General features: G+C 31.6%; 3 protein-coding genes and 3 pseudogenes across 3 annotated transcripts; 4 read left to right on the top strand and 2 right to left on the bottom strand.

Moving 5' to 3' along the window:
* The first annotated feature begins 1,611 nt into the window (after positions 1–1,611).
* LOC123219972 (agamous-like MADS-box protein AGL80) lies at positions 1,612–2,313 on the top strand. Its single transcript, XM_044641950.1, has one exon. It carries the CDS (start codon positions 1,612–1,614, stop codon positions 2,311–2,313), a length of 702 nt encoding a protein of 233 aa, XP_044497885.1.
* Positions 2,314–5,770: 3,457 nt separating this feature from the next.
* Positions 5,771–6,328, bottom strand: LOC123219959. Its single transcript, XM_044641934.1, has one exon. It carries the CDS (start codon positions 6,231–6,233, stop codon positions 5,973–5,975), a length of 261 nt encoding a protein of 86 aa, XP_044497869.1. The 5' UTR covers positions 6,234–6,328; the 3' UTR covers positions 5,771–5,972.
* A 9,535-nt stretch (positions 6,329–15,863) lies between these two features.
* On the top strand, positions 15,864–16,563 carry LOC123221492 (annotated as a pseudogene).
* Positions 16,564–24,934: 8,371 nt separating this feature from the next.
* Positions 24,935–30,304, bottom strand: LOC123221491. Its single transcript, XM_044644334.1, has 3 exons — positions 28,041–30,304; positions 27,392–27,986; positions 24,935–26,917 (listed from the first exon to the last, which is right to left on the bottom strand). The coding sequence occupies exons 1-3, from the start codon at positions 30,302–30,304 to the stop codon at positions 24,935–24,937; spliced, it is 4,842 nt and encodes a 1,613-aa protein (XP_044500269.1).
* A 13,571-nt stretch (positions 30,305–43,875) lies between these two features.
* Positions 43,876–44,576, top strand: LOC123220117 (annotated as a pseudogene).
* Positions 44,577–67,128: 22,552 nt separating this feature from the next.
* On the top strand, positions 67,129–67,893 carry LOC123221490 (annotated as a pseudogene).
* The last annotated feature ends 4,196 nt before the right edge of the window (positions 67,894–72,089 follow it).

The following is a 72,089-nucleotide window of genomic DNA, read 5'->3' as shown; positions in this document are numbered from 1 at the left end:
GATGAAGATCAATTCAGATTGAGTCGAGGATGTAATGTTGAGTCTGGTTTAACTTGTATTTTGATCTTTAATCTTCATTTTCATATGGGGCTAATGTCTACCAACACTTCGTTTGGATTGGAGAGTATTCATATTGCTAGTTTAGTATAATAATATAAAAGATATATATATATATATATTTTGTATTAGGCGTAATTTTGTGTTTATTGATGCATATCTAAAAATTAACTGAACTTATTTTCAGAGACTTTTCTGGTTCTTGTGCTTGTTGAGCCTGGTTTTCACGGGAATGCTTCAGCTTTCATTTCAAGTTTCATGAAACTTGTGTTTCTGAAATCTGAACTTCATTTATATATTCATCTTCTGCGTAAGTTTCTTTTTTGTCTTTTTTATTAATTTCAACTGTCATATTACAAATATTTTCCTGGTAATGATATTACGATAACTTTTCGTTAATGTTACTTAAATACATGACTCCTGACACTGAATGAGGTAATACTAAAAAATTTCAGTCTCACTTAATAGGCGAAAAAACTTGTTCCCATCCAAGGTATAGTAAAATTTTAAAGTCTTATCCTTTAATTTTTAAAAATCTAAAAATCTACCTATGAGTCAATTTCTGTTAAAAATCTGAGTTAGGGGCAGAGGTAAAATCGTTATTTATTAAAAAAATTTAAAAAATCAAAGTTTTATCATATTTTCTTTTTCAGGTTTAACAATCTCACAATTTTCTCTTTTCCAAAGTTTGAAAAGTGACAATTTTCTCTTTAAGGTTTTTCACTTTTCCTTCCAAAGATGATTTGCCATCACCAGTCGTTCGCTATTCTCTCTTCCTCCTTATCTCTCTCTCACCATTGTAATGGTTGGCCGGCGCACAACGAAGCTACAAAGAGACCGAGATCTTTTAATTTAGCTTTTACTTGATTTATTGTTTAAAATGAAAAATTAGAACGAATCAATATCATAAATATTCTCCTTATTTGGAAATAACACATCCATATCTTATAAAATAAATACAATAATATGATTATCAATGTTATATTAATTTTATTTAGATCTTCAAAATTTCTGTATTAATAAGCGTTCTCGAAATTTGTCGACAGTTTTTTATATTGTATAGTACAAAAATAACGTAAAATAGACACGACATCATTTGCCGTAAGGGCAAACATTGAGACTACATAGAACCAAAATTTCTTGGAACAAAAATACATCATATGGATATGTATATGGACACAACACATGACACACTTCCATGGTCTCCAAAAAACAGTCAGAATCATTCTATAATAATGTCTGATATGAAAGAAACTAAAGAATGAACTTTCACCAACCCACCAAATTCAATCCTCTCAATTATATTGCCACCTTGACATCACTACTCTCAGATTTTATCATATCATGTAATTTAATTACCATGATTTGGGCATTCCTCTAAATTTCTTCAAATTGTTCATCAAGAAGAGTCCCCATAAAAACCATAATCTTGTAATAAAAACTTCGGTATCTTTTCACATCTATATATAGCATGTATAAAATCTTGTAATGTGCAAGAAAAAGTATTGCAAGGCTTCAATATTTCTTGTTGTTTTCTTTGTTTGGTGTTGGGTGATGACTAGAAAGAAGGTGAAACTTGCATTTATCACCAATGATTCCGCAAGAAAGGCTACCTTCAAAAAGAGAAAGAAGGGTCTAATGAAGAAGGTGAGTGAGCTTAGTACTCTTTGTGGGATTGATGCTTGTGCTATCATTCTTAGTCCCTATGATTCCCAACCTGAGATTTGGCCTTCCCCTTTGGGAGTCCAAAGAGTTTTATCACAGTTCAAGAAGATGCCTGAGATGGAGCAGAGCAAGAAGATGATGAATCAGCATAGTTTTCTCAGGCAAAGGATTGCAAAAGGGAATGAACAGCTGGAGAAGCAGCGGAAAGATAACCGTGAAAGGGAGATGACTCAGGTTATGTTCCAAGGCCTCACTGGGAGGAGCCTCCATGGTTTGAACATTCTGGACTTGAATGATATTGGATACTTGATTGACCAACACTTGAGGGACATTCACAAGAGGGTGGACACTTTGAACAAGATGGTAGCACATTCTCAGGCTGCGGCACCTGAGCTTTTGAGCACTGGAGAGAGCTCTCAGCAGGCAGACGGGGGTGGTTTTGAGATGAAAGTCGATGCAACGCGGAAGCAGCAGTGCTTTATGGACTTGATGAGCCCGCCAGAGAATGTAGCATTTGGTGGAGAGGATATGATATTGCCATTTGGGGATACCAACCACAATTCTCTTTGGTCCAATGCATATTTCCCTTGACAAAAATTGTGTTTGATTCATTGATTTGTGTTTATCTTGAGGGATTTAATTTGTTGCTTGTTCTTAGATCTTATTGTTATCATTATTGGTTTTTGTCCACTGGAAGCTTAGCTACTTCTTTCTTATTCCTAATAATGTTAATTTGTTATACAGATGCAAATTTGCAGCATTTCTGATTAAGATCAAATCTATATCATATTAAAATTTTTGTCCACAACGATCCAAAGACAGAACTTAATCTCAAGGTTGTACAACGGAAGCGGACTGGTCAGTTTCGCCGCATTGAATGTTCAACAATAGAATCAAATTTTATTGAAGTTTTGTTAGGAAACACTCTGTTACATGTTATATCTATCATCAAATTGGTAGATTGCATACATGTTACGCAATAAATGTGACAGGTATTGCCCTGTGTATTACTAAGTTTGGCCATAAGAAACATGTGTACAAAATGCAATAAATATTAAAGAACAGAATACAGCAATGTTTAGTATAAACTGAAAGATCCAACTGGCTGCAGAAGAAGCACCAAATTGCAGAAGTTCATCCAGCAAAACTGACAGAGTTAAGAAATCAATAATAAATGAATAACCATGTGTAGTTTTCACCATTTGATTTGCTAATTAATATGTTATTATCTTGGAAATCTCAAGGATACGTCTGCTAATATGAATGCATGTATCTGCAGCATAGAATACCAATCATTGCTGCCATACTGAATCAATCTGTTCTCTTGTTCTGCCAATTGAGGAATACTTTGTTCTAAATGTACTTAATTTTCTGCGGTGTGTGAGTAGAAACTGTGAAGCTATCAATGCTGGGGATATAGCAGATTCAAATCAAGAAAAGGTAGTCCAATGTGGTAGAATATTGGTCAGAAGTCTCCAAGCCTCATTTGGTGGACGGCAATTCGCATTTCAAAGTTTTGACTGTACATTCAACAAGATTCTAAATGCCTGTAACTTAAAGTTCATCTTAGACTGGTGGAGCTTTCATATTACAAGTAAATTGAACCAGAAATTTCTTCCTACAGAATCAATCAACTTTGCATCAATCTTGAAGTTGGAAAATTCTTCATCTTTCCAAGTTCACTTTTATACATTCTTATTGTAACATCCTTGTCCAAATAGTTTATCAAGATATTATCTATTTTGGACACATAGTACATCTTGGTTTTGTATTTAGACTTTACAATTCAAAATGTATCGAGTTTATAGACTATTTAACTAGTTTTATCTTAGTAACACAAACAATATGGAATGCACATATAAACTTAGCATCTCTCATATATTTTGTCGATGTGAGAATTTTTTAGGAGTGTCACACATTCTCATTTATTCCTGCACGTGCAATCCTTCGAAAATTTAACCTAATTCTTGTAAAATCATTGTGCCTCTAGTTTGAAAAAGTGTGTTGAAAGTTGAAACTACTCCGTGGATGATGGATGCAAAGAGTTGCTAGCCAGTACTTTTGAAGTGTGTACTAATGAAGAGTTTTAATTATTATAATTTGTTTAATTAACAGCCATTGATTTGGCTAGTGAGATATTTTTTCCAGTGCACATCCAATTGTGAGATTCTGATAATATTTCTATTAGTAAGACAGTTTATCAGCAGATAATTAAGAACTTTTGAGCTTAAAGATGGAGTTCATGATAGGACGTTTTGCATATATATGCACAGAAACAATACAAAAGTGAAATTGATGTCAGGTCATTGTTGAAGTTGTTCAGCTTTATGTATAGCTGGATTAAAATATTTCTTTGAATAGATGTTTAAAAGAGCTTCAACCATTCATAGTAAGAAACACAAAATATTCGAATCTGGAATCCCAAAAACAGACTAAAACTTCTCATATGGAGTGTCTGAAAATCAGTACTTTCAGCAGTCTTTACTTTGCCAAGCCAATATTAGAGAGTTATCCAAATGATTATAAAATGATGGAGAGAATAGTGACAATTAAGGTAAGATTTGTGCATGGATGACCAATCGACTAGGAAACACACAAACACATCTGCATTTCTAGAATGTTTTCATTTTCGAAATACCCTGAAACTAATACAAAACATTTCGTGGTGTTTCGGAAATATAAAAAAATTGTAATGCATTTCAGAAAAAGAAATGCATTTCTTTTCCTCATTTTTTGATCAATTAAAAATTGATCTCATATTTCATTTTCCTTTGCAATTTCGAACCTTAACTCTGATTTCGTACTAACTATTTTTTAAAAAAAGAAATATATGCTGTATTCTTTTATAAGATTTGGTATTTATAAAAATACCCTTATATTTTTCATATTTATATATTTTTTCATGTTTCCGTTTTTTATATTTTTGAGAAACAATAAAACTATATGTACACACTTTTAACACACAGATGATATGTCATTATGTGATTGAATAATTTTGAATTAAAAATAAAATAATATTCAATCATATTATGACACATCATGTATGTATACAAATTGTGCACTTAAACTGTATACATAGTATCACGTTTCAGAGTTTTCTGTTTTTGAATTTTCATATTTCCGTTTCCATGCTACGTTGTCAATTAATGGAGGTCCATAACATATAACTCTGATGTAACATAAATTGCATATATAATTTTGATGTAACATGAATTGTACATGAATTGCATATGGATGCCAAATTCACATCTCAGTTATGTGACTTGTACATCAAGGATACTTCATATTCTGGAGGTTTTGAAACAACCCTTACCATCCATTTTCAACAGGGTCATTACCTCCTTGGAGCATCTTCCTAGGAAAACTTTAATGCATAACATCATTTCATGTCTGTTCTTTTAACAAAACATTTCATTTCAATCAATTGGCTTTTCGAATCTTCAAGAGGGACACCGGATTTTTATCATTTGAAGTAGAAATTAATCCAATTAATCAAACTAAACCTTCTTATACTTGTGATTAATTATAGTATAAGTTTATGAATTGGTTAATAAAGCATCTAAAAGGAAGAATAAAAAAGTTAAAGACAGAAAAGCTTAAAAGGGTTAAATTATCAAAATACCCACTAGGTACAATAACGCATGTGAGGAAGAAAGAACAATCTTTCTTGTTGGAAATTATAAATATTGTAAGATTCCTGAACCAGAAGCAGTTTAGCCATGGAGGATTCTTTGAAAACGAACTTCAAAGCGAAGAAACGATGCAGTTGAAAACATATGCTTGAAGTTACAAGGGCTCAAATTTATTCAACTTTACCATTGCTGCTTATATACTTGGAAATACGCTGCAGGCCAAACCATGGATCATTCTTCGAAAATTACAGTAACTTTGAAGTGAAGAGGCAAAGAAATAAGAAAATGCTTAATTTCAATAACAGTGGCTCAAATTCATTCGACTTTACCATTGCAGCTTACAAATCATGGATTACTCTTTGAAATTTATAGTGACTTCGAAGTGAAGAAATGATGAAATCTGAAAGATATGACACTTGCAATAACAAGGGCTCAAATTCACCCGACTTTATTGGTATGTATGCATCAATTGCTCGCAATTTCAAATACATTAAGCACACCATTTTCTACAGAGAAAGGTTAAGAGAGATGTGAAGAAATAACAAAGACATACAAGAAATTAATAAACTGATATAACACTTGACAAGTAAATGAAAGTAGCTATATCTGATATGATGTTCAAGCTTTCCCAATTGCAGCTCCAGATTGATAAACAGCATGTTCAGATTCCGAGAAGCGATTCGCGTGGACTTTGGCAATGAAATCTTGAGCTTTCCTGTCAATACCAGGCTCAGCAACCCAAGAACCTTTGTCTTCATCGCTAGCCCACACCCTTCCCCCACTTTCTGCGTTATCCTCCCATGAGTAAGATCTTCTAGACCTCATTGATTTGAACATGCTGAAAACGGAGAAGCCTTTCTTTTGCTTGTTGCCACCCATTATCACAATATGAATGCTGAATTTACTTCTCTATTCACTACTCTTTCACACAATAATACCTTGAGAACTAAGTAAGAAAGTGTAATTTGCTTAGCTTAGCTCTTGTTGTTTTGAATGCATGAAGGGTTACTGTATTTATATAGAAAGAGAGTTAGGCTAGGTTTGAAAAAATCACGAGACAGAATCTAGAGAGAACCACTATGATTGATACATATGTAAGGTTTAGATTGAAAGGACAATAATGGTAACATAGTTAGAATTGAATTGACGCTATGCTGGTTAAACTTGGTAGCAAATGCACATGGCATTGCTTGACTGACCCAAAGGGCATTGGTTGGGAGTTCAAGCCTCAAATATTGAGTCTTTCTTTTGCATACATTTTTTATTTTGAAGAAACCATTGAATACCCTTCCATTATTGTTAAAATATTTCCATTTATTTAACCAAACTAGAGAGTGTGGTATTAATAAAACAAACAATTGCATTCAAATCAATATTAATAATAAAGAGAAAAAACGTGTGGATATATTTTGGTTTAACCAAAACAATATTATGTCTATCAAAGTCACTATTATTTCAATATCGTTTTCATCTTTTTTTTGTTACAATGAATGTATTTGTTAAGGACTTAGATAAGAGAATAACATTCTTATATACTAAGACTTTTATCTTTAAGAGAATGTTTGGTTCGGATAATCTATGACTACCCAAAATAAAAGATTTTTATAAAAATAGAGTATCTAAAATCTTACTGTATATACATTGTTATTATATTTGGAAAAAATTGTTATGTATATATATTTTTTGTGTTTTGTTGATAACATTAATAAAATATTAATATATTATTTTACTTAAATATGCTTGAAAGATTATTGGATATAAATTAATATTTGTTAGTGTGTGAAATTTCATATTTTTCGGCATTTAATTTTCTTGATTTGTGATATTTAATTCGTTAATTATTTGATTAATTGCTTGTTTTAGGAAATTGGGCATTAATTGCATTATTCTGAGAAAAGATACAAAATAAAAGGAATTTAGAGTTGTCACGTATTAAGACAGAATGACGGCAAAATACATAGGAGATGACTGATTGTGGAAAGGAGAGAATCGCGTTATTTACTGAGAAATTCACAGTTGAATAGGTTAATCTAATTTAAACAAAAACAACGTCTATATTTTGTTGATTAGAATAAGTGGCTTTTCTAATTTTTAATTCTGTTTTCAATTTAAATTCTAAGATCGTATCTAGAACTGATTGAAAAACAAGAGAAGTAATTAAAGAACGTTTCTTAATTACCAACACCTAAGGAAAAGCAGAACAACGAGCTTCTCGATGTTTCATAACCGGTTTATTTAAAAGAAAAAATTAATCTTTTTATCGATGATCAATTGAATTGAACCATACTTGAATTACTTGGCTAGAACTCGTCTTATTATTGTTTCAATTTAGTTTTTTGATTGCTTTGATTATTTAATTTTGAATTAATTGATTTTTGTTTATTGGTAGGATTCGAAACAACAAAATCCCGCTTACTTTAGTTTGTTAGATTTCAGATAAATAACCCAATCTCTGTGGATACGACTCTACTTGCCCTATCTACAAGTTTTCATTGAGAGAGTAGAAAATTTTATTTTTGGTGGATTCAACACCCATCAATATTGTGATTGGTTTAACTATGATATTGTTAGATATTTGTTTTGTCTATTTTCTAAAATATTTTATATTTTAATAATATATTATGATTTTCATGTGGTCAAATTATGAAATTAATTAATGAAATTATTTTTTCAGGATGTTATCTTGTTACCAATATTTAAAAAAAAAATATTTTTCATCTTACTCATTTTTTAACTGAAAATTAAAATATTTTTGTCCTAAAAAGTAATAAGAATAAACATATAATAATATTAAGATGATCTTAGTTATATTTTAATACTTAAAGTAGAGTTAATAATTATATTAACTTATATATTATCTACTGTATCATCCTTAACAGTACAAGATAATATAATATAGATTATTGGAGTAATCAATAGATTACCTTGAATCAAACACCCCTTAAGGGAAACTCTATTATGATTATTATTTTTTAGAGAAACTCTACTAGAATTCTTATTCTTAAAAAATATCCTACAAAACTCAAACTACTTATAGGCTTGGAGGTGTCTCAGATACAATTTGGCAAGCTTGACAGTAGCTTTATATTTACATTTGTTGAATAACACTATAATAATGTTAAATATTTAAAGTTTCTAGTTTTATAGTATCAAAATCAATAAAGTTATATGTACAATCAATGTGCATAATTTTGTATATAAATAATAACATATTACTATATGATTGAATATTGTTTTATCTTTAATTTAAAACTATCTAATCAAATGATAATATAATATTGTTTATGCATAAAATTGTATATATTATTTGTGCATATAACATTATTTTTTAAAATAATGTAAGGATAAGATATGAGTAACGGTTCATAAAAATGATATATCAAAAAGGCCAAAGACTTATTCTCACTCAAAGTTTACCCTTTTTCCAAAGTTTCCACTCATTATCTTTAAAATCTCAAATACTTTTTCATGTGCTATTAAAGTTAATAAAATTTGTTAGTTTTAGTATTTTATCTCTTTTTCCCTCCTAAACCTTAAAAACTAACAGTTTCTCCTTTATGCTAAGTTTTTAAAAGTAATATTTCCTCCATAGGGTTTATTTTTCATTCTCCAGCGCTATCTCATTCTCTCTCTAGTGCTCTCTCTCTCTATCCATCTCTCCCTCAAATTGATTGTCTAAACTGGGAAGACGAAAAACTTCATTTGGGAAGATGAAGCATCGTCTTCCCAGACAAAGATGAGCGTCTTCTTCTATGAAGATGATGTGTTGTCTTCCTTGACAAAACTCTTTGTCTTCTTAACTTGCACACTCAACTAGAGGAGAGATGGGGAAAGAAAGACTTCCAGAGGGAGAGGAAGTGTCGGGAGAGAAAGAGACTATTAGAGATGGTGACAAAGAATGAAAATTAAACCCTGGAGGGAAAATGTCACTTTTTAAAACTTGACATGAGGGAAAATTGTTAGTTTTTAAGGTTTGGGGGGAAAAAGAAGATAAAATTTTAATATATTTTTAATATTACTGGTAAAATAACGATTTTACCACTAAAACTAACAAACCTAATAGCTTATAGATGAGTATTTGACTTTTTCAAAGATAATAGGTGAGAATTTGGAAAAAGAGTCAACTTTGGATAGAAATAAGTCCTTTGACCTATTAAAATGATAGCAAAAAATGAAAAAAATGATACAAACAAGAACACATTCGTTAATCTTTATTGATGTTTAAAAGTTCAAGAAAATTCAAAGTAGGAAAAAGATTCTAATTCATATTTCTACTGTTAAGATATGGATTTTGACAAGCTTCCAAAATCTTTCATATTATTTGGATGTGTATACATCTACAATCCATTGCTTATAAAAGACACTAATTTGTATTGTCTTTTCAAGAATGGATTTGAGTTGAGTTGAATCCAAGTAAAAGTTAATTTGAGCTTGATTAAAATCTAGAATGACTAGTTCAAGCTTAAACTTGATTCATTTGATAGACAATGAGTGTGTCAGAGAAACCATCGTAGAGGGAAAAAAAAGTCTTGTCAAAGATGAAAAAGAAGAAAAAAAATGCTAGTGAAAAAGAAAAGTCATCAAAGAAGATAAAAATTTATTAAAGAAATTGAAAAGTTGTCAAAAAAATAATCAATTTGTCAACAAATTTTTAGCAACTCAGTTTAGTCAAGTTGGCTTGACTTAATCTCAAATTGGAAATACTCCTACTTGAACTTGGCATATTTGGATTAAACATTGATCCAAGCTTGTAGAGTTCAGATCAAATCTACTCCTAATCCAAACATGTAAATGTTTGTGTTAAATGAGACTGGACTATCTCATGAAAGTTTTTTTTTTTCAATAAAACTTTGTGTACTAATAATGACATATTATCATATGGTTAAATACTATTTTATCTCTAATTTAAAATTAATTAATGACATAATTATATATCATTGTTTGTATACAAAGTTGTGCATATTGTTTATATGCATAACACTACTTATTTTTTTTTTTAAAGAGTGATTTAATTTTAGTAGAGTTTAGAATTACTATAAAGCAATATTATGTATACCAACTTTAAGTGCACAAATAAGTATACATTTGTATGTATCAACACATGATTGTATGTTACTTTATTTTTAATTCAAAAGGCCAAAAGACTTATTCTAACCCAATGTTTAGTGTAAAGACAAACTTACACTTGCGAGATTTCAAAAGCCCAAATGCCCATTTATTATATAATTTCTGTTAAAACTTGCTTTTAACTACAATGTTAAAATCATCATTTAACCAATAATATTTAAAAACTAAAATTTTATCTCATTCTCCCTCCTTAGTTTAAGAAACTAATAATTCCCCCCACCCAAAAGTTTAAAAAATTACATTTCCCCCTAGACATCCCGTCCTTCTCTGATGACGTTCTCTGACTAACCTCCTATCTGTCGACACTCCCTCCTGTATCTTAGATGAAGATTTGACCACTATTCTTAAGGTTGGACTCGAGCCGAGCCAGCTCGAGCTCGAGCTTGGCTCAGCTCGGTTCGAGCCCGAAACGAGCCGGGCTCTGCTCGGCTCGATCGAGCTCGAGCTGGCTCGGTAGATTTTTTTTTTAAATTTTTTTATACAAAACGACGTCATTTTGATCATATATATACAAAACGATGTCGTTTTGATATTAAAAACGAGCCGAGCTGAGCCGAAAATGAGCCGAACCGAAAACAAGCCGAACTCGAGCTGAGCTGAGTTCGGCTCCAGTCGAGCTCAAGCCGCCCATAAATAAACCGAGCCGAGCTCAGCTCGGCTCGAATCCAGCCCTAACTGTTCTCCAACCGAACATGATAGATTGTCATGCATCATCTAGATTCGTCATGTGACAAACGTGTTCATGGTCGCATCTTCATTGCATTCATGGCTGAAGAGTGGTTCGTCTTTGTCTTTTCATCAACGGTCCATTTGAATCAAGACCATTCTCTGCCACTAACACAACGAAGACATGTCCACGAACGTGTTTGCATGCGACAAATTTGGATTATGTGCAACGACTTGTCAAGTTTGTGGTTGGAGAATGATAATAGTATCTTCATTTGGAATGTGGGAGGAGTGCCGACAAATAAGAGATTGGAGAAAGACAGGAAGGAATGAAACCCTAATGGGGAAAAAAGAACTTTTCAAACTTTTGGATGGAGGGAATTGTTAGTGTTTTAAACTATATGAGGGGTGGACATTTGATTTTTTAAAATCTCGTCGGTGTGGGTTTATCTTTGTACTAAAGCTTGGGTGGGAATAAATCTTTTGATCAATTTGAAATCATTCAATCGCATAGTAAATATATAAATATGTGTTCATTTGTATATTCAAAATAAATACACATAATTTTATTTTTATTATAATATTTTTTGTTAATATTTATTTAAATATGTGTGATACAATAGAAGTACCCTAAGTAGATATTATATTTATCAAATTTATCTTTAATACTATTTTACATTTTAATGTTGCCAGGAAAATGATATATTTAATAAATTCATTTTCTAGACAAATTTTTACTTATTTGTCGTCTAATTCTATTAGTATTTTTTTTGTTAATTTAAAAATTAATCCTTTTTTCAGTTTTTTTTTTTTCCAAAATCTTTTGTTAACAACTTGGCAAATGAGTATTCAATTGAGAAGGGATGCCCATAACGCATCTGAGACAAAAGATGGAAACAATAAGATGCAAAGAATAATATTTAAAGAATACAATATGAAGTTCAAAGATGCGAAGCTATATCCCAATTCTCAACCTAAAGTTCAAGGGAACAAAAATATTTTCCTTATTTAATATTTACACAAAAATAAAAAAAAAGAATCAATTGGGCCATTGCTTTGTTTACCGATGGTTTTTCGCTTTTCAAGAGCCAAAAGACTATTTCTCACCTAAGGTTTGATACAAACCCAACTTTTCACTCTCTAATTATTAAAAATTTAAATATCTAACTGTTTGTTAAATTTTACGGTTACCGTTAGAAGTAAAATCATCATTTAAAAATTTTATTTAAACTCATATTTTGAATTACCTTAAAGCTTTAAAATGTTTGTTTTTGCCCTTTAATCTCATATTTTCTAGGTTTAAAAATTGACTTTCCCAAGTCTGGGGTTTTAAACCCCCCATCTTGTTTGGATTACAATCACCCCCAACTTTTTAAAAATTTTAGTTTCACCCCTTCTCTCTCCTTCAGTTTTCAGATTTGATCTTTGACACCTGACAATTGACTGTCCCCCTCTCGACCACTCTCCCTCCCCTCTCCGACCGTCTTTATCTCAAATAAAGACGACTGGTCTTTGTCTGATGAAGACTCATCTGATGAGTTTTCATCTTTGTCTTCGTCTTTAACGAAGATAGTCAGAGTGGGAAGAGAGAGCGACTAATAAGGTTGGAGGGAGAGATCGACAACTGCTAGTGGTGAATTGTCATTGGAGATAAGGAGAAAGGAAGATTGGGGTGCAACTGAAATTTTAAAAATTTGGAGGTGCAACTGAATGAGAAAAAAGATGAGGGTTTAAAACCCTAGACTTGAAGGGGAAAAAGTCAGTTTTTAAACTTGGAAAATATGAGGTTAGGATGGAAAAATAAACATTTCAAAAATTCTGGGTTATCCTCAATTATGAGTTTAAATAAAATTTTTAAATAAAGATTTTACCTTTGACAGGAATAATGAAATTTAACAGATGGATGAATATTTAGATTTTTGATAGTTATCAAGTGAAAAGTTGGGTTTGCATCAAACCTTGGGTGGGAAATAGTCATTTGGCCTGTTCTCATTAAATCAAATAGACCATCACAAGTTCACAATGTTAAATTCAAATTTTCCTTACATTTTCTATCTTTCTCATGACCAAATAAAGGAACCAAAATTAAAAGTACAATAATATTCACATATCTCCAATTTTTATCAGAAACAAAGAAAAATCTCTGAAATTTTAAATCTATCCTCCCCCATTGGATAATAAACACTGATAACAAATCAATTTTCAATTGTCCACCACAAGCTAAAACAAAAAACAGAGCACACAAATTCAAAAATTATTAAATGAGAGGTTAAATGTAAAACTCTTGATGAATTTCATATTCCTAATGGATGGTGTGTATAATTGCAGTATATACTAGACCAAGTCACCTATATAAGTGTGAAGTGGGGCTCTCTTTTTGAGTTTATCTCTAAAAACGTCTTACTTAGGTAATATTTTATTTTTAAAATTATTAAAAAAATAAATTATTAAAAAAATTATTTGATATAAATTATTATTATATTGATAAATATTAATAAACATAAATAATAATTGTATTTAATTGGATGTAATAAAAAAGTGTTAAAATATTATTTTACTTAAATATTTTTAGTGTAATTATTTTAAAATATTATTTATGTTTATTGTTATATTAATTAAAAATAAGTGTGTTTTTATTTTTAAAAATTAATAATAAGAATAGAATTATAATAAATTGAAGATTATTTTAGTAATAATTTAATTTATAAAATAGAATTAGTAATATAAAAATAAAATAATCTTAATAATAAAAAATAATTTTTTATTTTCTTTAGTCAAACAGCCGTCGAGCATTTTTGAATGAGTAGGCACACACGAGGCCCATTAGTGCAAAATCCTGTTGAACAAAAAAATTTTGGGGTTCAAATGCGATTTATAAATTTCCTTGCTTCATGGGCTTGTAAAAGACTGCCCCTAATGGGTTGGTTTCGCAGCCACAAAAACTGGGCCAAAAGTTTGATTCATGTATACATCATCATTTTAATTATTTATTTTATGTTTTTGAAAAATAAATGGTTACTTGAACAGATGATTTTTCAGCTTGATGAAACATTACTCCATTGATTTCAATTTTAATACTAACAATAATATTATAAAATAATATTTTAAAGGCCAAAGACTTATTCCCACCCAAGTTTAAGTGTATTCCCAAACTCCTATCCACAAAGTTTTAAAACCCTAAATACCCACTTGTTATCTAATTTATATTAAAATTTTTAATTAAATATCTTGATAAATCATCATTTTAACAATAATATTGAAAAAATATATAATTTATTGTATTTTTCTCTCTAGGTTTTAAAAACTAATAATTTCATCCTTATTTAAAATTTTTTAATTTTAAAAAGTCGTATTTTCTTTTCAAATATAGGTTTTTTTCCTCACATCTCCAACTACCATTTTCGTCTTTGAAGACCTCATCTTTCCACCCTAAACCGTTGTTATCTCTCTCTATTATTTTACAGTATTCATTTGGATTTGATAAATCCAAACGATTTGTTTAGATGTGTTGTTGTCCATATGAAGAGTTTCGTTTGGACAAGGAAAAAATCCTAGGTTTGAGAGGGGAAGAAAATGTGACTTTTTAAAATTAGAAAACTTTACATAAGGGGTGAAATTGTTAGTTTTTAAAACTTGGGGAAAGAGGGAGTATAATAAATTATGTTATTTCTTAATAATATTATCAAAATACCGTTTTACCTTTTATTTAACTAACAATTTTAACAAAAATTGAATGACAGATAAGTATTTGTATTTTTTAATCTTCACGAGTAAGAATTTGAGAATACACTAAATCTTGGGTGGGAATAAGTGTTTTGGCCTATTTTAAAACCAACAATAGGTACTCCCTTTAATATGTTTTACGCCAAAGGATTATTTTCTACTCAAGTTTTAGCATCATATTAAAAGTACAATCGCGGTAGTTTAAAAACTTAAACATCCACCTATACACTAACTTCTGTTAATATTTTCTAGTAGAGACAAAGGTAAAATTGTTATTTTATCACTAAATTTTGAAACTTTAAAAATTTATATCATTTCCTCCCTTAATATAAATAACTAACAATTTTTCCTCATGATTAAACTTTGAAAAGCTGCATACTCCCCTCTTGGGTTTCAATTTTTTAGGTGGTCCACTAGAATCTGGTGACTCAATGGAATCCGGTTGCTGCAAAGAAAAGCATCAATGAAGGATTTAACAAAGAAGCAGCGTCCTTCGTCGATGCTTCTTCTCTGATCCTTCTCGAGTGTCGATCTCCAGTCCCATATGCTTCTTCTCTGGTCCTTGAGTGTCTAGAAGCATTGATGCTTCTTCTCGAGTAATAGAATTGAACGTACATATTTCCATTGTCTCCAAAAAAAGTCAAAATCATTCTATAATAATGTTTGATATGAAAGAAACTAAAGAATGAACTTTCACCAACCAACCAATTTCAATCCTCTCAGTTAAATTGCCATCTTGACATCACTACTCTCAGATTATATCATATCATGTAATTTAATTACAATGATTTGAGCATTCCTCAAAATTTCTTCAAATTTTTCATCAAGCAGAGTCATCATAAAATCCATCCCCATAAAATCCATCATCTTGTATTAATAAGTTTGGTATCTTTTCACATCTATATATAGCATGTATAAAATCTTGTAATGTGCAAGAAAAAGCACGGCAAAGCTTTTATATTTCTTGTTGTTTTCTTTGTTTGGTGTTGAGTGATGACAAGAAAGAAGGTGAAACTTGCACTTGACAGCAGTGATTCTGCAAGAAAAGCAACCTTCAAAAAAAGAAAGAAGGGTCTAATGAAGAAGGTGAGTAAGCTTCGTACTCTCTGTGAGATTGATGCTTGTGCCATCATTCTTAGTCCCTATGACTCCCACCCTGAGATTTGGCCTTCCCCTTTGGGAGTCCAAAGAGTTTGATCACAGTTCAAGAAGATGCCTGAGATGGAGCAGAGCCAGAAGACGATGAATCAGCATAGTTTTCTCTAGCAAAGGATTGGAAAAGGGAATAAACAGCTGAAGAAGCAGCGGAAACATAACTGCGAAAGGGAGATGACTGAGGTATGTTCCAAGGCCTCAATGGGAGGAGCCTCCATGGTTTGAAACATTCTGGACTTTAATGATATTGGAGACTTGATTGACCAACACTTGAGGGACATTCACAAGAGGGTGGCCACTTTGAACGGGATGGTAGCACATTCTCAGGCTGTGGCGCCAGAGCCTTCGAGCATTGGAAAGAGCTCTCAGCAGGCAGAGAGGGGTGGTTTTGAGATGAAAGTGATGCAACGCAGAAGAGCAGTGGTTTATGGACTTGATGAGCCCACCAGAGAATGTAGCATTTGGTGGGGAGGATATGATATTGCCATTTGGGGATACCAACCACATTTCTCTTTGGTCCAATGCATATTTCTCTTAAGAAAAATTGTGTTTGATTCATTGGTTCGTGTTCTTCTCAAGGGATTTAATTTGTTGCTTGTTTTTAGATCTTGTTGTTATCATATATTGGTTGTACTCTTTTAGTCCCCTGGAAGCTTGGCTACTTCTTTCTTATTCCTAATAATGTTAATTGAATCACAGGCGCAAATTTGCAGTATTTCTGATTAAGATCCAATCTATATCAGATCAAAATTTTTGTCCACAATGATCCAAACACATAAGTTAATCTCATTGTTGTACAACAGAAACGGACTGATCAGTTTCGCTGCATTGAATGTTTAACAATAGAATCAAAATTTATTGAAGTTTTGATCGGAAACACTCCGTTACAAGTGTTATATATCATCAAATTTGATTGCATACATGTTACACAATAAATGTGACAGGTATTGCCCTGTGTATTGCTAAGTTTGGACATAGTACATGTGTACAAAATGCAATAAATATTAAAGAACAGAATGCGGCAATATTTAGTATAAACTGAAAGATCCAACCGGCTGCAGAAGAAGCACCAAATTGTAGAAGTTCATCTGCATCCTGCAAGACTGACAGAAGTTAAGAAATCAATAATAAATGAGTAACCATGTGTGGTTTCCGCCATTTGATTTGCTTATTGATATGTTATTATCTTGGAAATCTTGGGGATATGTCTGCTAAAACGTTGTTTATTTATAAGGTACCCTATTGAGAAGCCGATCAATTTATTAAATTCTGAGGAATATGAATACATGTATCTGCAGCATAGAATACCAGTCATTGCTGCCATACTGAGTCAATCTGTCTGCTTGTTCTGCCTATTGAGGATTACTTTTGTTCTAAATGTACTTAATTTTCCGCGGTGTGCAAGTAGAAACCATGGAGCGATCAATGCAGGGGATTTAGCCGATTCAAATCAAGAAAAGGTAGTCCAATGTGGTAGAAGATTGGTCAGAAGTCTCTAAGCCTCATTTGGTGGGCTTCAATTCACATTTCGAGGTTTTGACTGTACATTCAACAAGATTCCCACCTTCGCTTTTAACTATAGAAATCTTCTGGTGGCTGTTGATCTAGACCTTCAACCTGATATTTTACACACAACCTTCCTTTCAACTTGAAGAAACTACTAATTTTTAGTGACCAAAGTACACCATACATTACTAGCATAGGTATAATTCTTGCTATCCGTAAAGTACTAAAATTCTAAATGCCTGTAACTTAAAGTTCATCTTAGACTGGTGGAGGTTTCATATTACAAGTAAATTGAACCAGAAATTTCTTCCTACAGAATCTATTAACTTTGCATCAATTTTGAAGTTGCAAAATTTATCGTCTTTCCAAGTTCAGTTATATACATTCATACCATAACATCTTGGTCCAAATAACCTGTCAAGATATTGTTTATTTTGAACACATAATACATCTTTGTTTGGGTTTTACAATTCAAAATGTGTCAAGTTCATAGGCTATTTAACCAATTTTACCTTAGTAGCACAAACGTTGTGGAATACGCATATAAACTTAACATCTTTTCTATATTTTGTCGATGTGAGAATTTTTTAGGGGTGTCACACATTCTCATTTGTGCCTACTTGTGCAATCTTACGTAAATGTTACCCTAATTCTTGTACAATCATTGTGCCTCCAATTATTATAATTTATTATAAACTACTCCATGTATTATGGATGCAAAGAGTTGCTTACTTTTGAAGTAGTGTACTAATGAAGAGTTTTAATTATTATAATTTATTTAATTAACAACCATTGATTTGGCGAGTGAGACTTTTTTCCCACTGTACATCCAATTGTACTGTGGAGTAGAAAACAATTGTATTTAATTCTCGTAATGGAGTCGAAAACAAGAACTTTGGAGGGCTGAAAATCATCACTAGAATAATTAAGGCATCACATAATACAGCTCTTCTAAAGAGAAGCTGATAAGTGATTTTCAGAAAAGCATGAACATAGATGGTCATCCTTTAATCCAGCTATACATAAAGGTGAACAACTTCAACAATGCCCTGGCATCAATTTCACTTTTGTATAATATTTCTTTGAATAGATGTTTAAAAGAGCTTCAACCATTCATAGTAAGAAACACAAAATAATCGAATCTGGAATCCCAAAAACAGACTAAAACTTCTCATATGGGGCGTCTGAAAATCAGTACTTTTGCAGTTTTTACTTTGCCGAGCCAATATTATAGAGTTATTCAGCTGGTTATAAAATGATGGAGAAAATATTGACAATTATGGTGCGTTTGGTTAGGGGATTTTATGATTACCTTGGTAATCTATCTTTTATTCCTTTGTTTAGTTTATCAGTAATAAAAGATTACAGTAATCTTCTATTACCAATGCTGACGTGACAAATTATATAGGTGGTAATCTGATTACCACTTTCACCTTAGGTATTTAAAGATTACTGGGGTAATCTTGAGTTTATTATAGAAAAATTATTATTGATTTATTTTTTGAGATAAAAATAAATTTATTTTTAATTAATATGACAAATAATATAAAAAATATTTAAAAATAATTATATTCAAAGGCATTTAAGTAAAATAATTTACCAGTAATCTTTTATTACCTTTAACCAAACACAATAATTATTTATACCTATCAAATTTTATCAAACATAGTAATCATTTATACCTAGTAATCTTCTAAATAATATATTTTTACGGTAATATTTGTGCACGGATGACCAATCTACTAAGAAGCACAGAAACGCACCTGCATTTCTAGAACGTTTTTGTTTTTGAAATACCTTGGAACTAGTACAAAACATTTCAGGGTGTTTGGAAATATAAAAAAATTGTAACGCATTTTAGAAAAAGAAATGCATTTCTTTCCTTTATTTTTTAATTGATTAAAAATTAATTTTATGTTTTATTTTTCCTTTGCAATTTCAAGCCTTAACTCTGATTTCATACTAACTATTTTTAAAACAAAGAAATATAGGTTGTATTTTTTTATAAGATTTGGTATTTATAAAAATATCCTTCTATTTTCATATTTATATATTTTCTTGTTGGAAATTATGAATATTGTAAGATTCCCGAACCGGAAGCAGTTTAACCACGAATGACTCTTTGAAAACAAACTTCAAAGCGAAGAAATGATGCAGTCGATAACATATGCTTGAAGTTACAAGGGCTCAAATTAATTCAACTTTACCATTGCTGCTTATATACTTGGAAATATACTGCAGGCCAAACCATGGATCGTTCTTCGAAAATTACAGTAACTTTGAAGTGAAGAGACAAAGAAATAAGAAAAATGCTAAATTTCAATAAGAGGGGCTCAAATTCATTCAACTTTACCATTGCAGCTTACAAATCATGGATTACTCTTTGAAATTTATAGTAACTTCGAAAGGAAGCAATGATGAAATCTGAAAGATATAACACTTGCAATAACAAGGGCTAAAATTCACCCAACTTTATTGGTATATATGCATCAATTGCTCACAATTTCAAATAAACTAGGCACACCATTTTCTACAGAGAAATGTTAAGAGAGATGTGAAGAAATAAGAAAGACATACAAGAAATTAATAAACTGATATGACACTTGACAAGTAAATGAAAGTAGCTATATCTGATATGATGTTCAAGCTTTCCCAATTGCAGCTCCAGATTGATAAACAGCATGTTAAGATTCCGAGAAGCGATTCGCGCGGACTTTGGCAATGAAATCTTGAGCTTTCCTGTCAATACCAGGCTCAGCAACCCAAGAACCTTTGTCTTCATCGCTAGGCCACACCCTTTTCCCACTTTCTGTGTTATCCTCCCATGCATAATCATCACAAGATCTTCTAGACCTCCTTGATTTGAACATGCCGAGAAGGGAGAAGCCTTTCTTTTGCTTGTTGCTACCCATTATCACAATATGAATGCTGAATTTGCTTCTGTAATACCTTGAGAACTAAGTAAGAAAGTGTACTTTGCTTAGCTTAGCTCTTGTTGTTTTGAATGCATGAAGGGGTTAATGTATTTATATAGAAAGAGAGTTAGGCTAAGTTTGAAAAAATCATGAGGCAGAATCTAGAGAACCACTATGACGGATACATATGTAAGGTTTAGATTAAAAGGACAATAATGATAGCATAGTTAGAATTGAATTGACACTATGCTAGTTAAACTTGGTAGCAAATGCACATGGCATTGCTTGATTGACCCAAAAGGCGTTAATTGGGAGTTCAAGCCTCAAATCTTGAGTCTTTCTTTTGCATACATTTTTTATTGGCCAAACGACTATTTCCCACCCAAGGTTTAGCGTTTTCTTAAATGTCCCCCTTTAACTATGGAAACACCAAACACCCACCCATGGCCGGTTAGATTTAACAAAACCCTAACAGTGGTAAGGGTAAAATCGTCATTTTCGTTATAATATTAAAAATAAACTAAAATAGAAATAATTTTGCCCCCCTAAACTTTAAAAACTAACATTTTTCCCCAGCCTAAGTTTTAAAAAACCGCAGTTTCACCCTAGGGTTTGGTTTTGAAATCTCCGGCGACCTCTTCGGCTCCGTTGCCGACGGCCCTCCCGAAGCAACCTCTCTTTCCGGTGATATCTTCCTCCCATTTGGAGGTCCGATCGGTGCCCGGAGACGTCGTGGGAGACGAAGTTCTTCGTCTTCCCAGACGAAGACGAAGCCGTCGTCTTCGTCTAGGAAGATGAAGAACTTCGTCTTCCCGACGAAGTTCTTCGTCTCCCACGGCGTCTTCGGGCGTCGATCAGACCTCCAAATGGGAGGAAAGATATCGCCGGAAGGAGAGGTTGCTTCGGGAGGGAGAGACCATCGGCAACGGAGCTAGAGAGGTCGTCGGAGATTTCAAAACCAAACCCTAGGGTGAAACTGCGGTTTTTTAAAACTTCGGCTAGGGAAAAATATTAGTTTTTAAAGTTTAGGGGGGCAAAAAGAGATAAAATTTTTAGGCGTTAGGGTTCTGTTAAATCTAACCGGCCATGAGTGGGTGTTTGGTGTTTCCATAGTTAAAGGGGGGACATTTGAGAAAACGCTAAACCTTGGGTGGAAAATAGTCGTTTGGCCTTTTTTATTTTGAAGAAACCATTGAATACCCTTCCATTATTGTTAAAATATTCCCATTTATTTGACCAAACTAAAGAGTCTGAGGTATTAATAAAGCAAACAATTGCATTCAAATCAATATAAGCAAACAATTGCTATGTATATATATTTTTTGTGTTTTGTTGATAATTTTAACAAAATATTAATATAGTTTTTTACTTAAATGTGTTTGAAAGATTATTGGATAGAAATTAATATTGTGATTGGTTTAACTACCTGGTGGGTGTCGAATCCACCAAAAATAAAATTTTCTACTCTCTCAATGAAAACTTGTAGATAATGCAAGTAGAGTCGTATCCACAGAGATTGGGTTATTTATCTGAAATATAACAAAATAAAGCAAGAGGGATTTTGTTGTTTCGAATCGTACGAGTAAACAAAAATAAATTAATTCAGAATTAAATAATCAAAGTAATCAGAAAACTAGATTGAAATAATAATAAGACGAGTTCTAGCCAAGTAATTCAGGTATGGTTCAATTCAATTGATCATCGATAAAAAGATTAATTTTTCCTTTTAAATAAACCGGTTATGAAACATCAAGACGCTCGTTGTTCTGCTTTTCCTTAGGTGTTGGTAATTAAGAAACGTTCTTTAATTACTTCTCTTGTTTTTCAATCAGTTCTAGATACGATCTTAGAATTTAAATTGAAAACATAATTAAGAATTAGAAAAGCCACCGATTCTAATCAACAAAACACATACGCTGTTTTTGTTTAAATTAGATTAACCTATTCCACTAACATACAATAGTTATTCTACTTCACCAAGCATGCTAGTCAGCCACTTATGATTAAACCATCAAACAAATACGAATTCAATAATTTAATCTAGCAAAGTTGTTTTTAATCCAAAATAAATAAGACGTCTCCTATTTAATTGAACAAAACAACAATAAATAAAATCAGGAATAAATTAAATATTTAAAAGAAAAGAACGGGTAAAGAAGATCTCACAATCGTCGTAGAACTATGATCCTGATTACTCGACTAAAGAAAAGAGTTAGCCACTCATGTTTATGTTTATGGCTTCACAGAAAATTAAAATAAAAATTCTATCCTAATTGAAAAAGAACTAGCGAAGAGTTGCGGCTGTCTTTCTTTCTGAAAGAAAATGATGCTAAAAAAACTAAAAAAAACCCTAAAACAGAGAGCAATTGTCCTTTTTATACTGCCAAGTCTGCTTCAGTCATTGAGTAATATTTTTGTGCCAAATATCATCCAAAGGACCTAAACTTCCTCCAATTGTTAATTAAGTCTTCAATTGTGAATTTCTCAATAAATAGCGCGATTTTCTCCTTTCCACAATCAGCCATCTCGTATGTATTTTGCCGTCATTCTGTCTTGATACGTGACAACTCTAAATTCCTTTTATTTTGCATCTTTTCTCATAATAATGCAATTAATGCCCAATTTCCTAAAACAAACAATTAATCAAATAATTAACAAATTAAATATCACAAATCAAGGAAATTAAATGCTTAAAAATATGGAATTTCACACACTAACAAATTCCCCCACACCATTCCTTTGCTTGCCCTCAAGCAAACATCAATCAGTCTCTTCTTCACCCTTTTCCCTCCTTTCAGTACATCCTCAAATAACTCAAAGTTAAGATGCATTAGAAACCCAAGTCCAAAACAACAATCAAGAGCACAAGTCTTTATAGCATGAATTTTTGGAAAAACATAAGCATCTCATCAATCCCAACAATCTCATTAAAATCAAATGAAACAAGATTCAACATCCTCACATTGGTTTCACTCTATACTCTCAAAGTGTTTAGGGTTTCATTTAGCTCTCAGATCAAAACATAACAAGTCATTACCATAAGTTTGCTCATATATCATATCTCCACCACTAATAAATATGAATACAATGCGAAAATCAAAGGGTCTTAAGCAGGGTTGTAATGGGGTTTAGGTGAAGGTAGGAAAAAGAAGGAAAATATAGGTGTAAAAATCAAGATATGAGTGAGTTCCCTTACATGATATTTAAAGAATAACGAAAATAACTCCTTCAACCACACTTCTCTCTTCCTCTTTTTTTTTTTTTTTTCAGTGAAACTCATCCCTTCTGCAAGGATTTTTTTTTTTTTTTTAAATTTAATTTGCAACATGTAGGAATAATTGAACTTCTTTTCTATACAATTATGGATACTTCACTTGTCCAAACTTCCTATTCAATACATAGGGATGAATATCTTCTTTTTTTTTTTTTTTTTTTAATTAAAATTTTTTTTTTTCATCGCCTCTTTTTTTTTTTCAATCAATTTTTTTTTTTTTTTTTCACTCCTTATATCTACCCATCTACCCATTAGGTTCTTTATCATGCAATTCACTCTCACAATATCTTGATACAAGGGTAAACAAGATAAAACAAAAGGCTTAAGGGTAAATATTTATGGGTTAAAACAAAGAAAAGGGATTCGGCTCAAAATTGGCTATCTACTAGAAAATATAGCTATGGATGGCTTTTTAAGAGTTTCGAAGTGGTTAATCCTAAATGCCTTTATCATCTTAATGCATGAATTCAAAAAAATGTGGTCTCGAAATGCATAACAGAGCAAATTCTAGAATAACAAGCCATGTTTGATAAACACTCAACAAAGAAGATAATTAGAGCAAAGTGTAATGAAATGCTCATGGGCTCAAAAGCTCACATTAGTGTTCAACTTGTAGCAAACCTTGCACATTTTCATTCAATTCAATCATTAAAATCAATGAGATACTCGAAACATTTGAAGTAAAATCACTAATCATACTCGCCTTTTTCATGCATTCAAACTTGAACCAATAATGCATACTAACTTAAAGCAAATTCTAAGACAGCTTTCAAGAGAGTCAAGGGTTCCAAAGAGATTGAAAAATTATGCATTCCCTCCCCCACACCTAATCTATACATTGTCCTCAATGTAGAAAAATTGAAGCTCACATATAAAAGAAAGAATGAAATGAAAGTTAAGAGGACTTCCCTGAATAGGTGTTAGTGCAACGAAAGAGTGATTGAAGCTGTCGACATTTAATTTGGGCCTGTAGAGATGAAAAGAAATTGAATAGGGAGGAAAAGAGATTAGAAAAATAAAAGAAAAGACACAAAAATGAAATTTGCTCTTTTTTTTTTTTTTTCTTTTGGTTTTTTTTTTTTGGGTTTTTTTTTTTAATTTAAACCTTAATTAAAGACATAAAATGATTAAAAATAATGAAAAAAAAAAATCAATTGGGTTGCCTCCCAATAAGCGCCTTTCTTTAACGTCTTTGGCTAGACACAGCCAATTCATCAATTCGAGGGAGCCAAAGATATTTCCTCTACATTGTAAGCCTGAAATCCTTCATAATAAGGTTTTAGACGATGCCCATTAACCTTAAAAATTTTATTGGTAGAGGTACTTTGAATTTCAACTGCACCATGAGAAAATACATTAGTGACAACAAAAGGACCAATCCAACGAGATTGTAATTTTCCCGGAAACAATTTAAGTTTAGAATGATATAGGAGTACTTTTTGTCCAACATGAAAGGTTTTCCTAGAAATCATTTTATCATGGAAAAGTTTAGTCTTTTCTTTATAAATCCGGGAATTTTCATAGGAATTATTTCTGATTTCCTCTAATTCTTGAAGTTGTAACTTCCTATGATTACCTACCTCATTCAAGTCCGTATTGCATTGCTTGATTGCCCAATAGGCCCTGTGTTCCAATTCAACTGGGAGATGACAAGATTTACCAAATATTAAGCGATAAGGAGACATACCTATTGGAGTCTTGTATGCAGTTCTATAAGCCCATAAGGCATCATCCAAGCGAAGGCTCCAATCCTTTCTATTTGGATTTACCGTTTTCTCAAGTATAGACTTAATCTCCCTATTTGAAACTTCGACTTGTCCACTCGTTTGCGGATGGTATGCGGTGGAGACTCGGTGAGTGACATTGTACTTCTTAAGTAATGCCTCTATGACCCGATTACAAAAATGGGTTCCACGATCACTTATAATGGCTCTTGGTGTTCCATACCTGGAAAAAATGTAAGTCTTGACAAATCCTACAACAGTTTTAGCATCATCAGCTCTTGTTGCCTTAGCTTCAATCCATTTAGAAACATAATCAACAGCTAAAAGAATATAAGAATTACCAAAAGATAATGGAAAAGGACCCATAAAATCAATTCCCCAAATATCAAAAATTTCACAAACCAAAATTGGGTTCAATGGCATTTGATCCCTATGTCCTAAATTCCCACTCTTTTGACAATTAGCACAAGACTTACAAAACATGTATGCATCTCGAAACAGAGTAGGCCAATATAACCCACATTCTAGAACCTTTCGTGCTGTTCTTTTCGGGCCAAAGTGACCCCCACATGCATAAGAATGGCAAAACTCCAAGATAGATTGGATTTCACTATCATGTACACACCTGCGAATTAATTGGTCAGAACATTGCTTCCATAAATACGGATCATCCCATATATAGTACTTAGAATCACTTTTAATTTTTTCTTTTTGGGCTCTAGTGAGATCATTTGGCAATGACTTAGTGACCACATAATTAACAATATCAGCATACCAAGGTGTAATACTATTTAAGTGAAAGAGATTCTCATCTGGAAAAGCATCTTGGAGAGGCATAGGGTCTTCGTCAGTCACCAATCGACTTAGATGATCAGCCACAGAATTTTCGGCTCCCTTTCTATCTCGAATCTCCAAATCAAATTCCTGCAGCAATAGTATCCATCTAATTAGCCTCGGCTTTGATTCCCTCTTAGAAAGCAAATACTTTAGAGCTGCATGATCAGAATAAACAATTACTTTAGTGCCTAATAAATAAGAGCGAAACTTTTCTAAAGCAAAAACTACTGCCAACAATTCTTTTTCAGTTGTGGAATAATTTCTTTGAGCATTATCAAGAGTTCTTGAAGCATAATAAATCACACAAGAAATTTTTCCACTTTTCTGGCCTAAAACAGCGCCTATAGCATAATTGCTAGCATCACACATAATCTCAAAAGGTAATTCCCAATTGGGTGGCTGAACAATCGGCGCAGAAATTAGGTGTTCCTTCAGCTGATCAAAAGCTTTCTTGCACTCTCCATCAAACTCGAATTGGACATCCTTTTGTAGTAGTCTTGAAAGCGGTTGGGCAATTTTTGAAAAATCCTTGATAAATCTCCTATAAAAACCTGCATGTCCAAGAAAAGAACGCACTTCCCGAACACAAGTTGGGTGAGGTAAGGATTTAATCAAATCAATTTTTGACTTATCTACCTCTATCCCTTTAGAAGACACTATATGCCCTAATATCAAACCTTGATCAACCATAAAGTGACATTTTTCATAATTTAACACAAGGTTTGTTTCAATACACCTTTTCAAAATTTTAATCAGATTATTTAAACAAGATTCGAATGAATTACCGTAAACAGTAAAGTCATCCATAAATACCTCTATGATATTCTCCACATAATCTGAAAATATACTAACCATACATCTCTGAAAAGTGGCTGGGGCATTGCAAAGTCCAAAAGGCATACGTCTATATGCAAAAGTACCAAAGGGACATGTGAATGTCGTCTTCTCTTGATCCTCGGGAGCAACTGGAATTTGGTTAAAACCTGAATATCCATCAAGACAACAATAGTGAGATTGACCAGCTAATCTTTCTAACATTTGATCAATAAAAGGTATAGGGAAATGATCTTTTCTAGTAGAAGCATTCAATTTTCTATAGTCAATACAAACCCTCCATCCATTTTGAACTCTAATAGGAACATACTCACCATTATCGTTCTTTTGAACAGTGAAACCGGTTTTCTTAGGTACTACCTGTACTGGACTTACCCAATCACTATCTGAAATAGGATAGATCATACCGGCATTCAAGAGCTTTATTATTTCTTTCTTCACAACTTCCATCATTGGAGGATTTAACCTTCTTTGAGCTTCCCTCGAAGGCTTAGTGTTCTCCTCTAGCAAGATTCTATGCATACAAAGTGATGGGCTCAAACCCTTAATGTCTGCGATGGTCCATCCGATGGCTTCCTTGTAATCTCTAAGGACTCTAATGAGTTTTTCTTCCTCAAGAAGAGTGAGTTTGTTAGAAATTATCACAGGAAGGGTCTCATTATCTCCCAAATATACATATTTGAGATGGCTTGGCAAAGGCTTAAGTTCCAATTCAGGTGCCTGCATAATTGATGGAAGTAATTTTGAGTTAGATACGGGTAAAGAAATATAAGAAACATCATACCTGGTTGTTTCGAATGGTTCTAGCTCATAAACCGTATCACTCAATCCGTCATCTACCACAAGCTTCTGCTGAATTCTCTGCAATGTTCTTGTGTTAAGTCCTTTATTAAGGACAACCTTCAAATTATCAGAATCCTGCAACTCAAAAATTTGTTGAGCTAGGGAATCGATTACATCAACAACAAAAACTGAATTGACATCACTAGGGAATCTCATGGCTTCATAAATATTGAATCTAATTACTTCACCATCAAATTCCATAGTTAAAGTACCTTCTGAAACATCGATTTTTGTTCTAGATGTCTTAAGAAAAGGTCTTCCTAGCAAAATTGGGACTGATTTAGATGAATTATCATCTTCCATGTCAAGCACATAAAAGTCAGCAGGAAAAATCAATTCGTTAACTTGAACAAGAACATCCTCTAACACCCCTTCAGGATATGCATTGGACCTATCAGCTAATTGGATTATTACACCGGTGGGTTTTAAAGGTCCTACATTTAAAGAATGATAAATTGAGCTAGGCATGACATTAATGGATGCTCCTAGATCTATCATAGCTTTCTGAACTTTAACATTACCAATCTTGCAAGGGATTGTGAACATACCTGGATCCTTACACTTTTGAGGCAATTTTCTTTGAAGAACGGCCGAAACATTCTCACTGACATGCACTTTTTCATCCCCTTTTAGTTTTCTTTTTGACGTGCATAATTCCTTAAGGAATTTAGCATATCTAGGGACTTGTTTAATAGCATCTAAAAGGGGAATATTTACCTCAACCTTACGGAAGACTTCAAGGATCTCTTGTTCTTGTTGTTCCTTTTTGTTCTTTGCAAGTCGGCTTGGGAAAGGAGGTGGAATGACCATAGAAGGTGGCATGCACTTCTCTACAGGAGGTGACAATTTTTGGGATTCTTTGGGCTCAATTTCGCATTCGATCTCCTTTTCTTTTGCATATTTTGGGGTCTTCTTTTCAGGATCCTTCAATTCTTTACCACTCCGCAGGGTGATTGCATTGATATTCTCAGTAAAATTTGCATCTTGCTTTGGATTCACCACAATCTGAGATGGCAATCTACCAGAATTCTGAGTCTCCAATCTTCCCACAACAGTAGCCAATTGGCTTACTTGATTTTCTAGATTCTGAATGCTAGCCCTTGTCTCCTGTTGAAATTGTTGTGTATTATTAGCAAGTGCAGTAACAATTTGTTCAAGAGACATACCTTTCGGTTGAGGTTGGGGTGTTGGATTAAACGCTTGAGGAGGGGGCGGCCTATTTTGGTATCCAGGCTGTTGGAAGTTATTGTTCTTTTGGCCATAACTAAAATTCGGGTGATCTTTCCATCCCGGATTATAGGTATTCGAGTACGGATCATACCTCTTTTGGTTCTGATAACCCCCTACGGCATTAACATCCTCACGTGTGTCCTCTTGAAGTGTGGGGCATGCGTCTGTAGAGTGCTCCACATTCGAACAGATGCCGCAAGCCTTCACTTGTTGGTGATTCACTACAAATTTTTCTAACAAGGAGGTGAGTTTATCAAGTCTTTGCTCAAGAGGATTATTATTGCTTACCTCATTAACCTTTCTCACAGTTACATCCTGTCTAATGCCAAATTGCTGAGTATTGGCGGCAATTGTTGAGATCAATCTTTTTGCTTCTGTTAAAGTTTTATTAACCAAAGCTCCACCACTTGCTGCATCGATCAAATTCCTATCAGACAACAATAAACCTTCATAAAAATATTGAATTAATAGCTGATCAGAAATTTGATGATGGGGACAACTGGCACACAGCTGATTAAACCTCTCCCAATACTCATAAAGTGTCTCCCCACTATATTGCCTAATCCCACATATTTCTTTTCTAATTGAGGTGGCCCTAGAAGCAGGAAAGAATTTTTCTAAAAATTGTCTTTTAAGCTCATCCCAACTATTGATAGAACCTGATGGTAAATAATATAGCCAATCCTTAGCCTTATCAGTTAAAGAGAAAGGGAAAGCACGCAGTTTAATTTGCTCTTCACTTACCCCTTGTGGTTTCATAGTGGAACAAACAACATGAAATTCTTTCAAATGTTTATGAGGGTCCTCACCTGATAATCCTCGGAAAGTAGGCAATAAATGGATCAAACCTGATTTGAGTTCAAAATTGGCATCGATGTTTGGATAGGCAATGCACAGAGGTTGTTGATTGATGACAGGTATAGCCATCTCCCTCAAAGTAAGCTCTCGTTCGGCCATTGCTGCTACTCTCGTATTTGTTAAATCCTCTCCTAAATTAATTCCAAAAGATGAAGAAGAAGAAGCTTTACTTAATTTAGTTTCCTTGCGGAGTTGTCTCGCAGTCTTCTCAATTTCAGAATCAAACTGAAGTTCTCCTGCAGGGTTCAAACGGGTCATAAAAAAAATTAAACAAAAATTTTAAAAAAAAAATTTCAGACAAATTATTAACACCAATCCCCGGCAACGGCGCCAAAATTTGGTGGGTGTCGAATCCACCAAAAATAAAATTTTCTACTCTCTCAATGAAAACTTGTAGATAATGCAAGTAGAGTCGTATCCACAGAAATTGGGTTATTTATCTGAAATATAACAAAATAAAGCAAGAGGGATTTTGTTGTTTCGAATCGTACGAGTAAACAAAAATAAATTAATTCAGAATTAAATAATCAAAGTAATCAGAAAACTAGATTGAAATAATAATAAGACGAGTTCTAGCCAAGTAATTCAGGTATGGTTCAATTCAATTGATCATCGATAAAAAGATTAATTTTTCCTTTTAAATAAACCGGTTATGAAACATCAAGACGCTCGTTGTTCTGCTTTTCCTTAGGTGTTGGTAATTAAGAAACGTTCTTTAATTACTTCTCTTGTTTTTCAATCAGTTCTAGATACGATCTTAGAATTTAAATTGAAAACATAATTAAGAATTAGAAAAGCCACCGATTCTAATCAACAAAACACATACGCTGTTTTTGTTTAAATTAGATTAACCTATTCCACTAACATACAATAGTTATTCTACTTCACCAAGCATGCTAGTCAGCCACTTATGATTAAACCATCAAACAAATACGGATTCAATAATTTAATCTAGCAAAGTTGTTTTTAATCCAAAATAAATAAGACGTCTCCTATTTAATTGAACAAAACAACAATAAATAAAATCAGGAATAAATTAAATATTTAAAAGAAAAGAACGGGTAAAGAAGATCTCACAATCGTCGTAGAACTATGATCCTGATTACTCGACTAAAGAAAAGAGTTAGCCACTCATGTTTATGTTTATGGCTTCACAGAAAATTAAAATAAAAATTCTATCCTAATTGAAAAAGAACTAGCGAAGAGTTGCGGCTGTCTTTCTTTCTGAAAGAAAATGATGCTAAAAAAACTAAAAAAAACCCTAAAACAGAGAGCAATTGTCCTTTTTATACTGCCAAGTCTGCTTCAGTCATTGAGTAATATTTTTGTGCCAAATATCATCCAAAGGACCTAAACTTCCTCCAATTGTTAATTAAGTCTTCAATTGTGAATTTCTCAATAAATAGCGCGATTTTCTCCTTTCCACAATCAGCCATCTCGTATGTATTTTGCCGTCATTCTGTCTTGATACGTGACAACTCTAAATTCCTTTTATTTTGCATCTTTTCTCATAATAATGCAATTAATGCCCAATTTCCTAAAACAAACAATTAATCAAATAATTAACAAATTAAATATCACAAATCAAGGAAATTAAATGCTTAAAAATATGGAATTTCACACACTAACACTACCATGTTGTTAAATATTTGTTTTGTATATTTTTCTAAAATATTTTATATTTTAATAATATATTATGATTTTCATGTGGTCAAATTATGAAATTAATTAATGAAATTATTTTTTTCAAGTTGTTATCTTGTTACCAATATATTTTTTAAAAAATATTTTTCATCTTACTTGTTTTTCAATTGAAAATTAAGGTATTTTTTCCTAAAACATAATAAGAATAAAAATAATATTATTAAGATGATCTTTTGAAGTAGTGTACTAATGAAGAGTTTTAATTATTATAATTTATTTAATTAACAACCATTGATTTGGCGAGTGAGACTTTTTTCCCACTGTACATCCAATTGTATGGTGGAGTAGAAAACAATTGCATTTAATTCTCGTAGTGGAGTAGAAAACGAAGAACTTTGGAGGGCTGAAAATCATCACTAGAATAATTAAGGCATCACATAATACAGCTCTTCTAAAGAGAAGCTGATAAGTGATTTTTAGAAAAGCATGAACAGAGATGGTCATCCTTTAATCCAGCCATACAAGAACGCATTTTAGAAAAAGAAATGCATTTCTTTCCTTTATTTTTTAATCAATTAAAAATTAATTTTATGTTTATTTTTCCTTTGCAATTTCAAGTCTTAACTCTGATTTCATGCAAACTATTTTTTAAAAAAAGAAATAGGGAAATTATAAAAAATAGCCAAAATACCCCTTTATTAAGCAAAAATGCCCAAATTCACTATTTTTAAGCAAAAAAGCCTAAATTTCCTATTCCTAAGCAAAAATATCCATAGCTTTTTCTAAAATGTCAAAATTACCCTTCCCCTCATATATATAAACCCCCTCACTCACTAAATTCGACTCGAAAAAGACTATTCATGGAAAATAAATATTGAGTTGGGGGGAAAAGTTACTTTTTTGAAATTGCAAGGGCACTAATAGATTAGAAAATTACTGAAGGGGCAAGGGATAACTATTGGACCTGTTTGTAGTAAAAAATTTTTCAGGGGGTAAATTGATATTTTTCATACCTAAGGTTTCTCGACGTGTAGTTTTCAAATTTTATATCCGTTTTTTCTATTTTAGGGTTTTTCAATATGTAGTTTTCGAAATTAAGATTTATTTTTTTGATTTTTATGCTTTTTGACACATTTTATGATGTAATGACGTAATTTCAACTCAATATTTCGGTTTTTTCGTTTATAGGATATATCGATTCGTATTTTTCAGATTTTTGAACGATTTTTCGATTAGTGGCATTCTCACATATTTCAACTGATAGAGTTCGAATTTCAATTCCGTTTTTTAGATTTTCGTTGTTTTAGGATAAATCGAGTCTTTTTTTCAGATTTTTTAACGATTTTTCGATTATTCACATTCTATGACATTTCAACATATAAAATTTGAATTTCATTTTCCTTTTTTCAAATTTTGCCATTTTATGATATATCAATGGCCAAACGACTATTTCCCACCCAAGGTTTGATGTTTTCTCAAATATCCACCCTTTAACTATGGAAACACCAAACACCCACCCATGGTCAGTTAAATTTAACAGAACCCTAACGCCTGAAAATTTTATCTCTTTTTGCCCCCCTAGACTTTAAAAACTAAAAATTTTCCCCGGCCTAAGTTTTAAAAAATGGTAGTTTCACCCTAGGGTTTCATTTTGAAATCTTCGGTGACATCTCCGGCTCCATTGCCGATAGCCTCTCCCTCTCGAAGCATCCTCTCCTTCTGACGATCTCTTTTCTCCCATTTGGAGGCCTGATCGGCGTTAGAGATGCCTTGGGAGACGACCGTCTTCCTAGACGAAGATGACGACTTCGTCTTCGTCTTCCCCGACAAAGTTCTTCGTCTCCCAAGGTTTCTCCGATGCTGATCAGGCCTCCAAATAGGAGGAAGGAGATCGTCGAAAGGAGAGGATGTATCGGGAGGGAGAGGCCGTCGGCAATGGAGTTGGAGATGTCGTCGGAGATTTCAAAACGAAACCCTAAGGTGAAACTGCCATTTTTTTAAACTTAGGCTGGGGGAAAATTTTTGTTTTCAAAGTTTAGGGGGGAAAAATAGATTATATTTTAGCTTATTTTTTAATATTATAGAGAAAATAACGATTTTACCCTTACCACCGTTAATTTTAACCGGCCATGGGTGGGTGTTTGGTGTTTCTATAGTTAAAGAGTGGATATTTGAGAAAACATCAAACCTTGGGTGGGAAATAGTCATTTAGCCTATATCAATTCGTATTTTCCAGATTTTTGAACGATTTTTTAATTATTGATATTCTAGGGTATTACTATATGATTGGATATTGTTTTATCTTTGATTTAAAACTATCTAATCATATGATAATATAACATTATTTTTGTATAAAGTTGTACATATTAATTGTGCATATAACATTATTCTTTAGAATAATGTAAGTATAAGATATGGATAGCGGGTGATAAAAATGATATATTAAAAAGGCCAAAGGACTTATTCCCACTCAAAATTTACCCTTTTCCCCTAGTTTCCACTCATTATCTTTGAAAACTCAAATACCTTTTCATGTGCTATTAAAGTTAACCAAATTCGTTAGTTTTAGAATTTTATCTTTTTTTTCCTCCTAAACCTTAAAAACTAACTATTTCTCTCTTATGCTAAGTTTTTAAAAGTAATATTTCCCCCCTAGGGTTTATTTTTCATTCTTTAGTGCTATCTCATTCTCCCTCTAATGGTCTCTTTCTATCCATCTCTCATTCTGATTGGTTGTCTAAACTAGGAAGATGAAAAACTTCATTTGGGAAGATGAAACGTCGTCTTCCTAGTCAAAGATGAGTGTCTTCTTCTGTGAAGATGATGTGTTGTCTTTCTAGACAAAACTCTTTGCCTTCTCGACTTGCATAGTCAACCAGAGGGAGAGATAGGGAAAGAGAGATCGCCAGAAGAAGAGAAAACATCATGAGAAAGAGACTGTTAGAGATGGTGTCGAAGAATGAAAATTAAACATTGGAGAGAAAATGTTACTTTTTAAAACTTGGCATTGGGGAAAATTGTTAGTTTTTAGGGTTTGGGGGAAAAAGAGATAAAATTTTAATATAATTTTAATATTACTGATAAAATAATGTTTTTGTTGACTCAAATAGTTATTATTATTTTGATGATAACAAACTAATATATCCCTTAGCATATTAACTAATGACTTTACTTGAGTGTGAGTTTAGATTGTGAGAATTTTTCTAATACACTTAAAGGAGTTTCAAGATGGAAATGAAAGACAAGACTCAAGTGAAGAATTCTTAAAGATTTGAAAAAAAACTCAAGTTTAGATAGATATGTTTGTAATTTGGAGCATTCGTTTTGATTAGAATATTTATTTGCATGTGATAACTTATTTGAAAACTTATTCTCATATCTTTCACATTTTGAGTTGAAATATAGTTTTTCAAACTTATTGGGCTAAGCCAATTTTTTTAATCAAAATTTATTAACTCATTTAAATTAATGAAGTTTTGTGAATTACATTTTCATATCTCAAAGTTGGTTTTGAAAGAATTTTCAAATATGGGTTAAGTTGTCACTTTTCAAAGGTTTAGAGGGTAAATAAAATTTTCAAAAATTCAGGGGGTAAAATGTAATAAAATTTGATTGACCGAATTTGACAAATCGAATTCTTCATTGGCAGCTTCCGAATTATCTAGAAGCCATGTATTTTTGCTTTGAGAAATTTGGTTGACCCAATTAAATCTGATCGACCAAATTTTGCTTTGAACTTTCTAATCGCTAGTGTTACGTAGACACCATGGGAGTACTATGTCACTTCTGGTTGATCGAATTACATCTGGTTGATCGAATTTTATGTTTTCTGAAAAATTAAAACGACTAATTTTTGTGCACAACGGTAACTTTCCTCATTTTTCCCTATATAAACCCAATCAAATTCATTTGTAAAGGACTTTTGCCACAAAAAATTTCCATATGTTTGAGAGCAAATTAGTTTTGAGCTATTCACTTGCAAATTCTCTTCTCTATTTAAAACCCTTGTTCATACACTTTGTAATTTCAATTGCATTGGGTTGTACTAAGCTTAAACTTTTATATACACTATTTGAGAGAGATTATATTTCTAATTAATACCAAAAATTCATATTATAAAAGAGTGAGGTTTACTTTTGGAGAGATTATAAAATTTTTAGTGAAAAAAATTGAGTTCTAATACTTGTAAAGGTAAATAACACCTTCGAAGCTATTTTTTTGTTGTGAAGAAAAGCTTGGTTGGGATTTTGTCAACCAAGGATCAGTAGAATACTTCAAGGGAGATAGCTTGGAGGAGTGGACATAGGCCGGGTTGTGCCGAACCACTATATATTGCATATTTGATTTTCCCATCCATTAAACTTATATTTTTTGCTATGTTATTTTGATTGTATTAATTATTTGAAATATTCTTGTCATTTTCACAAATTGCATTAAAAATAGGCAATATTCATTAATTTGATTAACTTGGTTTAATTCTTTAATTTGGTAAAAATTATTTTAGATTATCTAATTTACCCCCCTCTTAGATCATTCAATCCTTCAGATTTTACCCTTAACAAATCTAATAGTCTATAGGTGGATATTTAATTTTCTTAAAGATAATAGATGAGAACTTGGAAAAAAAGTAAACTTTGGATAGAAATAAGTCGTTCGACCTATAAAAAATGAAACCAAAAAAAGAAAAAAATGGTACAAACAATAACACATTCATTAATCATTATTGGTGTTTAAAAGTTCAAGAAAATTCAAAGTAGGAAAAAGATTTTAATTCATATTTCTACTGTTAAGGTGTGGATTTTGACAAGCTTCCAAAATCTTTCATATTATTTGGGTGTTCATACATCTACAATCCATTGCTTATAAAAGACACTAATTTGTATTGTCTTTTCAAGAATGGATTTGAGTTGAGCCGAATCCAAATAAAAGTTAATTTGAGCTTGATTAAAATTTAGAACGACTAGTTCAAAATTAAACTTGATTTGTTTGATTGATAATGAGTTTGTTGGAAAAGCCATTGCAGAGGAAAAAAAAGTCGTCAAAGATGAAAAAAAAGAAAAAATATGCTAGTGAAGAAGAAAAATCATCAAAGAAGAAACAAATTTATTAAAGAAATTGAAAAGTTGTCAAAAAAAATCAATTTGCAGACGAATTTTTAGCAACTCAATTTAGTCAAGTTGGCTTGACTTAATCAAGAATTGGAAATACCCTTACTTGAACTTGGCATATTTGGATTAAACATTGATCCAAACTTGTAGAGTTCAGATCAAATCTACTCCTAGTCCAAACATGTAAACTGTTTGTGTTAAATGAGACTAGACTATTTCATGTAAGTTTTTTTTTTTTCAATAAAACTTTGTGCATAACTTTATGCACTAATAATGATATGTTATTATATGATTGAATATTATTTTATATCTAATTTAAAATTACCTAATTATATAATTATATATCATTGTTTGTATATACAGTTGTGCATATTTTTTATACGCATAACACTACTTATTTTTTTAAAGAGTGATTTAATTTTAGTAAAGTTTAGAATTACTATAGAACAATATTATGTGTACCCACTTTGAGTATATAAATGAGTACATACTTATGTGTGTCAACACATGATTGTGTATTACTTTATTTTTAATTCAAGAGGTCAAAAGACTTATTCTCACCCAAGGTTTAGTGTAAAGACAAACTTACACTTGTGGGATTTCAAAAACCCAAATACCCATTTATTATGTAATTTCTGTTAAAACTTGCTCTTAACTACAAGGTTAAAATAGTCATTTAACCAATAATATTTAAAAACTAAAATTTCATCTTATTCTCCCTCCTTATTTTGAAAAACTAATGATTCCCCTTACCTAAAAGTTTAAAAAATTACATTTCCCCTTAGACTTCCTTTCCTTCTCCAATGATGTTCTCCGACCAACCTCCTATCTGTCGACACTCCCTCTTGCATCCTAAATAAAGACATGACCACTGTTCTCCAGCCACAAACACGACAGATCGTCATGCGTTGTCCAAATCCATCATGTGACAAACGCGTTTGTGGCTGCATCTTCATCGCATTCATGGTTGAAGAATGGTTCGTCTTTGTCTCTTCGTCAACGGTCCATTTGAATTGGGACCATTCTCTAGCCACTAACACAATGAAGATGTGTCCACAAACGTGTTTGTCATTCGACAGATTTGGATGACATGCAACGATTCGTCGAGTTCACGGTTGGAGAATGATGATAGTGTCTTCATCTGGAATGTGGGAAAGAGTGTCAACATATAAGAGGTTGGAGAAAGAAGGGAAGGAATGAAAGCCTAATAGGGAAAAAAGTAACTTTTCAAACTTTTGGGTGGGGGGAAATTGTTAGTGTTTTAAACTAAAAGGGAAGAATGAAATAAATTTTAGTTTTTTAATACTATTAGTTAATGATGATTTTACCCTTATAGTTAGCAAGTTTTAACAAAAATTGCATGAGGAGTGCACATTTGAGTTTTTAAAATATCACAGGTGTTAGTTTGCCTTTATACTAAACCTTGGGTGGGAATAAATCTTTTGATTAATTCGAAATCATTCAGTCACATAGTGACATATATAAATATGTATTTATTTGTATACTCAAAATAGATATGCATAATTTTATTTTTATTATAATATTTTTCATTAATATTTATTTAAATGTGTGTGAAACGATAGAAATACCCTTCGTAGATATTACATTTATCAAATTTATCTTTAATACTATTTTACATTTTAATGTTGTGAGGAAAATGATATATTTAATAAATTTATTTTCTAGACAAATTTTTACTCATTCATTGTCTAATTCTATTAGGGGTTGTTTGGTTCCAGTTTTTTAAGATTACCTTGGTAATCTATCTTTTATTCCCTTGTTTGGTTTGTCAATAATACAATATTACAACAATCTTCTATTACCAATACTGATGTGATAGGTAATATAGGTGGTAATCTGATTACCACCTTCACCTTAAGTATTTAAAGATTACCAAAGTAATCTTGATTTTATTATAATTATATTATTATTTATTATTTTTTTGAGACAAAATAATTTATTTTTAAATAATATGACAAATAATTAAAAAAATATTTAAAAATAATTATATTCAAGGACATTTAAGTAAAATAATTTATTAATAATCTTTTATTACCAAACACAATAATTATTTATATCTATCAAATTTTATCAAATATAGTAATCATTTATATTTAGCAATCTTTTAAATAATCTATCTTCAAGATAATCTTTCTGTTTTGGTAATAAAATATTACCCAAACCAAACGTACTCTTAGTATTTTTTGTTAATTTAAAAATTAATCCTTTTCTTAGTTTTTTTTTTTTTTTTTTCAAAATCTTTTGGTAACAACTTGGCAAATGAGTATTCAACTGAGAAGGGATGCCCACAACACATCTAAGACAAAATATGGAAACAAAAAGATGCAAAGAATAATATTTAAAGAATAAAATATAAAGTTCAAAGATGCAAAGCCATATCTCAATTCTCAACCTAAAGTTCAAGGGAACAAAAATCATCCAATTGGGCCATTGCTGTGTTTAATATTTAATTATTTAATATTAAACAATTGGGCCATTGCTATGTTTACCGATGGTTTTTCGTTTTTCAAAGGCCAAAAAGACTATTTCTTATCCAAGGTTTGATGTATACCTAACTTTCCACTATCTAATTATTAAAAATTTAAATATCCATCCGTTTGTTAAATTTCACTGTTACTATTGGAGATAAAATTGTTATTTTGAAATTTTATTTAAACTCATATTTTGAATTATCCTAAAGTTTTAAAATGTGCAATTTTGCCCCCTAATATTATATTTTTTAGGTTTAAAAACAGACTTTCCCAAGTTTAGGGTTTTAAGCCTCCTCTTTTTTTTTTTTTATTACAGTTGCCCCCCAACTTTGTAAAAATTTTAGTTTCACCCCTTCTCTCTCCCTCAATTTCCAGATTTGATTTTTGACGACTATCCATCGTTTCAGACCATCGACTCTGTCCCTCCCGTCCACTCTCCCTCCCCTCTCCGACCGTCTTCATTTTAGACAAAAACAACTAGTCTAAAACGTGAAGGAGAAAGGAAGATCAAGATGCAACTGAAATTTTTTAAAAATTTGGAGGCTTAAAACGAGAATGGAAAAAAAGATGAGGGCTTAAAACTTTAGACTTCAAGGGGAAAAAATCAGTTTTTAAACTTGGAAAATATGAGGTTAGGGTGCAAAAATAAACATTTTAAAACTTTAGGGTTATCCTAAAATATGAATTTAAATAAATTTTTTAAATGAAGATTTCACATTTGACAACAACAGTGAAATTTAACAGATGGATGGGTATTTAGATTTTTGATAATTAGTAAGTGGAAAGTTGTATCAAACCTTGGGTGGGAAATAGTGATTTGGCCTTTCCCAAAAAATCAAATAGACCATTACAAGTTCACAGCGTTAAATTCAAATTTTCCTTACATTTTCTATGTTTCTCATAACCAAATAAAGGAACCAAAATTAAAGGTACAATACTATTCACATATCTCCAATTTTTATCAGAAACAAAGAAAAATCTCTGAAATTTTAAATCTATCCTCCTCCGCTCGATAATAAACACCGATAACAAATCAATTTTCAATTGTCCACTACAAGCTAAAACAAAAACCAGAGCACACAAATTCAAAAATTTAATCTAGCTAATCTTGCTAGGATTAGATTCGATTTGAATCAATTTAACTCGAATTTATAACTCAAATCAACAGTTTGAATTTGTGACATAGTTTAATTTGAATTGGTGTTTGGAATTTGTGGCTTGATTTGGTTCGAATTATTGGATTTGCTTATTATTTAGATAAAATGATGTTATTTTGTTAATGAGTTATAAATTCAAGGCATAGATTTGAATTATGACTTTGAATCAATCCAAGCCAAATTATTTTGTATTCAGATTGAACTTGAGCTATGTTAATTTTGGCTTGATGAATTCGAATTAGATTATTTTTTACTTTAGTCAAACTTAAATAAAAAGGTGTTTGGGCTTGGTCTGATTCATATCTACCCTTAATTTCTACTTTGGATTACCCATGAATAAGGTGCATATAGGTAATAACAAGTCGTTTGTTAATCCTACTGGCATTGATAATTGTTTATCCTTTCTTATGGTGAAGGTAGTGCTAGACTACATTAAATGAGAGGATAAATGTTAAGCTCTTGATGAATTTCATATTCTTAACGGATGGTGTATATAATTGCAGTATATACATGACGAAATCGCCTATATAAGTGTGAAGAGGGGCTCTTTTTTTGAGTTTATCTCTAGTACTTCTGATTTGGTAATATTTTAGATTACTGAGTATAAATTATTATTATTATATTTGATAAATATTAATAAATATAAATAAGTATTATGTTTAATTGGATGTAATAAAAGAATATAAAAATATTATTTTATTTAAATATCTTTGGTGTAATTATTCTAAAATATTATTTATATTTATTGTTATATTAATTGAAAATAAGTGTATTTTTGTTTTAAAAAATTAATAAATAATAATAAAATTATAATAAATTTAAAATTATTTGAATAGTAGTTTAATTTTTAAAATAAAATTGATAATATAAAAATAAAATAACCTCAATAATAAAATATAGATTTTTAAAATAGTTTTTCATTTTCTTTAGCCACACAGCCGGTAGAGCATTTATGAATTAATAGGCACACACGAGGCCCATTAGCGCAAAATCCTGTTGAACAAAAAATTTTGTGATTTATAAATTTCCTGGCTTCATGGGCTTGTAAAAGACTGCCCTAATGGGTTGGTTTCACACCCCCAAAAACTGGGCCAAAAGTTTGATTCATGCACACATCAGCATTTATGAATAAATGGTTACTTCAACATATGATTTTTCAGCTTGATGAAACATAACTCCATTGATTTCAATTTTAATACTAACATTAATATTATAAAATAATATTTTAAAGGCTAAAAGACTTATACCCACCCAAGTTTAAGTGTATTCCCAAACTCTTATTTACAAAGTTTCAAAAACCCAAATACCTATTTGTCATTGAAATTTTGTTAAAATTTTTAGTTAAATATCATAATAAATCGTCATTTTAACAATAATATTGAAAAAATATATAATTTATTATATTTTTCTCTCTAGGTTTTAAAAACTAATAATTTCATTCTTACTTAAAGTTTTTCAGTTTTAAAAAGTCATATTCCCACTCGCCCCCCCAAACATAGGTTTTTTTTTCTTCACATCTCTGACTACGATCTCCATCTCCGAAGACCTCTTCATTCCACTCTAAGCCATTGTTATCTCTCTCTATTATTTTACAATCTTCATTTGGATTTGATGAATCCAAACGAATTGTTTAGACACGTTTTCGTCCACATGAAGAGTTTCATTTGGACAAGGAAAAAACCCTAGGTTTGAGAGGGGAAGAAAATGTGACTTTTTAAAACTAGAAAACTTTACGCAGGGGGTGAAATTATTAATTTTTAAAACTTGGGGAAGGGGGGAGTATAATAAATTATGTTATTTTTTAATAATATTATTAAAATGACGTTTTACCCTTACATTTAATTAAAAATTTTAACAAAAATTCAATGATAGATAGGTATTTGAGTTTTTGAATTTTCGTGAGTAAGAGTTTGAGAATACACTAAATCTTGGGTGGGAATAAGTGTTTTGGCCTATTTTAAAACCAACAATCGATACTCTCTTTAATATGTTTTATGCCAAAGCACTATTTCCCACTCAAGTTTTAGCATAATATTAAAAGTACAATTACAGTAGTTTAAAAACCTAAACAACTATCCATTGTGATACCCTTAGGCAAATCCCACATCGACAAAGCACGAGAGAGATGCTAAGTCTGTCTGTACTCTATCTATGTATCCCACATCGGTTAGTGGTGAGAGAATTTGACTAGTTAAATGGTCAGTGAGCTCCTTAAACTGTTAAGACACATTTTGGGTTGCAAAGCCAAGAAACAAAACTATGATAGACTATGTGTCCAAAGTAGATAATATCTTGATAGTAGGTCAAGTTATTGGATCAGAGATATTACAAATGGTATCAAAGTAGCTCCGCATGTCCTTTTGAACGATGGTGGGGTAAACCTCAGCGAGGACGTTGGGTCTTGTAAGGGAGGGTGTATGTGATATTCTTAGGCAAATCCCACATCGATACAACACTGGAAAGATGTTGGGTATGTCTGTACTCTGTCTATGTATTCCACATCGGTTAGTGGTAGGAGAATTTGACTGGTTAAATAACCTGTGAGCTCCTTAAATTGTTAAGACGCGTTTTAGGTTGTAAAACCTAGAAACAAAACTATGATGGATTGTGTGTTCAAAGTAGACAATATCTTAACAATGAGTCTGGTTATTGGACAAGGATGTTATACTCATAAAATAACTTCTATTAATATTTTCTAGTAGATACAAGAGCAAAATTGTCATTTTTTAATTAAACTCTAAAACTCTAAAAATTTTTATCATTTCCTCTTTTAGTTTAAAAAACTAACAATTTTCGCTCGTCATTAAACTTTGAAAAGCTGAATACTCCCCTCTTGGGTTTCAATTTTTTCGGTGATTCACTAGAATCTAGTGACTCAATGGGATTCGGCTGCTGCAGAGAAAAGCGTCGACAAGGATTCAACAAATAAGCGGCGTCCTTCGTCGACGCTTCTTCTCTGATCCTTCTCAAGTGTCGATCTCCAGTCCCATATGCATCTTCTTCGGTCCTTCTGGAGTGTCTAGAAGCATTGATGCTTCTTCTCGAACAATAGAACTGAATGTACACATTTCCATTGTCCCCAAAAAACAGTCAAAATCATTCTATAATAATGTTTGATATGAAAGAAACTAAAGAATGAACTTTCACCAACCCACCAATTTCAATCCTCTCAATTAAACTGCCACCTTGACATCACTACTCTCAGATTTTATCATATCATGTAATTTAATTACAATGATTTGAGCATTCCTCAAAATTTCTTCAAATTTTTCATCAAGCAGAGTCCCCATAAAATCCTTCATCTTGTATTAATAAGTTTGGTATCTTTTCACATCTATATATAGCATGTATAAAATCTTGTAATGTGCATGAAAAAGCACCGCAAAGCTTTTATATTTCTTCTTGCTTTCTTTGTTTGGTGTTGAGTGATGACCAGAAAGAAGGTGAAACTTGCATTTGTCAGCAGTGATTCCGCAAGAAAAGCAACCTTCAAAAAAAGAAAGAAGGGTATAATGAAGAAGGTGAGTAAGCTTCGTACTCTCTGTGAGATTGATGCGTGTGCCATCATTCCTAGTCCCTATTATTCCCACCCTGAGATTTGGCCTTCCCCTTCGGGAGTCCAAAGAGTTTGATCACAGTTCAAGAAGATGCCTGAGATGGAGCAGAGCCAGAAGATGATGAATCAGCATAGTTTTCTCCGGCAAAGGATTGGAAAAGGGAATAAACAGCTGAAGAAGCAACGGAAAGATAACCGCGAAAGGGAGATGACTCAGGTTATGTTCCAAGGCCTCAATGGGAGGAGCCTCCATGGTCTGAACACTCTGGACTTTAATGATATTGGATACTTGATTGACCAACACTTTAGGGACATTCACAAGAGGGTGGCCACTTTGAACTAGAAGGTAGCACATTCTCAGGCTGCGGCGCCTGAGCCTTCAAGCATTGGAGAGAGCTCTCAGCAGGCAGAGAGGGGTGGTTTTGAGATGAAAGCCAATGCAACGCAGAAGAGCAGTGGTTTATGGACTTGATGAGCCCACCAGAGAATGTAGCATTTGGTGGGGAGAATATGATATTGCCATTTGGGGATACCAACCTCATTTCTCTTTGGTCCAATGCATATTTCCCTTAAGAAAAAATGTGTTTGATTCATCTCGAGGGATTTAATTTGTTGCTTGTTTTTAGATCTTATTGTTATCATATATTGGTTGTACTGTTTTAGTCCCCTGGAAGCTTCGCTACTTCTTTCTTATTCCTAATAATGTTAATTGAATCACAGGCGCAAATTTGCAGTATTTCTGATTAAGATCCAATCTATATCAGATCACAATTTTTGTCCACAGTGATCCAAACACATAACTTAATCTCAATGTTGTACAACAGAAACGGACTGGTCAGTTTCGCTGCATTGAATGTTTAACAATAGCATCAAAATTTATTGAAGTTTTTATCGGAAACACTCTGTTACAAGTGTTATATATCATCAAATTTGATTGCATACATGTTACACAATAAATGTGACAGGTATTGCCCTGTGTATTGCTAAGTTTGGACATAGTACATGTGTACAAAATGCAATAAATATTAAAGAACAGAATACGGCAATGTTTAGTATAAACTGAAAGATCCAACCGGCTGCAGAAGAAGCACCAAATTGTAGAAGTTCATCTGCATCCTGCAAGACTGACAGGAGTTAAGAAATCAATAATAAATGAGTAACCATGTGTGGTTTCCGCCATTTGATTTGCTTATTGATATGTTATTATCTTGGAAATCTTGGGGATATGTCTGCTAAAACGTTTTTTATTTATAAGGTACCCTATTGAGAAGCCGATCAATTTATTAAATTCTGAGGAATATGAATACATGTATCTGCAGCATAGAATACCAGTCATTGCTGCCATACTGAATCAATCTGTCTGCTTGTTCTGCCTATTGAGGATTACTTTTGTTATAAATGTACTTAATTTTCCCCGGTGTGCAAGTAGAAACCATGGAGCGATCAATGCAGGGGATTTAGCCGATTCAAATCAAGAAAAGGTAGTCCAATGTGGTAGAAGATTGGTCAGAAGTCTCTAAGCCTCATTTGGTGGGCTTCAATTCACATTTCAAGGTTTTGACTGTACATTCAACAAGATTCCCACCTTCGCTTTTAACTATAGAAATCTTCTGGTGGCTGTTGATCTAGACCTTCAACCTGATATTTTACACACAACCTTCCTTTCAACTTGAAGAAACTACTAATTTTTATTGACCAAAGTACACCATACATTACTAGCATAGGTATAATTCTTGCTATCCGTAAAGTACTAAAATTCTAAATGCCTGTAACTTAAAGTTCATCTTAGACTGGTGGAGGTTTCATATTACAAGTAAATTGAACCAGAAATTTCTTCCTACAGAATCTATTAACTTTGCATCAATTTTGAAGTTGCAAAATTTATCGTCTTTCCAAGTTCAGTTATATACATTCATACCATAACACCCTAATCCAAATAGCCCGTCAAGATATTATTTATTTTGAACACATAATACGTCTTGGTTTGGGTTTTATAATTCAAAATGTGTCAAGTTCATAGGCTATTTAACCAATTTTACCTTAGTAGCACAAACGTTGTGGAATACGCATATAAACTTAACATCTTTTCTATATTTTGTCGATGTGAGAATTTTTTAGGGGTGTTACACATTCTCATTTGTGCCTACTTGTGCAATCTTACGTAAATGTTACCCTAATTCTTGTACAATCATTGTGCCTCCAATTATTATAATTTATTATAAACTACTCCATGTATTATGGATGCAAAGAGTTGCTAGCTAGTACTTTTGAAGTAGTGTACTAATGAAGAGTTTTAATTATTATAATTTATTTAATTAACAACCATTGATTTGGCGAGTGAGACTTTTTTCCCACTGTACATCCAATTGTACTGTGGAGTAGAAAACAATTGTATTTAATTCTCGTAGTGGAGTCGAAAACAAGAACTTTGGAGGGCTGAAAATCAACACTAGAATAATTAAGGCATCACATAATACAGCTCTTCTAAAGAGAAGCTGATAAGTGATTTTCAGAAAAGCATGAACATAGATGGTCATCCTTTAATCCAGCTATACATAAAGGTGAACAACTTCAACAATGCCCTGGCATCAATTTCACTTTTGTATAATATTTCTTTGAATAGATGTTTAAAAGAGCTTCAACCATTCATAGTAAGAAACACAAAATATTCGAATCTGGAATCCCAAAAACAGACTAAAACTTCTCATATGGGGCGTCTGAAAATCAGTACTTTTGCAGTTTTTACTTTGCCGAGCCAATATTATAGAGTTATTCAGCTGGTTATAAAATGATGGAGAAAATATTGACAATTAGGGTGCGTTTGGTTAGGGGATTTTATGATTACCTTGGTAATCTATCTTTTATTCCTTTGTTTGGTTTATCAGTAATAAAAGATTACAGTAATCTTCTATTACCAATGCTGACGTGGCAGGTAATATAGATGGTAATCTGATTACCACTTTCACCTTAGGTATTTAAAGATTACTGGGGTAATCTTAAGTTTATTATAGAAAAATTATTATTGATTTATTTTTTGAGATAAAAATAAATTTATTTTTAATTAATATGACAAATAATATAAAAAATATTTAAAAATAATTATATTCAAAGGCATTTAAGTAAAATAATTTACTAGTAATCTTTTATTACCTTTAACCAAACACAATAATTATTTATACCTATCAAATTTTATCAAACATAGTAATCATTTATACCTAGTAATCTTCTAAATAATCTATCTTCAAGGTAATCTTTCTATTTCAGTAATCAAATATTACCCAAACCGAACGCCCCCTTACGGTAATATTTATGCACGGATGACCGATCTACTAAGAAGCACAGAAACGCACCTGCATTTCTAGAACGTTTTTGTTTTTGAAGTACCTTGGAACTAGTACAAAACATTTCAGGGTGTTCGGAAATATAAAAAAATTGTAACGCATTTTAGAAAAAGAAATGCATTTCTTTCCTTTATTTTTTAATTGATTAAAAATTAATTTTATGTTTTATTTTTCCTTTGCAATTTCAAGCCTTAACTCTGATTTCATACTAACTATTTTTAAAACAAAGAAATATAGGTTGTATTTTTTTATAAGATTTGGTATTTATAAAAATATCCTTCTATTTTCATATTTATATATTTTCTTGTTGGAAATTATGAATATTGTAAGATTCCCGAACCGGAAGCAGTTTAACCACGAATGACTCTTTGAAAACAAACTTCAAAGCGAAGAAATGATGCAGTCGATAACATATGCTTGAAGTTACAAGGGCTCAAATTAATTCAACTTTACGATTGCTGCTTATATACTTGGAAATATACTGCAGGCCAAACCATGGATCGTTCTTCGAAAATTACAGTAACTTTGAAGTGAAGAGACAAAGAAATAAGAAAAATGCTAAATTTCAATAAGAGGGGCTCAAATTCATTCAACTTTACCATTGCAGCTTACAAATCATGGATTACTCTTTGAAATTTATAGTAACTTCGAAAGGAAGCAATGATGAAATCTGAAAGATATAACACTTGCAATAACAAGGGCTAAAATTCACCCAACTTTATTGGAATATATGCATCAATTGCTCACAATTTCAAATAAACTAGGCACACCATTTTCTACAGAGGAATGTTAAGAGAGATGTGAAGAAATAAGAAAGACATACAAGAAATTAATAAACTGATATGACACTTGACAAGTAAATGAAAGTAGCTATATCTGATATGATGTTCAAGCTTTCCCAATTGCAGCTCCAGATTGATAAACAGCATGTTAAGATTCTGAGAAGCGAATCGCGTGGAATTTGGTAATGAAATCTTGAGCTTTCCTGTCAATACCAGGCTCAGCAACCCAAGAACCTTTGTCTTCATCGCTAGGCCACACCCTTTTCCCACTTTCTGTGTTATCCTCCCATGCATAATCATCACAAGATCTTCTAGACCTCCTTGATTTGAACATGCCGAAAAGGGAGAAGCCTTTCTTTTGCTTGTTGCTACCCATTATTACAATATGAATGCTGAATTTGCTTCTGTAATACCTTGAGAACTAAGTAAGAAAGTGTGCTTTGCTTAGCTTAGCTCTTGTTGTTTTGAATGCGTGAAGGGGTTAATGTATTTATATAGAAAGAGAGTTAGGCTAAGTTTGAAAAAATCATGAGGCAGAATCTAGAGAGAACCACTATGACGGATACATATGTAAGGTTTAGATTAAAAGGACAATAATGATAGCATAGTTAGAATTGAATTGACACTATGCTAGTTAAACTTGGTAGCAAATGCACATGGCATTGCTTGATTGACCCAAAAGGCGTTAATTGGGAGTTCAAGCCTCAAATCTTGAGTCTTTCTTTTGCATACATTTTTTATTTTGAAGAAACCATTGAATACCCTTCCATTATTGTTAAAATATTCCCATTTATTTGACCAAATTAAAGAGTCTGAGGTATTAATAAAGCAAACAATTGCATTCAAATCAATATAAGCAAACAATTGCTATGTATATATTTTTTTTGTGTTTTGTTGATAATATTAACAAAATATTAATATAGTTTTTTACTTAAATGTGTTTGAAAGATTATTGGATAGAAATTAATATTGTGATTGGTTTAACTACCATGTTGTTAAATATTTGTTTTGTATATTTTCTAAAATATTTTATATTTTAATAATATATTATGATTTTCATGTGGTCAAATTATGAAATTATTTTTTTCAAGTTGTTATCTTGTTACCAATATATTTTAAAAAAAAATATTTTTCATCTTACTTGTTTTTCAATTGAAAATTAAGGTATTTTTTCCTAAAACATAATAAGAATAAAAATAATATTATTAAGATGATCTTTTGAAGTAGTGTACTAATGAAGAGTTTTAATTATTATAATTTATTTAATTAACAACCATTGATTTGGCGAGTGAGACATTTTTCCCACTGTACATCCAATTGTATGGTGGAGTTGAAAACAATTGTATTTAATTCTCGTAGTGGAGTAGAAAACAAAGAACTTTGGAGGGCTGAAAATCTTCACTAGAATAATTAGGGCATCACGTAATACAGCTCTTCTAAAGAGAAGCTGATAAGTGATTTTTAGAAAAGCATGAACAGAGATGGTCATCCTTTAATCCAGCCATACAATAACGCATTTTAGAAAAATAAATGCATTTCTTTCCTTTATTTTTTAATCAATTAAAAATTAATTTTATGTTTATTTTTCCTTTGCATTTTCAAGTCTTAACTCTGATTTCATACTAACTATTTTTTTAAAAAAGAAATAGGGAAATTATAAAAAATAGCCAAAATACCCCTTCATTAAGCAAAAATACCCACATTCACTATTTTTAAGCAAAAAAGCCCAAATTTCCTATTCCTAAGCAAAAATATCCATAGCTTCTTCTACAATATCAAAATTACCCTTCCCCTTATATATATAAACCCCCTCACTCACTAAATTCGACTCGAAAAAGACTATTCATAGAAAATAAATATTGAGTTGGGGGGAAAAGTTATTTTTTTGAAATTGTAGGGGTACTAATAGATTAGAAAATTACTAAAGGGGCAAGGGATAACTATTGGACCTGTTTGTAGTAAAAAAATTTTCAGGGGGTAAATTGATATTTTTCATACCTAGGGTTTCTCAACGTATAATTTTCAAATTTTATATCCGTTTTTTCTATTTTAGTGTTTTTCAATAAGTAGTTTTCGAAATTAAGATTTATTTTTTTGATTTTTATGCTTTTTGGCATATTTTACGATGTAATCATGTAATTTCAGCTCAATATTTCAATTTTTTCGTTTATAGGATATATCTATTTGTATTTTTCAGATTTTTGAACGATTTTTCGATTAGTGACATGCTTACATATTTCAACTGATGGAGTTTGAATTTCAATTCCGTTTTTTAGATTTTTGCCGTTTTAGGATAAATCGAGTCTTTTTTTCAGATTTTCTAACGATTTTTTGATTATTCACATTTTATGACATTTCAACATATAAAATTTGAATTTCATTTTCCTTTTTTCAAATTTCGCCATTTTATGATATATCAATGGCCAAACGACTATTTCCCACCCAAGGTTTGATGTTTTCTCAAATATCCACCTTTTAACTATGGAAACATCAAACACTCACCTATGGTCGGTTAAATTTAACAAAACCCTAACACCTGAAAATTTTATCTCTTTTTGCCCCCCTAAACTTTAAAAACTAAAATTTTTCCCCAAACTAAGTTTTAAAAAATTGGCAGTTTCACCCTAGGGTTTCGTTTTGAAATCTCCGACGACATCTCCGGCTCCATTGCCGATGGCCTCTCTCTCTCGAAGCATCCTCTCCTTCCAACGATCTCTTTCCTCCCATTTGGAGGCCCGATCGGCGTTAGAGATGCCTTGGGAGACGACCGTCTTCCCAGACAAAGACGACTGGGGAGACGAAGAACTTCGTCTTCCCCGATGAAGTTCTCCGAAGCCGATCGGGCCTTCAAATAAGAGAAAAGAGATCATCGAAAGGAGAGGATGTCTCGGGAGAGAGAGGCCATCGACAATGGAGCTGGAGATGTCATCGGAGATTTCAAAACGAAACCTTAGGGTGAAACTGTCATTTTTTAAAACTTAGGTTGGGGGAAAATTTTAGTTTTCAAAGTTAAAGGGGGAAAAATAGATTATATTTTAGTTTATTTTTTAATATTATAGAGAAAATGATAATTTTATCCTTACCACCATTAATTTTAATCGGCCACGGGTGAGTATTTGGTGTTTCCATAATTAAATGGTGGATATTTGAGAAAACATCAAATCTTGGGTGGGAAATAGTCATTTGGCCTATATCAATTTGTATTTTCCAGATTTTCAAACGATTTTTCAATTGTTGATATTCTAGGGTATTTCAACGTTTAGAATTCGAATTTCAGTTTTGTTTTTTTGAATTTCACCATTTAAGATATATCGGCTCGTATTTTGAAGATTTCTGAATGATTTTTCGATTATTGACATTTTATGGTATTTTAAAGTATAGAATTTCAATTTCAATTTCATTTTTTTGATTTTCGTCCTTTCAGGATATACCGATTTGTATATTCAAATTTTTGGTTGATTTTTCCGTTGTTAACATTCTAGGGTATTTCAACGTATAGAATTCGAATTTCATTTTCGTTTTTTCGAATTTCACTATTTTAAGATATATCAACTCGTATTTTTCGGATTTTCGAATGATTTTTCGATTGTTGACATTCTAGGGTATTTCAATGTTTAGAATTCGAATTTCAATTTCGTTTTTTTAAATTTCACCATTTTAGGATATATCAACTCGTATTTTAAAGATTTTTGAATGATTTTTTTATTATTGACATGTTATGGTATTTGAAAGTATAGAATTCGAATTTTAGTTCTGTTTTTTCGATTTTCTTCCTTTCAGGATATATCAATTCTTATTTTCAGATTTTCGACTGATTTTTTCATTGTTAACATTCTAAGGTATTTCAACATATAGAATTCGAATTTTATTTTCGTTTTTTTGAATTTCACCGTTTTAGGATATATCGACTAATGTTTGATAGTAACATTACTCAAATCACATATAAAATGAAATCAAATACACATCCATATATAATGACAGATAAAGTATATCGTACACATACGCATATACAATAAATATATACATAAGAACATATGAAAAACAATAAATAAACAACGAGCTAACTAAATATACACCTATGAGCTACTCGATATAGTGAAAATACAACTGCGATGCTAAACATCGACGCATGGAGGTAGACGACTTTCGGGGAAAATCGACACTCCGTGACAACACCAAACACTCAAAAAATCGTAACATAAAAAAACCACAGTCACCGAAGCCCTCCCCTTGCTGAGGGACATCTGTCGCTCGATATAACGCGAGGGGATCATGTCGTGGAGTCTGCCCAAAAGATGTCCAGAAGCTCGTCGCCTTTAATAATACGGGTATGAATGCCATGTATAGTCGCATCTGCTGCTCCAAACACCCCATATTCCCAAAATATGATTCCTCCGAATCGTACACCGTAATCGACCACTCACGAAAATCTATAACCCTGACCACCCAATGTGCACAGTCGAAGTTTATAGGGATGTAAACCTATAAACAGTGACAAAATACAATTGGTTATAAACTAATTCAACGTAAAATGTTATGAAAATATATATATACTATACCTTATCAACCATCCCCCATGGTTTGTAAAATAACCCCGGGGTATACACTGCCTCAACCATCCTCGTGAAAAGGGCCGAAAACTTGAACTCCTCATATGGTGTGGTCTGCCAACTCTTCCAAGTCATCTCAATATGGCCTCCGAAGAATGTGTGGGTAGTCGTCCAACGCTGTGAAACAGTCGCATGGTGGTCGTCCTAGTGCTAACATAATATAGCCAAAAAGGAATCTACATGCTAACAATGGTATAAACAACTTCAAATATGTTAGTTATTGCCAAATATATCAAACTTTTAACCGAATTTTATAGTATAGACAACTTACATTGTCGGTTAGCCACTGACGTAAATCTACTACAAGACGCCAAAAATTGTCCTTCGACTTTGACCTAATGAAGTAAACATCATGCACGTCGGAAGCCGCAGCTCTGGTGTACCATGTGAGAAAAGATTCCTCATGCTCTGAGGTAGTGGATGGAATGGTTCTGAGTTAGCATTTCGCCCTCCCTCTGAGTGGATTTGTATACAGGGTGCGAACTAGCGGACCCTTCCAGACGATCCGATCGTGTGCTGTACGAATCATTTGCAAGTTTCCAGAAACTAATAATTCGTTATTTCATCATACGTAACAATTATGCATTAATCGATTAATGTTACCTTCTCTATGTATGTGGAAGGAGGTTTGGGGGGAAAATCCTGAATGAGGGTCAAGGCCACCATGTGTGCTCCCTCGACAGACTGCAAAATTGTAATTTTGTTCATTCGTGACCAATATATATGAATATTTATATATTCGAATTCTAAAACAGTGAAATTCGAAAAAAACGGTTTGAATTTGTGACATAGTTTAATTTGAATTGGTGCTTGGAATTTGTAGCTCGATTTGGTTCGAATGATTAGATTTACTTATTATTTAGATAAAATGATATTATTTTGTTAATGAGTTATGAATTTGAAGCATAGATTCAAATTATGACTTCGAATCAATCCAAGCCAAATTATTTTGTATTCAAATTGAACTTGAGCTATGTTATTTTTGGCTTGATAAATTCGAATTAGATAATTTTTTATTTAAGTTAAACTTGAGTCAAAAAGTGTTTGGGCTCAATCTGATTCATATCTACCCTTAATTCCTACCATGGATTACCCATGAACAAGGTGCATATAGGTAATAACAAGTCGTTTGTTAATCCTACTGGCATTGATAATTGTTTATCCTTTCTTATGGTGTAGGTAGTGCTAGACTACATTAAATGAGAGGATAAATGTTAAGCTCTTGATGAATTTTATATTCCTAACGGATGGTGTATGTAATTGCAGTATATACATGACGAAATCACCTATATAAGTGTGAAGTGGGGATGTTTTTTTGAGTTTATCTTTAGTACTTCAGATTTGGGTAATATTTAAGGTTACTGAGTATAAATTATTATTATTATATTTCTTAAATATTAATAGGTATAAATAATTATTATGTTTAATTAGATGTAATAAAATAATACTAAAATATTATTTTACTTAAATATCTTTGATGTAATTATTCTAAAATATTATTTATGTTTATTGTTCTATTAATTGAAAATAAGTGTATTTTTGTTTTAAAAAACTAATAAATAATAATAGAATTATAATAAATTTAAAATTATTTGAATAATAATTTAATTTTTAAAATAAAATAACTTCAATAATAAAATATAGATTTTTAAAATAATTTTTCATTTTCTTTAACCACACAGCCAGTAGAGCATTTATGAATTAATAGGCACACACGAGGCCCATTAGCGCAAAATCCTGTTGAACAAAAAATTTTGGGGTTGAATGTGATTTATAAATTTCCTGGCTTCATGGGCTTGTAAAAGACTGCCCTAATGGGTTGGTTTCACACCCACAAAAACTGGGCCAAAAGTTTGATTCATGCACACATCATCATTTTAATTATTTATTTTATGTTTTTGAAAAATAAATGGTTACTTCAACATATGATTTTTCAGCCTGATGAAACATTACTCCATTGATTTCAATTTTAATAGTAACATTAATATTATAAAATAATATTGAGACTACACAGAACCAAAATTTCTTGGAACAAAAATTCATCATATGGATATGCATATGGACACAGCACAAGACACACTTCCATGGTCTCCAAAAAACAGTCAAAATCATTCTATAATAATGTCTGATATGAAAGAAACTAAAGAATGAACTTTCACCAACGCACCAAAGTCAATCCTCTCAATTATATTGCCAACTTGACATCACTACTCTCAGATTTTATCATATCATGTAATTTAATTACCATGAATTGGGCATTCCTCTAAATTTCTTCAAATTGTTCATCAAAAAGAGTCCCCATAAAAACCATAATTTTGTAATAAAAACTTCGGTATCTTTTCACATCTATATATAGCATGTATAAAATCTTGTAATGTGCAAGAAAAAGTATTGCAAGGCTTCTATATTTCTTGTTGTTTTCTTTGTTTGGTGTTGGGTGATGACTAGAAAGAAGGTGAAACTTGCATTTATCAGCAATGATTCCGCAAGAAGGGCTACCTTCAAAAAGAGAAAGAAGGGTCTAATGAAGAAGGTGCGTGAGCTTAGTACTCTTTGTGGGATTGATGCTTGTGCTATCATTCTTAGTCCCTATGATTCCCAACCTGAAATTTGGCCTTCCCCTTTGGGAGTCCAAAGAGTTTTATCACGGTTCAAGAAGATGCCTGAGATGGAGCATTTGGTGGACGTCAATTCGCATTTCAAAGTTTTGACTGTACATTCAACAAGATTCTAAATGCCTGTAGCTTAAAGTTCATCTTAGACTGGTGGAGGTTTCATATTACAAGTAAATTGAACCAGAAATTCCTTCCTACAGAATCAATCAACTTTGCATCAATCTTGAAGTTGGAAAATTCATCATTTTTCCAAGTTCACTTTTATACATTCATATTGTAACATCCTTGTCTAAATAGCCCATTAAGATATTATCTATTTTAGACACAGTGCATCTTGATTTTGTATTTGGACTTTACAACTCAAAATGTATCGAGTTTATAGGCTATTTAACCAGTTTTATCTTAGTAACACAAACAATATGGAATACACATATAAACTTAGCATTTCTCATATATTTTGTCGATGTGAGAATTTTTTAGGGGTGTCACACATTCTCATTTATTCCTGCACGTGCAATCCTTCGAAAATTTAACCTAGTTCTTGTAAAATCATTGTGCCTCTAGTTTGAAAAAGTGTGTTGAAAGTTGAAACTACTCCGTGGATGATGGATGCAAAGAGTTGCTAGCCAGTACTTTTGAAGTGTGTACTAATGAAGAGTTTTAATTATTATAATTTGTTTAATTAACAGCCATTGATTTGGCTAGTGAGATATTTTTTCCAGCGCACATCCAATTGTGAGATTCTGATAATATTTCTATTAGTAAGACAGTTTATCAGCAGATAATTAAGAACTTTTGAGCTTAAAGATGGAGTTCATGATAGGACGTTTTGCATATATATGCACAGAAACAATACAAAAGTGAAATTGATGTCAGGTCATTGTTGAAGTTGTTCAGCTTTATGTATAGCTGGATTAAAATATTTCTTTGAATAGATGTTTAAAAGAGCTTCAACCATTCATGGTAAGAAACACAAAATATTCGAATCTGGAATCCCAAAAACAGACTAAAACTTCTCATATGGGGTATCGGAAAATCAGTACTTTCAGCAGTCTTTACTTTGCCAAGCCAATATTAGAGAGTTATCCAGATGATTATAAAATGATGGAGAGAATAGTGACAATTAAGGTAAGATTTGTGCACGGATTACCAATCGACTAGGAAACACAGAAACACATCTGCATTTCTAGAATGTTTTCATTTTCGAAATACCCTGAAACTAATACAAAACATTTCGTGGTGTTTCGGAAATATAAAAAAATTGTAATGCATTTCAGAAAAAGAAATGCATCTCTTTTCCTCATTTTTTAATCAATTAAAAATTGATCTCATATTTCATTTTCCTTTGCAATTTCGAACCTTAACTCTGATTTCGTACTAACTATTTATTAAAAAAAGAAATATATGCTGTATTCTTTTATAAGATTTGGTATTTATAAAAATACCCTTATATTTTTCATATTTATATATTTTTTCATGTTTCCGTTTTCTATATTTTTGAGAAACAATAAAACTATATGTACACACTTTTAACACACAAATGATATGTCATTATGTGATTGAATAATTTTGAATTAAAAATAAAATAATATTCACTCATATTATGACACATCATGTATGTATACAAATTGTGCACTTAAACTGTATACATAGTATCACGTTTCAGAGTTTTCTGTTTTTGAATTTTCATATTTCCGTTTCCATGCTACATTGTCAATTAATGGAGGTCCATAACATATAATTCTGATGTAACATAAATTGCATATAATTTTGATGTAACATGAATTGCACATGAATTGCATATGGATGCCAAATTCACATCTCAGTTATGTGACTTGTACATCAAGGATACTTCATATTCTGGAGGTTTTGAAACAACCCTTACCATCCCTTTTCAACAGGGTCATTACCTCCTTGGAGCATCTTCCTAGGAAAACTTTAATGCATAACATCATTTCATATCTGTTCTTTTAACAAAACATTTCATTTCAATCAATTGGCTTTTCGAATCTTCAAGAGGGACACCGGATTTTTATCATTTGAAGTAGAAATTAATCCAATTAATCAAACTAAACCTTCTTATACTTGTAATTAATTATAGTATTAGTTTATGAATTGGTTAATAAAGCATCTAAAAGGAAGAATAAAAAAGTTAAAGACAGAAAAGCTGAAAAGGGTTAAATTATCAAAATACCCACTAGGTACAATAACGCATGTGAGGAAGAAAGAACAATCTCTCTTCTTGGAAATTATAAATATTGTAAGATTCCTGAACCAGAAGCAGTTTAGCCATGGAGGATTCTTTGAAAACGAACTTCAAAGCGAAGAAACGATACAGTTGAAAACATATGCTTGAAGTTACAAGGGCTCAAATTTATTCAACTTTACCATTGCTGCTTATACTTGGAAATATGCTGCAGGCCAAACCATGGATCATCCTTCGAAAATTACAGTAACTTTGAAGTGAAGAGGCAAAGAAATAAGAAAATGCTTAATTTCAATAACAGGGGCTCAAATTCATTCGACTTTACCATTGCAGCTTACAAATCATGGATTACTCTTTGAAATTTATAGTGACTTCGAAGTGAAGAAATGATGAAATCTGAAAGATATGACACTTGCAATAACAAGGGCTCAAATTCACCCGACTTTATTGGTATATATGCATCAATTGCTCACAATTTCAAATAAATTAAGCACACCGTTTTCTACAGAGAAAGGTTAAGAGAGATGTGAAGAAATAACAAAGACATACAAGAAATTAATAAACTGATATAACACTTGACAAGTAAATGAAAGTAGCTATATCTGATATGATGTTCAAGCTTTCCCAATTGCAGCTCCAGATTGATAAACAGCATGTTCAGATTTCGAGAAGCGATTCGCGTGGACTTTGGCAATGAAATCTTCAGCTTTCCTGTCAATACCAGGCTCAGCAACCCAAGAACCTTTGTCTTCATCGCTAGGCCACACCCTTCCCCCACTTTCTGCGTTATCCTCCCATGAATAAGATCTTCTAGACCTCATTGATTTGAACATGCTGAAAAGGGAGAAGCCTTTCTTTTGCTTGTTGCCACCCATTATCACAATATGAATGCTGAATTTGCTTCTCTATTCACTACTCTTTCACACAATAATACCTTGAGAACTAAGTAAGAAAGTGTAATTTGCTTAGCTTAGCTCTTGTTGTTTTGAATGCATGAAGGGTTACTGTATTTATATAGAAAGAGAGTTAGGCTAGGTTTGAAAAAATCACGAGACAGAATCTAGAGAGAACCACTATGATTGATACATATGTAAGGTTTAGATTGAAAGGACAATAATGGTAACATAGTTAGAATTGAATTGACGCTATGCTGGTTAAACTTGGTAGCAAATGCACATGGCATTGCTTGATTGACCCAAAAGGCATTGGTTGGGAGTTCAAGCCTCAAATCTTGAGTCTTTCTTTTGCATACAATTTTTATTTTGAAGAAACCATTGAATACCCTTCCATTATTGTTAAAATATTCCCATTTATTTAACCAAAGTAGAGAGTCTGCAATATTAATAAAACAAACAATTACATTCAAATCAATATTAATAGTAAAGAGAAAAAACGTGTGGATATATTTTGGTTTAACCAAAACAATATTACGTCTATCAAAGTCATTATTATTTCAATATCGTTTTCATTTTTTTTTTTGTTACAATGAATGTATTTGTTAACAACTTAGACAAGAGAATAACATTCTTATATACTAAGACTTTTATCTTTAAGAGAATGTTTGATTCAAATAATCTATGACTACTCAAAATAAAAGATTACCATAAAAATAGATTATCTAAAATATTACTGTATATAAATTGTTATTATATTTGGAAAAAATTGTTATGTATATATATTTTTTGTGTTTTGTTGATAACATTAACAAATTATTAATATATTATTTTACTTAAATATGCTTGAAAGATTATTGGATATAAATTAATATTGTGATTGGTTTAACTATGATATTGTTAGATATTTGTTTTGTCTATTTTCTAAAATATTTTATATTTTAATAATATATTATGATTTTCATATGGTCAAATTATGAAATTAATTAATGAAATTATTTTTTCAGGATGTTATCTTGTTACCAATATTTTTTTAAAAGATATTTTTCATCTTACTCATTTTTTAATTGAAAATTAAAGTATTTTTGTCCTAAAAAATAATAAGAATAAACATATAATAATATTAAGATGATCTTAGTTATATCTTAATATTTAAAGTAGAGTTAATAATCATATTAACTCATATATTATCTACTATATCATCCTTGACAGACAAGATAATATAATATAGATTATTGGAGTAATCAATAGATTACCTTGAACCAAACACCCCTTAAGGGAAACTCTATTATGATTATTATTTTTTAGAGAAACTCTACTAGAATTCTTATTTTTAAAAAAAATCCTACAAAACTCAAACTGTTTATAGGCTTGGAGGTGTCTCAGATACAGTTTGGCAAGCTTGACAGAAGCTTTATACTTACGTTTGTTGAAAAACACTATAATAATGTTAACTATTTAAAGTTTCTGGTTTTATAGTATCAAAATCAATAAAGCTATATGTACAATAAATCTGCACAATTTTGTATATAAATAATAATATATTACCATATGATTGGATATTGTTTTATCTTTAATTTAAAACTATCTAATCAAATGATAATATAACATTGTTTATGCATACAATTGTATATATTATTTGTACATATAACATTATTTTTTAAAATAATGTAAGTATAAGATATGAATAGCGGTTCATAAAAATGATCTATTAAAAAGGCCAAAGACTTACTCCCACTCAAAGTTTACCCTTTTTCCCAAGTTTCCATTCATTATCTTTAAAAACTCAAATACCTTTTCATGTGCTATTAAAGTTAATAAAATTTGTTAGTTTTAGAATTTTATCTCTTCTTCCCTCTTAAACCTTAAAAACTAACGGTTTCTCCCCTATGCTAAGTTTTAAAATAATATTTCCCTCATAGAGTTTATTTTTCATTCTCCAGTTCTATCTCATTGTCTCTCTAATGGTCTCTCTCTATCCATCTCTCCCTCAGATTGATTGTCTAAACTGGGAAGATGAAAAACTTCATTTGGGAAGATGAAGCATCGTCTTCCTAGACAAAGATGAGCGTCTTCTTCTATGAAGATGATGTGTTGTCTTCCTTGACAAAACTCTTTGTCTTCTCGACTTGCACACTCAACCAAAGGAGAAATGGGGAAAGAAAGATTGCCAGAGGGAGAGGAAGTGTCGACAGAGAAAGAGGCTATTAGAGATGGTGACAAAAAATGAAAATTAAACCCTGGAGGGAAAATGTCACTTTTTAAAATTTGACATGAGAGAAAATTGTTAGTTTTTAGGGTTTGGGGGGAAAAAAAAGATAAAATTTTAATATATTTTTAATATTATTGATAAAATAACGATTTTACCACTAAAACTAACAAACCTAACAGCTTATAGATGAGTATTTGACTTTCTCAAAGATAATAGGTGAGAATTTAGAAAAAGAGTATATTTTGGATAGAAATAAGTCCTTTGACCTATTAAAATGATAGCAAAAAATGAAAAAAATGAAACAAACAAGAACACATTCGTTAATCTTTATTGATGTTTAAAAGTTCAAGAAAATTCAAAGTAGGAAAAAGATTCTTATTCATATTTCTACTGTTAAGATATGGATTTTGACAAACTTCCAAAATCTTTCATATTATTTGGATGTTTATACATCTACAATCCATTGCTTATAAAAGACACTAATTTGTATTGTCTTTTCAAGAGTGGATTTAAGTTGAGTTGAATCTAAGTAAAAGTTAATTTGAGCTTGATTAAAATCTAGAATGACTAGTTTAAGCTTAAACTTTATTCATTTGATTGACAATGAGTGTGTCAGAGAAACCATCATAGAGGGAAAAAAAAGTCTTGTCAAAGATGAAAAAGAAGAAAAAAAAAATGCTAGTGAAAAAGAAAAGTCATCAAAGAAGATAAAAATTTGTTAAAGAAATTGAAAAGTTGTCAAAAAAATAATCAATTTGTCAACAAATTTTTAGCAACTCAGTTTAGTCAAGTTGGCTTGACTTAATCTCGAATTGGAAATACCCCTACTTGAACTTGGCATATTTGGATTAAACATTAATCCAAGCTTGTAGAGTTTAGATCAAATCTACTCTTAATCCAAACATGAAAGATGTTTGTGTTAAATGAGACTAGACTATCTCATTAAAGTTTTTTTTTTTTTTTTTTCAATAAAACTTTGTGCATAACTTTATGCACTAATAATGACATATTATCATATGGTTGGATACTATTTTATCTCTAATTTAAAATTAATTAATGACATAATTATATATAATTGTTTGTATACAAAGTTGTGCATATTGTTTATATGCATAACACTACTTTTTTTTTTTAAAGAGTGATTTAATTTTAGTAAAGTTTAGAATTACTATAAAGAAATATTATGTGTACCAACTTTGAGTACACAAATAAGTATTCATTTGTATGTATCAACATATGATTGTATGTTACTTTATTTTTAATTCAAAAGGTCAAAAGACTTATTCTTACCCAAGGTTTAGTGTAAAGACAAACTTACACTTGCAAGATTTAAAAACCCAAATGCCCACTTATCATATAATTTCTGTTAAAACTTGCTCTTAACTACAAGGTTAAAATCATCATTTAACCAATAATATTTAAAAACTAAAATTTTATCTCATTCTCCCCTCTTAGTTTAAGAAACTAATAATTCCCCCCACTCAAAAGTTTAAAAAATTATATTTCCCCCTAGACATCCCTTCCTTCTCTGATGACGTTCTCCGACCAACCTCCTATCTGTCGACACTCCCTCCTGTATCTCAGATGAAGATTTGACCACTGTTCTCCAACCAAACATGACAGATTGTCGTGCATCATCTAGATTCGTCGTGTGACAAACGTGTTCATGGTCGCATCTTCATTGTATTCATGGCTGAAGAATGGTTCGTCTTTGTCTTTTCATCAACGGTCCATTTGAATCAAGACCATTCTCTGCCACTAACACAACGAAGACATGTCCACGAACGTGTTTGTCATGCGACAAATTTGGATGACGTGCAATGACTTATCGAGTTTGTGGTTGGAGAACGATGATAGTATCTTCATCTGGAATGTGGGAGGAGTGTCGACAGATAAGAGATTGGAGAAAGAAAGGAAGGAATGAAACCTTAAGGCCCGACCTCTCTTCCTCTCTTCGACAAAACCCATCTTCTGCATTTACTTCCAGTACAGGTATTTAATATTTTAAACTAAAGGGGGAGAATGAGATAAATTTTAGTTTTTTAATATTATTAGTTAATGACGATTTTACCCTTATACTTAACAAGTTTTAACAAAAATTATATGAGGGGTGGACATTTGAGTTTTTAAAATCTCGCGGGTGTGAGTTTATCTTTGTACTAAAGCTTGGGTGGAAATAAATCTTTTGATCAATTTGAAATCATTCAATCACATAGTAACATATATAAATATGTGTTCATTTGTATATTCAAAATAGATACACATAATTTTATTTTTATTATAATATTTTTTGTTAATATTTATTTAAATATGTGTGAAACGATAGAAGTACCCTAAGTAGATATTATATTTATCAAATTTATCTTTAATACTATTTTACATTTTAATGCTGCCAGGAAACTGATATATTTAATAAATTTATTTTCTAGACAAATTTTTACTCATTCATCGTCTAATTCTATTAGTATTTTTTTGTTAATATAAAAATTAATCCTTTTTTCAGTTTTTTTTTTTGCAAAATCTTTGGTAACAACTTGGCAAATGAGTATTCAATTGAGAAGGGATGCCCATAACGCATCTGAGACAAAAGATGGAAACAATAAGATGCAAAGAATAATATTTAAAGAATAAAATATGAAGTTCAAAGATGCGAAGCCATATCCCAATTCTCAACCTAAAGTTCAAGGGAACAAAAGTTATTTTCCTTATTTAATATTTACAAAAAAAAAAAAATAGAATCAATTGGGCCATTGCTATGTTTACCGATGGCTTTTCGTTTTTCAAGGGCCAAAAGACTATTTCTCACCTAATGTTTGATGCAAACCCAACTTTCCACTCTTTAATTATTAAAAATCTAAATATCCAACTATTTGTTAAATTTCAATATTACTGTTAGAGGTAAAATCATCATTTAGAAATTTTATTTAAATTCATATTTTGAATTACCTTAAAGTTTTAAAATGTTTATTTTTGCCCCTTAATCTCATATTTTCTAGGTTTAAAAACTGACTTTCCCAAGTCTAGGGTTTTAAACCCCCATCTTTTTTGGATTACAATCACCCCCAACTTTTTAAAAATTTTAGTTTCACCCTTTCTCTCTCCCTCAATTTCCAGATTTGATCTTTGACAACCATTCGCCTTTTCTAACAATCGACTGTCCCCCTCTCGACCACTCTCCCTCCCTTCTTTGACCATCTTTATCTCAAACAAAGATGACTGGTCTTCGTTTGATGAAGACTCATCTGATGAGTCTGAGTCTTTGTCTTTAACAAAGATAGCCAGAGTGGGAAGGGAGAGCGACTAACCAGGTTGGAGGGAGAGATTGACAACCGCTGGTGGTGAATCGTCATCGGAGATAAGGAGAAAGGAAGATTGGGGTGCAACTGAAATTTTAAAAATTTAGAGGTGCAACTGAATGGGAAAAAAGATGAGGGTTTAAAACCCTAGACTTGAAGGGGAAAAAGTCAGTTTTTGAACTTGGAAAATATGAGGTTAGGATGCAAAAATAAACATTTTAAAACTTCTAGGTTATCCTAAATTATCAGTTTAAATAAAATTTTTAAATAAAAATTTTACCTTTGATAGGAACAGTGAAATTTAATAGATGGATGAATATTTAGATTTTTTACAGTTAGCAGGTGAAAAATTGGGTTTGCATCAAACCTTGGGTGGGAAATAGTCATTTGGCTTTTCTCAATAAATCAATAGACCATCACAAGTTCACAATGTTAAATTCAAATTTTCCTTACATTTTCTATCTTTCTCATGACCAAATAAAGGAACCAAAATTAAAAGTACAATAATATTCACATATCTCCAATTTTTATCAGAAACAAAGAAAAATCTCTGAAGTTTTAAATCTATCCTCCCCCACCTGATAATAAACACTGATGACAAATCAATTTTCAATTGTCCACCACAAGCTAAAACAAAAAACAGAGCACACAAATTCAAAAATTTAATCTAGCTAATCTTGCTAGGATTGGATTCAATTGAATCGATTTGGTCTCAAAAACCAATTTGGCTCGGTTTAAATCCTTTTTATTCGAATTTAAATTGAATGATTTGACTCGAGATTGACTCAAATTTATAATTCAAATAAATGGCTTGAATTTGCGGTATGGTTCAGTTTGAATTGGTGGTTGGAATTTGTTTTTAAAATTACTAAAAAGATAAATTATTAAAATTACTAAAAATGATTCGATCTAGGAACGTCTGATTCAGATAATATTTTATTTTTAAAATTATTAAAAAGATAAATTATTAGAGAGATTATTTGATATAAATTATTACTATATTTGATAAATATTGATAAACATAAATAATAATTATATTTAATTGGATGTAATAAAAAAGTGTTAAAATATTATTTTACTTAAATATTTTAAAATATTATTTATGTTCATTGTTATATTAATTAAAAATAAGTGTGTTTTTATTTTTAAAAATTAATAATAAGAATAGAATTATAATAAATTCAAGATTATTTTAGTAATAATTTAATTTCTAAAATAGAATTAGCAATATAAAAATAAAATAATCTTAATAATAAAAAATAATTTTTCAAAATAATTTTTTATTTTCTTTAGTCAAACAGCCGTCGAGCATTTTTGACTGAGTAGGCACACACGAGGCCCATTAGTGCAAAATCCTGTTGAACAAAAAAATTTTGGGGTTCAAATGCGATTTTTAAATTTCCTTGCTTCATGGGCTTGTAAAAGACTGCCCCTAATGGGTTGGTTTCGCAGCCACAAAAACTGGGCCAAAAGTTTGATTCATGTATACATCATCATTTTAATTATTTATTTTATGTTTTTGAAAAATAAATGGTTACTTGAACAGATGATTTTTCAGCTTGATGAAACATTACTCCCTTGATTTCAATTTTAATAGTAACAATAATATTATAAAATAATATTTTAAAGGCCAAAGACTTATTCCCACCCAAGTTTAAGTGTATTCCCAAACTCCTACCCATAAAGTTTTAAAACCCTAAATACTCACTTGTTATCTAATTTCTATTAAAATTTTTAATTAAATATCTTGATAAATCGTCATTTTAACAATAATATTGAAAAAATATATAATTTATTATATTTTTCTCTCTAGGTTTTAAAAACTAATAATTTCATCCTTATTTAAAATTTTTCAATTTTAAAAAGTCGCATTTTCTTTTCAAATATAGGTTTTTTTTCTCAGATCTCCGACTACCATTTTCGTCTTTGAAGACCTCATCTTTCCACCCTAAACCGTTGTTATCTCTCTCTATTATTTTACAGTATTCATTTGGATTTGATAAATCCAAACGATTTGTTTAGATGTGTTGTTGTCCATATGAAGAGTTTTGTTTGGACAAGGAAAAAATCCTAGGTTTGAGAGGGGAAGAAAATGTGATTTTTTAAAATTAGAAAACTTTACATAAAGGGTGAAATTGTTAGTTTTTAAAACTTGGGGAAAGAGGGAGTATAATAAATTATGTTATTTCTTAATAATATTATCAAAATGACGTTTTACCTTTTATTTAACTAACAATTTTAACAAAAATTGAATGACAGATAAGTATTTGTATTTTTGAATCTTCACGAGTAAGAGTTTGAGAATACACTAAATCTTGGGTGGGAATAAGTGTTTTGGCCTATTTTAAAACCAACAATAGGTACTCCTTTTAATATGTTTTACGCCAAAGGATTATTTTCCACTCAAGTTTTAGCATCATATTAAAAGTACAATCGCGGTAGTTTAAAAACTTAAACATCCACCTATACACTAACTTCTGTTAATATTTTCTAGTAGAGACATAGGTAAAATTGTTATTTTATCACTAAACTTTAAAACTTTAAAAATTTATATCATTTCCTCCCTTAATATAAATAACTAACAATTTTTCCTCATGATTAAACTTTGAAAAGCTGCATACTCCCCCCTTGGGTTTCAATTTTTTAGGTGGTCCACTGGAATCTGGTGACTCAATGGAATCCGGTTGCTGCAAAGAAAAGCATCAATGAAGGATTTAACAAAGAAGCAGCGTCCTTCGTCGATGCTTCTTCTCTGATCCTTCTCGAGTGTCGATCTCCAGTCCCATATGCTTCTTCTCTGGTCCTTGAGTGTCTAGAAGCATTGATGCTTCTTCTCGAGTAATAGAATTGAACGTACATATTTCCATTGTCTCCAAAAAAAGTCAAAATCATTCTATAATAATGTTTGATATGAAAGAAACTAAAGAATGAACTTTCACCAACCCACCAATTTCAATCCTCTCAGTTAAATTGCCATCTTGACATCACTACTCTCAGATTATATCATATCATGTAATTTAAATACAATGATTTGAGCATTCCTCAAAATTTCTTCAAATTTTTCATCAAGCAGAGTCATCATAAAATCCATCCCCATAAAATCCACCATCTTGTATTAATAAGTTTGGTATCTTTTCACATCTATATATAGCATGTATAAAATCTTGTAATGTGCAAGAAAAAGCACGGCAAAGCTTTTATATTTCTTGTTGTTTTCTTTGTTTGGTGTTGAGTGATGACAAGAAAGAAGGTGAAACTTGCATTTGACAGCAGTGATTCTGCAAGAAAAGCAACCTTCAAAAAAAGAAAGAAGGGTCTAATGAAGAAGGTGAGTAAGCTTCGTACTCTCTGTGAGATTGATGCTTGTGCCATCATTCTTAGTCCCTATGACTCCCACCCTGAGATTTGGCCTTCCCCTTTGGGAGTCCAAAGAGTTTGATCACAGTTCAAGAAGATGCCTGAGATGGAGCAGAGCCAGAAGACGATAAATCAGCATAGTTTTCTCTAGCAAAGGATTGGAAAAGGGAATAAACAGCTGAAGAAGCAGCGGAAACATAACCGCGAAAGGGAGATGACTGAGGTATGTTCCAAGGCCTCAATGGGAGGAGCCTCCATGGTTTGAAACATTCTGGACTTTAATGATATTGGAGACTTGATTGACCAACACTTGAGGGACATTCACAAGAGGGTGGCCACTTTGAACGGGATGGTAGCACATTCTCAGGCTGTGGCGCCAGAGCCTTCGAGCATTGGAAAGAGCTCTCAGCAGGCAGAGAGGGGTGGTTTTGAGATGAAAGTGATGCAACGCAGAAGAGCAGTGGTTTATGGACTTGATGAGCCCACCAGAGGATGTAGCATTTGGTGGGGAGGATATGATCTTGCCATTTGGGGATACCAACCACATTTCTCTTTGGTCCAATGCATATTTCTCTTAAGAAAAATTGTGTTTGATTCATTGGTTCGTGTTCTTCTCAACGGATTTAATTTGTTGCTTGTTTTTAGATCTTGTTGTTATCATATATTGGTTGTACTGTTTTAGTCCCCTGGAAGCTTGGCTACTTCTTTCTTATTCCTAATGATGTTAATTGAATCACAGGCGCAAATTTGCAGTATTTGTGATTAAGATCCAATCTATATCAGATCAAAATTTTTGTCCACAATGATCCAAACACATAACTTAATCTCAATGTTGTACAACAGAAACGGACTGATCAGTTTCGCTGCATTGAATGTTTAACAATAGAATCAAAATTTATTGAAGTTTTGATCGGAAACACTCCGTTACAAGTGTTATATATCATCAAATTTGATTGCATACATGTTACACAATAAATGTGACAGGTATTGCCCTGTGTATTGCTAAGTTTGGACATAGTACATGTGTACAAAATGCAATAAATATTAAAGAACAGAATGCCGCAATATTTAGTATAAACTGAAAGATCCAACCGGCTGCAGAAGAAGCACCAAATTGTAGAAGTTCATCTGCATCCTGCAAGACTGACAGAAGTTAAGAAATCAATAATAAATGAGTAACCATGTGTGGATTCCGCCATTTGATTTGCTTATTGATATGTTATTATCTTGGAAATCTTGGGGATATGTCTGCTAAAACGTTGTTTATTTATAAGGTACCCTATTGAGAAGCCGATCAATTTATTAAATTCTGAGCAATATGAATACATGTATCTGCAGCATAGAATACCAGTCATTGCTGCCATACTGAGTCAATCTGTCTGCTTGTTCTACCTATTGAGGATTACTTTTGTTCTAAATGTATTTAATTTTCCCCGGTATGCAAGTAGAAACCATGGAGCGATCAATGCAGGGGATTTAGCCGATTCAAATCAAGAAAAGGTAGTCCAATGTGGTAGAAGATTGGTCAGAAGTCTCTAAGCCTCATTTGGTGGGCTTCAATTCACATTTCAAGGTTTTGACTGTACATTCAACAAGATTCCCACCTTCGCTTTTAACTATAGAAATCTTCTGGTGGCTGTTGATCTAGACCTTCAACCTGATATTTTACACACAACCTTCCTTTCAACTTGAAGAAACTACTAATTTTTAGTGACCAAAGTACACCATACATTACTAGCATAGGTATAATTCTTGCTATCCGTAAAGTACTAAAATTCTAAATGCCTGTAACTTAAAGTTCATCTTAGACTGGTGGAGGTTTCATATTACAAGTAAATTGAACCAGAAATTTCTTCCTACAGAATCTATAAACTTTGCATCAATTTTGAAGTTGCAAAATTTATCGTCTTTCCAAGTTTAGTTATATACATTCATACTATAACATCCTGGTCCGAATAGCGCGTCAAGATATTGTTTATTTTGAACACATAGTGCATCTTGATTTGGGTTTTACAATTCAAAATGTGTCAAGTTCATAGACTATTTAACCAATTTTACCTTAGTAGCACAAACGTTATGGAATACGTATACAAATTTAACATTTTTTTTATATTTTGTCGATGTGAGAATTTTTTAAGGGTGTCACACATTCTCATTTGTGCCTATTTGTGCAATCTGTCGTAAATGTTAACCTAATTCTTGTACAATCATTGTGCCTCCAATTATTATAATTTATTATAAACTACTCCATGTATTATGGATGCAAAGAGTTGCTAGCTAGTACTTTTGAAGTAGTGTACTAATGAAGAGTTTTAATTATTATAATTTATTTAATTAACAACCATTGATTTGGCGAGTGAGACATTTTTCCCACTGTACATCCAATTGTATTGTGGAGTAGAAAACAATTGTATTTAATTCTCGTAGTGGAGTAGAAACAAAGAACTTTGGAGGGCCGAAAATCATCACTAGAATAATTAAGGCATCACATAATACAGCTCGTCCTTTAATCCAACTATACATAAAGGTGAACAACTTCAACAATGCCCTGGCATCAATTTCACTTTTGTATAATATTTCTTTGAATAGATGTTCAAAAGAGCTTCAACCACTCATAGTAAGAAACACAAAATATTCGAATCTGGAATCCCAAAAACAGAGTAAAACTTCTCATATGGGGTGTCTGAAAATCAGTACTTTTGCAGTTTTTACTTTACCGAGCCAATATTATAGAGTTATTCAGCTCGTTATAAAATGATGGAGAGAATCTTGACAATTAAGGTAATATATGTGCACGGATGACCAATCTACTAAGAAGCACAGAAATGCATCTGCATTTCTAGAACGTTTTTGTTTTCGAAATACCTTGAAACTAGTACAAAACATTTCGGTGTGTTCGGAAATATAAAAAAATTGTAACGCATTTTAGAAAAAGAAATGCATTTCTTTCCTTTATTTTTTAGTCGATTAAAAATTAATTTTATATTTTATTTTTCCTTTGCAATTTCAAGCCTTAACTCTGATTTCATATTAAATATTTTTCAAAAAAAGAATTATAGGTTGTATTTTTTTATAAGATTTGGTATTTATAAAAATATCCTTATATTTTCATATTTATATATTTTCTTGTTGGAAATTATGAATATTGTAAGATTCCCGAACTGGAAGCAGTTTAACCACGAATGACTCTTTGAAAACAAACTTCAAAGCGAAGAAATGATGCAGTCGATAACATATGCTTGATGTTACAAGGGCTCAAATTAATTCAACTTTACCATTGCTGCTTATATACTTGGAAATATACTGCAGGCCAAACCATGGATCGTTCTTCGAAAATTACAGTAACTTTAAGTGAAGAGACAAAGAAATAAGAAAAATGCTAAATTTCAATAAGAGGGGCTCAAATTCATTCAACTTTACCATTGCAGCTTACAAATCATGGATTACTCTTTGAAATTTATAGTAACTTCGAAAGGAAGCAATGATGAAATCTGAAAGATATAACACTTACAATAACAAGGGCTAAAATTCACCCAACTTTATTGGTATATATGCATCAATTGCTCACAATTTCAAATAAACTAGGCACACCATTTTCTACGGAGAAATGTTAAGAGAGATGTGAAGAAATAACAATGACATACAAGAAATTAATAAACTGATATAACACTTGACAAGTAATGAAAGTAGCTATATCTGATATGATGTTCAAGCTTTCCCAATTCCAGCTCCAGGTTGGTAAACAGCATGAAGTTCAGATTCCGACAAGCGAATCGCGTGGAATTTGGTAATGAAATCTTGAGCTTTCCTGTCAATACCAGGCTCAGCAACCCAAGAACCTTTGTCTTCATCGCTAGGCCACACCCTTTTCCCACTTTCTGTGTTATCCTCCCGTGCATAATCATCACAAGATCTTCTAGACCTCCTTGATCTGAACATGCTGAAAAGGGAAAAGCCTTTCTTTTGCTTGTTGCTGCCCATTATGACAATATGAATGCTGAATTTGCTTCCCTATTCACTACTCTTTCACACAATAATACCTTGAGAACTAAGTAAGAAAGTGTAATTTGCTTAGCTTAGCTCTTGTTGTTTTGAATGCATGAAGGGGTTAATGCATTTATATAGAAAGAGAGTTAGGCTAAGTTTGAAAAAATCATGAGACAGAATCTAGAGAGAACCACTATGATTGATACATATTTAAGGTTTAGATTGAAAGGACAATAATGATAACATAGGTAGGATTGAATTGACACTATGCTGGTTAAACTTGGTAGCAAATGCACATGGCATTGCTTGATTGACCCAAAAGGCGTTGGTTGGGAGCTCAAGCCTCAAATCTTGAGTCTTTCTTTTGCATACATTTTTTATTTTGAAGAAACCATTGAATACCCTTCCATTATTGTTAAAATATTCCCATTTATTTGACCAAACTAAAGAGTCTGAGGTATTAATAAAACAAAAAATTGCATTCAAATCAATATTAATAGTAAAGAGAAGGAATGTGTGTGATATATCTTGGTTTACCCAAAATAATATTACGTCTTCAATATTGTTTTCATCTTTTTCTTGTTATAATGAATGTATTCGTTAATAACTTAGATAAGAGAATAATGTTCTTATACACTAAAACTTTTATCTCTAAGAAAGTGTTTAGTTCGGATAATTTATGATTACCTAAAATGAAATATTACTATGAAAATTGATTATTTAAAATATTACTGTATATAAATTGTTATTATATTTGAAAAAAATTGTTATGTATATATATTTTTTG

The sequence above is a fragment of the Mangifera indica genome, chromosome 7 (genome assembly GCF_011075055.1).
Source record: "Mangifera indica cultivar Alphonso chromosome 7, CATAS_Mindica_2.1, whole genome shotgun sequence".
Taxonomy (NCBI): domain Eukaryota; kingdom Viridiplantae; phylum Streptophyta; class Magnoliopsida; order Sapindales; family Anacardiaceae; genus Mangifera; species Mangifera indica.
The sequence above is the reverse complement of the archived record's forward strand: the minus strand, read 5'-3'. Positions and strand labels throughout refer to the sequence as shown.

Bases quoted from the DNA above. Each gene is read 5' to 3' on its own strand.
- LOC123219959 (XM_044641934.1), bottom strand. From the start codon at position 6,233: ATGGGTGGCAACAAGCAAAAGAAAGGCTTCTCCGTTTTCAGCATGTTC.
- LOC123219972 (XM_044641950.1), top strand. From the start codon at position 1,612: ATGACTAGAAAGAAGGTGAAACTTGCATTTATCACCAATGATTCCGCA.
- LOC123221491 (XM_044644334.1), bottom strand. From the start codon at position 30,304: ATGACCCGTTTGAACCCTGCAGGAGAACTTCAGTTTGATTCTGAAATT. The intron at 27,987-28,040 runs GTTGCAGGATTC...ACTTAACACAAG, and splicing joins CTAGCTCAACAAATTTTTGA to AACATTGCAGAGAATTCAGC. The intron at 26,918-27,391 runs GTTTGTATTGAC...AAAGGGATAGAG, and splicing joins GAGTTCAAAATGGATGGAGG to GTAGATAAGTCAAAAATTGA.